The sequence below is a fragment of the Peromyscus maniculatus genome, chromosome 2 (assembly GCF_049852395.1).
Source record: "Peromyscus maniculatus bairdii isolate BWxNUB_F1_BW_parent chromosome 2, HU_Pman_BW_mat_3.1, whole genome shotgun sequence".
NCBI classification, from domain to species: domain Eukaryota; kingdom Metazoa; phylum Chordata; class Mammalia; order Rodentia; family Cricetidae; genus Peromyscus; species Peromyscus maniculatus.
Window position 1 is genome coordinate 31,606,826 of NC_134853.1, and position 72,089 is coordinate 31,678,914.

General features: G+C 45.7%; 1 protein-coding gene and 1 non-coding gene across 2 annotated transcripts; both read right to left on the reverse strand.

Annotated features, from left to right (window-relative positions):
• Positions 1-14,180: 14,180 nt before the first annotated feature.
• Positions 14,181-30,167, reverse strand: Gdf6 (growth differentiation factor 6). Its single transcript, XM_006974924.3, has 2 exons — positions 29,642-30,167; positions 14,181-15,224 (listed from the first exon to the last, which is right to left on the reverse strand). The coding sequence occupies exons 1-2, from the start codon at positions 30,048-30,050 to the stop codon at positions 14,275-14,277; spliced, it is 1,359 nt and encodes a 452-aa protein (XP_006974986.1). The 5' UTR covers positions 30,051-30,167; the 3' UTR covers positions 14,181-14,274.
• Positions 30,168-34,695: 4,528 nt separating this feature from the next.
• LOC121827681 (U6 spliceosomal RNA) lies at positions 34,696-34,802 on the reverse strand. Its single transcript, XR_006070000.1, has one exon. It is a non-coding gene; the product is annotated as a U6 spliceosomal RNA (small nuclear RNA).
• Between the last annotated feature and the right edge of the window lie 37,287 nt (positions 34,803-72,089).

Sequence of the window (72,089 nt, forward strand, 5' to 3'; positions counted from 1 at the left end):
ACAAGCTACAGGAAGTGCTCTTTCTGCCTGCTTGTCTGATGTCCACCTGAGCCATACATGCCCTTTCTTCTCTGATTCGCTGCTGATTCTGACCTGGAAACACATCAGTTCCGTTTCTCTTTCTAGCTACTCGCTGCCTCCTTGGAAATTTCTCTTTTCCTTTTTTCTCACAGTTTTTCCTGGGTTCCACCTCACCACCACCATCTCCAGGAATCAGAGTACCTGCTGGTGGTAAGCCTGAGCCCAGAACCACAGCATCGGCTGGGAGTGTTTGCTTTCTCTGGTGACCACAGAAACTCCCTCATTTTTCATCAGCTTTTTCCTTCTGTTTCTATAACCCCATCAAAACCAAATATACCCAGGCTTCCCCATCCATCTTAGGAACAAGACAAAACCACTCTCATTTAGCCTTGGCAGCCTGCCCACCCCCACCTTTCTCCTTCCCGTTCCCTGTCCCCTCCCAAACATCAGATTCTCACTCCATCTAAGCCCTCCCTCCAGGCTTAAGCGCTCCCAACTTGTCTCTGCTTTCTTTCACCAAACTCATTTCTTACATCGCTGAAGTTCTGTTTCTGGGGCTGTCTCCTTTCACCGCCCTCCCAAAGAGTTCCTCATAGTCAAAATATTTGAGTCCTCTCTCTCCCTCACCTTCTGCATCCAAATTGCCATTTAATGGATCTTTTAAGTGTTCCTGAAATCTGGCTACTCTTTCTAGTCTGAATTTTGTCACGTGAGGGATGCCTACTCTCTCATCATCCTCATCTTCTTCCTCTTCCTTCTCCTCCCCCCACCCAGCTTCTCTGTCTCCTTCATGCCATCACTCTGCCCATATTCAGGGTTTCTCTAGCCATACTCCATCTGTAAAACATGTACCTTTCTGAGTGGCTGTGCACAGTGAACCATGGAAGAAAATGCACTAGCTGCATGCAGCTTTGCGGGCAGGGCCTCAGCCACTGCCACAGTCCTGCAGAAACTGACACTGGCCACGCCTCCCTCGGGGTGCTCAAACTCATTCTTCTGCCTGGAGCAATGCTCTTCCTCACCTGTTCACCACTTGTGCAACTGCAAATTCCTTGTTCTTTCTTCAGGACCTCCATCAACCATCTCCAATTTTTTGACACTAATGTATTTTATATTTTATTTCATTGAGATGGACTTTCATTGTATTGCCCAGGCTGACTTCAAGCTTGTGGGCTGCAATGACTCTCCTCCTGAATGTTGGAACTGAAAGTGTGTACCTGTGTTTAGCTTTGATCTCAGCTTCCGCTTTTCCAGAAGGACCCTTCTCCCCAATCTGAAACAGAACAAGTACTTTCCTGACTGTAGCTCCCTACTGCTTATCACTCTGATTTTCAGCACTTGTGATGGGACTGGAGTGGTGGCTCTGCAGCTGAAAGCACACACTGCTCTTGCAATGTGTCTTGCAAGTTCAATTTCCACCACCTATGTGCTGGCAGGATAGAACTGCTTGTAATTACAGCTCCAGGGGGATCCAGTGCCTCTGGCCACAGGGACACCTATACTCATATGTATCATATGTACACACATTCACTCACACACAATTCAAAACAAAAATACATCTTCTTTTTAAATGCTTGTGGTTGTTGTCACCCTGCAGACCAGAGGCTCCTGGGCACAGTCATCTGTCCTCCCTGCTTTGCCCATCACAAGCTAAATCCTCCCCACCCGTCCATGCTTCCTGCGTGCGTCTTCTGCTCTGTCTTTCTTCCACTCCCTAAGTCCTCCCTCGCTGGTGTCCTGCCCCCCCTTTAGCTGAACCCCAGGAGCTTCTGCTTGTGGTTCTTCTCCCAAAGCCTCCACACTTCTTCCTAGACGTTGTTTTCCCTGGACAGTCTGTTCCCAAGCTCGGTCCCCAGACACTGTTCCTCCTCCTCATTGTCACGAGCTCTGCTTCCTCTGCCTGTGTGCAATCCCATCCATCTCGTGAGCTCTAGCTCTTATTCTCGGCCACACCCCTGGTGTCTCACCTCTTCCTCAGGTCTCTCTCACCCATTGTGCACCACGCTCCCTTGTCACAAGACACGTGCATTGTGGGTCACTTCTCACTAATCTCATGTCATTAATTGTCTAACAACCACCATTCTTAACTCTATCCTTCTCCCTCTCTGGGCATGAGCTCTTCACCACCAGCCACCTGCAATGATAGTGTGGCTGCAGTTCACCAACAAACTGAGGACACTTGGGCAGTGAACAGGGAGTGATCAACAGTTCACCTGGTCACAAGATACGAACTGGGGCCTTCCCTGTACTTGAGTTCTGTTCTACAAGGATCCAGCACTCAGTGCATTTCCATCGTGTGGTGATCATTCTGGCCTCAGTACTGTGCAGTAAGTCCTGACTGCCTCAGCTTTGGATTCCTGTTATTCCTCCTAGAGTTTACACCAAGACTTCCTGGTCCAAATTCCTTGTCCCCATCTGCTGTCTCCTAGTGTTAGAGATGGATGTTGTTTTTAACCTGTCTCTTCCTCCATCCAATCCTCACCTGTAGGGAGCAACTCTACTTTCCCAAGGTCAAATTGACTTCTCTCCTCCCGATCAAATCCTACTCTAAGTTCATCCTCATTAGAAATTCTTGCCAAGACTTAGAAGACTCAAAGGAGAAAATATCCCTACCCAAGGTAAATATTTAGCCCCTCAGTTTATTTTCATTATACATTACTTAGAAGAGAAACCAGCGAGGAGGAAACGCAGGTGTTTCCTCATCATGCCCCTCACACTGAACTACCTAAGCACCTTCTGGCCAGAACTCACGCCTTCTGTATGTTTCAAATTCTAATATCTGCATTAGTATGGGGAACTTTTCTTCTAAGAAAGAAGGAAGGCTCACGGTTTCAGAGGCTCATGGTGTCACCAAGCATAATCTGTGCCTCTGGAGGAGGTGACCCATCCTGGTCACTGTGTGTAGCTGAGAAGTTTTTTTCAGCTCAAGCCAGGAACTGATAGAAAGAGGCAGAAATCCCACAATCCCTTTTGCGGGCACACCTCCCCAATGACCTACAGACCTCCCACTAGGCTCCACCCTTTAAAGGTCTGCACTACCTCCCAATTTACCCATCTTTGGAACCAAGCCTTTACTAGAAGACTGTTGAGAACGCTCATACAAACCAGAGCAGGCGCTGAGAAGACAGAGAGGTGGAAACTCCTGACTAGATGAGCAGGATGCTGTTAAGGACAAAAGCAGTACCAAGGATGCTAGGGACTTTCAAATAATTAATGGATATTTGGTTAAAGCTTCTTCCTACACAATTAAAGGGGCTTATAGCTTGCCCAAACCAAAAATTGGTATTTTCTGTTCTCAATGATCGCTTTTAGTTTTAGCAAGTGTTGGTCCTTAGAATCAGCGATTTGGGAGCTAGGTGTCATTCTCAGACCCTTGTGAAAACTTCATCTTCCCACTGAAGCTGCTCCCTCTTCTGGCCGACCCGAGAGCGCGCGGAGGGACAGGCTCTAGTCTCTGCGGCAGGAGCCACCGGGTGAGCAAAGCGCTCGCCTAGCTTTGGAAGACAAAGGCGAGGATGCGGCCTCTGCTCCTCTTCAAGACAATTATCACATTTGCTTTAATCGGCTTTGTGAGTCTGCTAGCCGGAGTACTCCCAGCCTCCTTCCTCGCCACTGCTCAGTGGGGAGCAGCAGCGTCCTCTCTTGCAGCCTGACGCAGCCAGCGCGGTGGCCGTGTGGATTGTATTCCGCCCGCCCGCCCGCTGTCAGCCCCAGGCCCGGAGCCCTGCCAAGACGTGGAGGAAGGAGGCGGCAGTTCGGGTCATTAGAAAGAGTTGCCAAAAAACGCTCCGAAAGTGTACAATTAATTTCGGCTGTCAAAACAGATACTGGAGGAGCGCTTTTAGATTGCATGCATTTTTTTCTCCTCGAGCAAATCCAAGGCTTTGTCAGTGATAAGAGATGGAGCAGATTCTGGGGATGCTTGGGAGACCATATTACACAGTGGTTTGACTGCCATGGGCGGGCGTGCGGATCGGATGGCCTGCTGCGGGGCCAGCTGGGCCTTTCTCTGGCTCTCGCCACAGGCCTTTTATTTAGCTTCTCAGATTAGGGATACAGCACAGGTAGACAGAGGAAGTTGGAAAGGCGTGCATAAAAAGCACTTAATATGATAAATCAATAAATGAGTTGGCTAGGTCTGGGAAGATGCCTGCGGCTCAAGCCTGAGTTTCATCCACAATTCAACTTAAAAAAAAAAAAAAAGCCACAGAGTGGCCTTTGCTGGTGATCCCAGCCCCTCTGCTGGGCGGATCCCTGGGCCTCCCTGGCCAGCTAGCCTCGAGATTAGGAGAACTCAGGCCACTGAGAGCCCCTATCTCAAAGGGGGCTGGGCGAGGGGGGGAATGGACGATTCTAATTGAGAATGAATGACACCTGAAGTTGACCTCTTTCAGAATGACTACTGGCTGGCTAAATAAGTCAGTAAATAAATACATGAATGAATGAATGAATGAATGAATGAATGAATGAATGAATGAATAACACCTGAGGTTGGCCTCTTTCAGAATGACTACTGGCTGGCTAAATAAATAAATATCGCTGGTGATGCCATGGGTAGGTACCCTGCTTTTCTTGGAATTCAGTCCGTTGTTTGTTCCCTCTTTCCGCGTGTCTAGTGCCTTCACCCCCCAACCCCCAAATTTTTTCTGAAGATTAGTTCCTTTGGGGAACACTTGCTGGTAAGCAGTAATTTATGAACTCAGTAAAAGTGCTCCTTGTGTATGTAAAACCTCAGAGTAAAGAGAGTTCTTCTATGGTTGCTCTCCCCCCATGAGGCTGTAGTGTGGACAACACATACATAAGTAAAATGGAATTTGGGAGAGCAAAGAACAGAGTATTTTGAAAAATTAAAAGTTTCTTATAAATCTTTAAGAAAATGCATCTGTGTCAACACAATAAAAATAGTACCCCAGCCTACTGGTTTCCATCTCTAGCCCCAGCGAGGTCCCACACCCTTAACCCTTTCACTGACACCGCTCTTTGGAAACATAATGACCCAAGGGACCCTCTGCTCCCACAGATGACAGGGACTGTCTCCTCTTATCTGGTCTGGATTCCCTAGCAACTCAAGAAAGCAGTATCTTAGAGATGTGCTGCACAGTAACAATCATCCAGGATGACTCATCTTCATAATTGAGAGAAGCATATATTTGGTTGGTTGGTTTTAAAGACAGTGAAAGCCCCCTCCATGTTCTTCTTTCTGTGTTCCCATTGATGTGTCCCATACAGGCAGGGACAATTTATGTCAATCCTCTTCTGACAGACTGCAGAGCTGGGCCAGGGTCCAGGCCTATCATCCCAGCTACTCTGGTGGCTGAGGCACGGGATTGGGAGTTCAAGGCATGCTGGGACTATAGAGTAAGCCCCAAACTGGTCTTTGTATCTTAGAGAGATGCTTTCTTTAAACAAAAAGGAAGGGAGTGCTGTCCGCTCACTTGCTGCACATGGGTGAGGTCCTGGGTTCAAAAACCTGGAGACTGGCAATACATGCTAATCTTGTTGATTCTCAGACCATCAACAACACACACACACACACACACACACACACACACACACACACACACACACTTATATTTTCTCTTTTCTTCATGATCACAGAACCTCTATTCAGAGAAATGTTGTGGCCAGGAAACAAATGACGCTGTCCACTTTCCTCTGTAGCCAGCTGAAGCTAAAGACAGAAGACTAACCAGTGAGATGGAAGTGTGTCTGGAGGGCTTTCCAGAAAAACTCCTTAAAGGCCGCCGACCCTGCTGCGCTGGGGACGTGTCCTCTTCTTGTCTTTCTTCTTTCTTTCTTGCTCCCTCCACCACAGATGAGATGACCAGAACTCCAGCTGCTATTTTGGACCATATGGCAAACTTGAAGATGGAACCATGCAATTTAAATGATGACATACCCTGGCGACTAAGAAATCACCACAGCCACAGCCACAAGGAAATGGTGAAGTCCAGGCTGTGCTCTTGGTTTTTATGAGAGGAATAAAGAATATTGTTTAAGTTGCTGTTGTTTGTAGGGTTTCAGTTTTAAACAGAACAACTTGATCCCATGAGCTGTACCTGCTTTTTTCTTTTATTTTGGTCCTAATATGAGTGTTCTGCTTTGGCTTATATGAGAATCTATTTCCAGAGTTCACTGTTCCAACATAATGACTGATTGGTATGGCCATGCCCAAACTTTTAAGACAGTTTATTAAAACATATAAGTCTAAGTGAGTTTGCTTTGCAGGGTTAATATGATGTATATATCACAAACCAGTTCTCAAAGGGCATCACTATTTTACATGGAAAAAATAATTTTGTGATCACACATTATTACTTAGCTTGGCAACTTGTCTTATCAATGGGAAATTAAAAAATGAGAGTAAATGGACCAGTAAAACTTGGGGAAATGCCATGTCCTTTTGTATAAGGGAAAACTGCCTCCTTCTCTTCAGCATGCTGTTTGGGGTCAATAACATTGCTAATGGCATTGGGCAATTATTCCAACAACTTTCTTTCAGAGACATTCTTATTTAAATCTATATTCATTCATAGTGCTGAGCACCAAACCTGCCAAGTGGTAAATGAACAAAAGATATACACAACTATGTAATGAATGAATGATGCTTTAAAATGAACGTTTTAATATTACTGCATCACCAGTCAAAAACATACGTTAGGTCTGGAGACATGGCTCAGCTGTTAAGCACGGATGCTGCTCTCTCAGAGGACCACAGTGGGGTTCCCAGAACTACATCAGGCAGCTCAGAACTGCCTAAACTCCAGCCAGCTCTAGGCGGTCCAATGTTTGCTTCTTGCCTCCACAGACATCTACATGGTGATTATTTATAATTGTAATCATCATATAATTAATAATTGCTTAATATTATCTATATACTGGGTCATTGTGAATTTTTTTTGAAATCCGTGAGTGTGCATGTGTGTATGTGAACACTCGTGCGTGATTGCACAGTATGTCAACATCTCTGCTGATAGTCCTAAATGACACAACTCTAAAAGAACCCATTTGATCTAGTGTCAGGTCCTTAAAGGCTCTCCTCCCCCTTCCCTCCTCTCTACTCCCACCTCATGCTCCATCCCTCACTCTCACTTCCCAGTGCGGTGCCTATAAAGGCTGAAGTAGATTTGCTATGTAGATTTTCTAGATAGAGATTTTTCTATACCTTTCTCACATGCTTTTTTGGGAGAAACACTTTGATCTGTTTCATATCTTTGGGGAGATAATACATGTGGTTACTGTGCATGCAAAGTCTGACCTGAGGAAGGACTCTGCTGCTGATCAGGCGTTATTTCCCCTTAGACCAAAAGGTCACAAACAATGGAGAGCTTTTAAATGTGGGAAAAAAAAAAAAAACAGGTAGTAGCTAAGGCTGACACATACCCAAATTCAAACTTTAAGTCATCTAGAGGGTGCTAAGAGCCAGAGCTGCTCAGAGCAAACACCACAGGGGTCTCTAACCACTGGACAGGCCCTTGCTCAGCCTGAGTCATTCTCATTGCCAACTAACAACCCCAACCCCAACCCCAACTAACAACAGGCTAGCTGAAGGTCACTTTGTAACCAGTATAAATAAACTTACAAAAACAGAGCATTGCTTCCTGTAAGACTGTTAACCATTTGTTGGAAAAATCATTCTGTGCACTGGAATGGCAGGGTTCCAGGTACCTAGGAACTCGGCACCAACAAACCCCAGCAGTAGGTTTCTAGTAAAAGAGAAAACTTGAAGTGAACACACAGTTTTGTGTAAGCCTAAACCAAAAGTTCTTACGAGAATAAAGTCTGCTCCCTCTGAACAGAAATTTCAAAGTGAGGAAAGCAAAGCTCTTTGTCGTGTAGCTAAAGCATGAGCTGAACCGTCAACCCTGAACAGCTCCGAATCTCCTTCAACCTTGCTCTGCACGTCTTAGCATCCAATGAGCACTAGGAACTAGTGAAGGAGAGATGGCAGTGTGTCTCAGAACAAATGCTCTCTGTAGTTCTCTCCACTTCTCCCATGCTGTGGGCACAAACCTGAAGATAAAGCTATCCCACCGTTCATCCTGGACCTCTAGGATTTTGAGACTATCCCAACGCAGACAACTGAATATTTCACTGTGTCGATAATCAGGGTTGTCTGAGTGATTCCAAGGAACAGGGTTGGAGACTCCGCAGCCCCAAGTGCCATTTTCTCCAGTGAACTTGGCCTGTCATCTGCAGTGAACTTTCGAAGGAAGGAATAAAGCAGGAACCAGATTGAACTTTGAGGAGTTGTGAGTTGGAAAGAATAAGCTGTAACAACCGGAAGGCGGTAGAGCGGATGGCTTCTAGGAGCCTGGGAAATGTTGGAAGTTCAGTTTTAGATTTGCATTTCTTGATCTTGTCTTCTACAGGGACATTTCCCAGAGCCTTGAACAGTGCCTGCCACACAGTGGTAACTCACAAAATAGCTGCTGAACTCCTCAAGTACAGGACCATGTTTTCATGATTACAGCTTTAGAATGGAGACCATAGAACTAGGCAGGAAGTGAACAGAAAGCGAGCGAGTGGCTTCCATTTTAATATCTGTGAGCTTTGTAGTTCTTCGGAGGAGGAGAGGGGAAAATGGAATTCTGATTAAGAAAGTTTGGTAATAAGTTAGAAGAGATATGTAGAACTGCATAAGAACTGTCTGATTCAGTACAGTAAAGCCACCTGGAAGAACCCTAGACAAATCTGAGACGTGTAATCGTCAATTAATCAGTGAGGAAAATTAGCTCTTCTCTTGATACTGAATGTGGAATGTTACTCAAAACAGGAATAAAAGTTAAACAGTCTATCTGGAACCTTGGGGAGGAACCCCTGAAAGACAGGAGTTTGGGGGTTCTTGTTCATCTAGTGACTTTTAGAGGAGACTTGATTTGTTGATTAGAGGGAAAAGTCACTTCTTTTGTTGACCTAATCCAAGGCAGGTTTGCAACCACTGCTGCTGAACTGGGCTTTCTTGTGCTATTTTAATTCTTTAGTAGTGGACTAGTTGGTCAGAGTCTGCTTTTGCTTGTTTACAAGGTCTTGAACTCTGTGTGTGTGTGTGTGTGTGTGTGTGTGTGTGTGTGTGTGTGTGTGTGTGTGTGTTACATATGTACATAGTATATGAGTAAATCCATTTGCCGACCATACAGAAGCCAGAAGAGGATATCCGAGTGACCTGCCCTGTCACTCTCTGCCTTACTCCCTTGAGACAGTGCCTGTCACTGAACCTGTAGCTCCATGTTTCTCTGACTGAGCTGCCTGGACAGCAAAGCCCCCCCCCCGCCCCCCCCCCCCCCCCGCAATCGCAATCCTCCTACAGCTGACTCGACCTCCCAGCCCCCACAGCGCAGTTGTAGGCTGGTTTACACACGGTACATGCTCAGGGTTGAATTTGGGTCCTCACACTTACTCAGCAAGTCCTGGTCCTCTGAGCCGCCTCTCCAACCCCTGGCCTGAGCTCTTCCTCCCTCTTCCTCAGCCTCCAGAGTGATGGAGTCACAGGCATGGGCCCCCATGTCTAGCTGGTTAATGCTTTTAATTCAAAGAAATTTCAAATTGTAGTTTAAAAAATTAGGTAAGTGAGATCTAAATAGCAATACTTTCACACTAAATTCAAAAATGGTTTTTTAAATTAATGGGACAATCTGTGTATATTTGGTACTTAAAACATTTTTAAAGTACCATGTGTGTATAAGAAGTAGAGTTCTCAAAGTACATAAAGAGTTTCCTCTCTCATGACTCTAAATGAGTAATTGAGTAATTGGGCTTCTGGTGTCCAGTCTGAAGATACAGACAGAACTGGAACACTTGCTGTAACTTATAAAACATCATCCTTAGAAACTGACTGTATTAGTTTTACATGAAAAGTTTGAGTATGGAAGAAGGTTTTGTTTATTCTCCTGTTAGAAAAAGTTGAAGAATTTTAAAATAAAATTAAAGTATATGATTTTTAAAAAAAGCATTCTACAAGACTTAAAGGGCATTCGGCATTCATTAGCTAAGTTTAAAACTAGAATTAATTTTTAAGATTTTTTTTTCAAAATTGTGTGTATCTCTATGTGAGTACAGATATTCCTGGAGGACATAAGAGGGCATTGCATTGCGTAGAGCTGGAGTCACAAGAGATTGTGAGCCACATGATATGGATGTGAGAATTTGAACTCAGGTCCTCTGGAAGAGCAGTACATGCTCTTAAACACTGAGCCATCTCTCCATCCTCTGGAATGGAAGGAAGATTGACTCATTCAACTTATGTTGAAGAGACATTAATCACACATTCCCTTGAATGTGACAGGTAGATTTGTAAACAGAACAGAATTTGTGAACGTATTTAGTGTATTTACTATTAGAACATTTAGTGTATTTACTAAGTGTCTGTTAGATGTCAAATGTAACACTGAATGCTAGGAATATAGCCATGAACAAAACAAGGACCAAAAAAGCCACTTTTTAAAGAAAAAAGTCACTGTTGAGTATTTTGCTTTTATACATTGGAAACTAATGTGAAATATGTTGATCAGGAAGCCACAGGGACATTTGCCTGTCATCATAGCCTTTATGAGGCTAGGGAAGGAAGACCACTAATTCAGGACCAGCCTGGGCTACATAATGAGACCTTTCCCAATGACAAGGATAAAATAAAATGTTCATAATTCATCTTTTCATTACACAAAAATTCCCCTGTGACAAACATCTCCATTCATCCATGTGTCATCAGTGACTAACTGGCTTACACACTGAAGCTTCTAGTGTGCTGCATAGAATTTACTATTTTGTTATTATTATTACTCAGAGGAAATCAAATGAAGTAAAATTTTTCTCAAAATGCAAGTATCTCTAACATTAAGGACTAAGATACACGTACATCTTCAGATAATCCAATCAGATTGTGTTTCTCCTAAGTTAAGGCAGGAACGTTCTGATAGAGGGAGAAATGGAAACCAATTTGTGCAGGGGGGAAATGGAGGGGTGTGCACAGCAAGGCTGGGGCTGGAATTAGGAAGCCAGGGGAATGGGGCATTTTGGTAGACAGAGCGGTAAAAAGGCAAAGAATTCTCAGCTCATTGGAAAACAACCTGCATGGGCATTGATTCTGTGGGGAAAAGTGTGAACAGCCTTCTTATACATAACCAGTCTTCCAAAACATCCTACTTGTGAATTGATCATTATTGTGACAAAGAGAACTCACAAAGATCACAACCAGGGCATTGGCAAAGGCTAGAAAGTGACAAAGCCCAGCAGTGACCTCAACAGCCCCTCCTTCTGGACAGTCCGAAGCCAGCAACTCTGAGCTGTGTGACCTCTTCATCATTCTCCAGTGGCCTTTGTCTGAGCTGTACAAACCAGTTGGTTTGACATGCTGCAAGAAGGCAAGCATTGCTGCTGGTCCTTGTGGCAGGTTCTGCTCCATCCACTAGCTGGCGATCCTTTAATACTGTGGTAACTACACATTCTCACATAAGCATATGGAACCAGTAGACAAGTACTCCTTGGGTTCTGTAGTCCAGAAGACTGAGTTTAACAGCCCTGGCTTGACTGGATGGTCAAGGCAGACTTCTTAAGTTCTCTGTACCTCAATTACTCTTCTATAAAAAGTTTACAGTGATACCTACTTGGTAGGGTTTCTGAGTGGTTTGGGTTAACATGGGTTCAACAGCCCTGTGTCTGACATATGGTGAATTCTCAGACTTGAACTTATACAAGAGTTCCCCAATGTACAGCAAACAAAGAAAAAAACACATTGTATGTAGTGACTGTGATAAATCATAGATGTGAGCAATAATCAGTAATTAAAGGAGCTGAACAGAGCCCAGAAATGCAGCTGACTGTAGAGCACATGCTTAGCCTGTAGGAAGTCCTGGGTTCGATTCTGGAGACCTGTGATGGGACACAGGGTTATCAACAGTGTTAACAGTGGTCTGGGATTTGGCTTTAATTTTGTGAATGAAAAAAATCTTTTCAACAGTTATTGAACAGTGTTGAAGAAAAACAATGCTCATGATAGTGGCCTTTAAAATAATAGTATCTTCAAATAGTCTGGCACTAGAACAAAACACTGTGGGCAATAATTCCTCTAGAAAATGATTTCTATAGATCCACATAAACCAGGCTGAATTATTAAGGGGAAAAATGAGTTTAATAAGATGGTATTAACCAGATTCTATATCATCCAAGAAAATATACCATATAATGTTTTGAATATCAATCGACCTCTCATACCTTTAGTGTTGTCAAAATTTGTACTATAGTGAGGTAGACAGTTTCAAAAACTCCCCATTAGACAGACTTAAATTTTTGTAATAATATTTAAGAAAACGATAACATTATGAAAGAATGAAATATCTGATTAATGCTTAACTTTGTACAACTCAAATATAAACTTTAAAAATATTAGAAATTATAACATTTGAGTGCATATAACGTTTTGTACATTAAGATGATTGCATGTTTTCTCTTTGCACTTTCAGTCATCTTAAATAAACAAATATATACAGCCTCAACAGAACAACAGTGCATCCAAAGCAAATGTGCATTTAAGTTATTTCTCCTGGACAAGTCTTGTCTTTTCTCGCTTACCATTTTATATTACCATGCATTAGCATTTCCACCCTTTCCTTGACAGTCGGTAGATCTCTGAACCAGACAAGCAACAGATTTAGACAGGGAGAGAACAAACCAGTCAGGGTACCCCCAAAACATTCTGCAAACATGAACACACCTTTCTCGGTTTAAACTATTCCACAACAAGGCTGAGGAAGCTTACTTCTCAAAGGGTCTCTGCATGGGTAATGTTTGAAAAGAATCCTGGTCCAGACTGGGGGAAGGATGAGGTCTTGACCACCTGGGAACAGGTTTTTCCCTGTGTGCTTTCTTCTGCTCCTTCTGGTTTCTTTCCTTGCTGCCTGTACCCCAATTTCCACCCCAAGCTCAATGTAACACTTGACTCTTCACAGTATCTCATTACTACGTTAAAAAAAAAAAAAAAAAAAAAAAAAAAAAAAAAAAAAAAAAAAAAAAAAAAACACCACCTAACTGGTAATTACAATCTAAAACATTTCTCTAGGGGGAGCCCTGGGCTATTGCTGGCTGGTAATCTCTCAGGAATGTCAGAAAGAGGGGAGGGGTCTTAATTTTTTAGAAACTTCAGAGGCAGAGGCTCCTGGCCCTTTCATCCTTTCCCTGCTTGGGGCCTGGCCCTTTATCTCCATCCTCCTGCAGGGCTATCATCTCCCCTCCTGAAGAGCGCTTCCACTTTTTAGGTCCTTCCCTCCTTCTCTTTCCTTCTTACCTTAATTATAGAGTTCCCACCCTGGCCATTAAAAAAAAAAATCTTTGCCTTAGAAGGAGGTGCTGGAATTTTTGACAAATTCTGTTTAAAGAAATCAATGAGAAACAGACATGAATGACAAAGATCTTTGGGGTGGGCTACTTGCAGCCTTGGGTCCTGCACCTCCCTGTCACCCGGTCAGAGCTAGGCCTTGCGGTTTCTCATTATCCTTCACGGGGTTCCACAGGGACTAATTCCTGTCATTCCATCCATACCAACTCCTTTCCCCACCAGCAACCGTAAAGGCATCCGGAGACCTGAGTCCACAGCGGTGGCAACTCCCAGTTCCCTGTGCTGGCCAGCACGGAGCCGATAAATTCATGGGAATGCACAAAAGAGAGAAGGAGGCAGCTTGGGACCCCGTCTCTCAAGCTTCTCTAAGGGCAAGACCCCTCCCGACTCCCATATTTCTTTAGCCAACTCCCCTAATACTTCCTGTGCAGAAGCCAAGGGTGTCAGCTATGACCTGACTGGAAAAGGCCCAAAGACCCTACTTAGGAAGAAGCAACCAGTCTGAGATGTGAACAAAAGTGATGGGCTCTTTCTCTCGCGTTTTCCTTCCGCCTCCCCAGTCCACGAAACACTTGTGAACAGATACGCATCTTTCCTCCTTCCATCTCCTATCTAAACCAAGGAGACACAAAACCCAAAGCCACAATAATAAAGAAAAGAAAAGAAAGAATCCTTGTCTAGTCTTTCCAGGGTGGCCAGGCAACCCTTAGCTGCTTCTGGGTTGGCGAGTGGAAGGTTCTGGGAGGGCTGAGGCTGCCTCCTCATCCACTGCGCCTACTTTCACGCTGTCCCCCACTTGTGGCCTTTTCCAGGCCAGCTCCTGCTCCGCCTCTCCGCCTCTCCGCCTCTCCACCTCTCCGCCTCTCCGCGTCCGCAGACAGGCCTCCTTCCATGGTCCCTGGCCCAGGCAGCGGGCGGCACCGCTACCTGCAGCCGCAGGACTCCACCACCATGTCCTCGTACTGCTTGTAGACCACATTATTGCCCGCGTCGATGTACAGGATGCTGATGGGAGTCAATTTGGTAGGAACGCAGCAGCTAGGCGGGGTGGAGCCCGGGTCCATGGAGTTCATCAGCGTCTGGATGATGGCATGGTTGGTGGGCTCCAGGTGCGAACGCAGCGGGAAGTCGCACACGCCCTCGCAGTGATAGGCCTCGTACTCTAGGGGAGCGATAATCCAGTCGTCCCAGCCTAACTCCTTGAAATTCACGTGCAGGGGCTTTCGGCTGCAGCGCAGCCTGGACTTCTTGCCATGTCGCTTGCCGTGGCGGCTGGCGAAGGCGGTGCGTCGCCGCCGGCGGCCGGGCGAGGGCAGCCAAGGCCCGGCGTCTGGGGCGCCCGACGGCGCTGGCCATGACCCCTCGGCTCCCGCAGCCTCCGCAGAGCCCAGCTGCTCGCGCATCTCCGCGAACAGGTTCTTGCGCTGGGATCTGGTGAACACGACGAGCAGTGCGCGCTCTTGGGGCGGCCGCACCCTCCGGCCGAAGCCCAGACTCCGCAGGTCCAGGGGCGGTGGCTGCTGGGAACCCCTTGCTCGTGCCTCGGTCTCCCCGGCGTCCAGCTCTCCCCAGGCTGCCCGCAACTCCAAGCACAGCTGCTTCCACGGCTGAGGGCGCAGGCCCTGCCACACGTCGAAGACTTCCCAGCCGGCCTGGGTTGGCCCCTGAAGATCCAGGGTCCTGGCGTCCAGCAGCAGTGGGGACAGACAGGGGAAGAGCTGCACGTGCAGCGGTCGGGCCGGTGACCCCCAGGGTTCTGGGGATGCCTGGCGATAAAGCCTCAGCTCTGCACCCACCAGCTCTTCTTTGTCTGAGAGTGTGGACACATCAAACAAATACTTCTGTCTCCGGAGAGGAGTGTGCGAGAGATCGTCTGCGAGATAAAAAATAATTACAGTCAGTTTCACTTACCGAGAGATCAGCCCGGTGCTCTTCAGCAGTCCCCAAAGGAAGTGGGAAGGAGGGGGCAGGCAGCCAGGGAGTCCAGTTCGGCCGCCCAACCACCCCCAGGCTCACCGCCTGGACCATACACTGCGTGAGGAGGAACCCCACCAGACAGGACCCCTTCTTCAGCTCAGCTGCTGCCTGGGACAGAAATCTGTACTCCTGTCCCTGGGCTCCCCCTCAACAGGGTGTGTAACCACTAATATGCCCTTGTGGTCGCAAGCCTGGGCTGCGCTTCCCCAGCACTTCTGTCCACGGGATCTCATCATTACTGCCTCAGATGTAACCTCTTCCAAGTGGCCATCCCAAACCACCCTGATCCAAAGCAGCCTCCCTGGGCCACAGTCTCGGGACCTTGGCTTATTATCTACAATTTCCCCATCTATATTTGTGACGCGGTCTTTCTTCCCCAACCACCAGACACCCTTTCACCAGTCCATAGAAGCAAAGACAATAGCAAGACCTTGCTTACCCCAGACCCAGGGCCATGGGTGACCTAGAGTATACGCAGGTCAATAGGTGAGAAACTTGTAGAACAGTGATTTTCAATTTGCCTTTAAAGTGACAGAGTCTGCTTATCTAATTGATTAGGTATCTAAGAACAGGACCTGAACATGAAGCCTTTGTGTGCTTACTGCGAACCTCTTTCCTTTAGACTCCAACGTGATTTATAGGTACAGCTTTCTTTCTATAAACCCACTAGTCCGGGGTCGGGTTGCTACCCTCCACACAGGGTTGCGGGGACACTGTGGGCCCAGCATGATGCAGACTGAATGAAGGGTTGCTGTGCCACTCCTCTCTTTTCCAGTCTCCCTCCCTCCTTCCAACAGATGAAAGAGTGATACAGCTTTCAGAAGTGGAGACGAAGCCATGAACAGACTAGCCCGCGGGACTTAACGCCCACTGAGATCTTCAGCACAAGGGAAACAGGCATTCCTGGAAAGAGAAACCCTCGGCCAGGGATACCTAGTCACAGGCGTGGCATGCCCCACCCCTTGCCCCACCATCCAATCTGATGCTCTGTTTTGCAATGAATCCCAAAGATTCATTCTTCGGTTACAAGTGAGAAAAAGATATTTGTGACACACACAGACTGGCAGACTTTAAATTCCAAGGCAAATTCTTTAGGAGGAAGGGAAAATTAGACTCCTTTTCTGACACATTTGTGCACGCAGCCAACATCACTTCAATGTGCAAGGCGGAAAGCTAAGCAGATTCTCCTGGGCCGCCTTCCCACAGAATGTTTACAACCCAGCATTACAAGAATCCCCAAAGCCCTCTGCTCTCCCCAGAAGCTAGTAAAGTTTGCATCAATTTCAATAGAAAAAGTATGACCCGGTCCAGTCCAGCCCTCACTGCCTGTCCAGATGTAGCCTGGGGACATATAACCCAAGGATGCTGGCTCTGGAACCTCAGCCACACCCAGGCAGCACTCTGGGCTAACTGCTGGCCCGCTGCCTCTGCGGCACAGGCCTCCACCTGAGGAAGAGTTGTGAGGGGTTAGAGGGGTGGGAAGGGGAAAGCTGCTTCAGGAAGTTGATTTATGGAAGCCAAGACCTTCAAACCAACCAGTGGGGAGTTAACACACCTTCTCTTCCTTCGTAGAAAGCTGTGTCTGACAAGGGTGCTTAGCCACGGCCCAGATCTTTGTATTTGTCGCCCTAGGCTTCACTTTCCTGCCCCTGTCCTCCCTCATCCAGGCTGTGAAGGGGAAGACGCACTGCAGACACACGCTGCAGTGTTGTGAGGGCTGATACCGTCCTAACCTTGCTTCCCACGCATAATGTGATGGGGTAGGTAAGTACTGTTCCCATTTCTATGGTGGGAAAATCAAGACCTGGGGGAATTAATTATCTAAAATAAGTGATGAAGTCGGGGGCAACGTTTAAATCTACTTAGTTCCCAAGCTTGAGTGTTTAGCCATGAGTCCCATTGCCTCAGCACTAGGGGCCAAATATGGAATTCTGGAAGCAACCACGAGTGGTTAGGGGCTAAAGGCAGGGGTACAGACAAAACTGCATTCATAGAGTTTGTTGGGAATAAATCCTGGCCTCCCTTGGGAAATGGTTTCCATTTCTGTTGTCATAGTTTGACATACCTGGTTGCTGTCTAGAGAACATGGGCAGTTACAAAGAATAATGATTCATTTCTTTACCTCTCCTGCAATATGGAGAGAGCATCCTTCTTTTGCTCCCCTTATTTTTTTGTTTTTAAGAGTAAGCTAATAAATGGTTAGTCTGTACAGCTGAGTCAAACTGAGATGGGCATCTGTAGAGACCTGAAGAATCTGAAGATGCTTCAACCTTGAGTTGTCTGGTGACCTCCCTTACAAAACTATCCTACAAAAACAATTCTAAGACCCAAGAAAGACTGCAAATATGGCCTTCAGTCTCTCTCTGTTCCCCTTTCTTCCTGTATTAGTTTACCTCATGATTGGAAGGGTCCTACCTGGACACGTACAGTCACCCCAGTTCACAAGTCACACATCCCAGGCAAACACACACATGAGAGGTATGAGCCTCTCTTGAGAATGCTGGGAAAGAAGCTGCCTGGACCATCTGGGTAAGGACCAGAATTCTGGGTCCAGAAACCTGGAGCTCAGTCTAGGTCAGTGATTATTAATAACACACACACACACACACACACACACACACACACACACACACACACACACACACCAAATACAACAAACATCATCTCAGGCTTCAGAGGCTTGGGGTTGCCTTTCTAGAAACATTCAGATGATGCTGATCCTGATGATGGCTCAGGGACTCACTCTGAGAACCACTGATATAGGTAGGGATTTGATTTCCCATTGTGTGGGGAGAAGAATCACTGCAGTAGAGACAGCAAAGCACCCAACTGTAGGTCGGGATCCAAGGCAGTGCCACTAGGCCATGCCATCTCTCTCTAGAATCCTTCCAGTTCATATAACCACTCTCATATTCTTCTGATAATTTCATCCACGTGCCTTCCCAACAAGTCTCCAGAGCCTCTCTCTGACTCCTGAGCAGAGGACTCAAGAAGGTAGCTGCTCTCTACAGATGCCCCCCAGTCCACATTCCCCACATGTTTGAACCTGCTTTGGAGCCCTATGCAGCAAAGACAGTCAAGAAGAGGCATACCAAGGGTCTGGAATGCAGAGACCACCATGCACAGTTACTCTACAAACCCTCTACCAGCTGACCTGGCAACCTGAAGCCTGGCCAAGCTGCCATGAGTCACCTGTGGCCAGGAATCTTGTCCTTTGCACTGCCTTGCACACTCCTCATCCCCTAGTAAATCGTATATAAATACAGGTGATGTCATCATATAATTCCATTCCATGTATAAATGTGCACTATTGGTTTCTAAATCTATGGCACTTTCTCTCCTAAAAATGAATTCTCTGCTTTAGTCTCTAAATTGGAAAATGGTCAATAATTCACCACAAGACACTTCCATTTCATCAAACTAATCAGTAACAGCTTAGCTCCCACTTCAGTTAACTCCGTGTTCTTGAGTATTGGACTCACAAATCTTTCAAGATACAACTGCAGGATTTCTTTTTCCTTTTTCCCTGGAACATGAGTAGAAAAGAGGAGGAAGAAGAAGAGGAGTCAGATGTAACTGAAGAAAATCCTTCACATGTAGCAAAGTGGCAATAATGCAATAATTCAATAATACAGGCAAACCTCATACTGACGCTTCCCATGTGGGGTGTTTGGGGTTTTGTTTGTTTGTCTAACTGTTTGTGAAAAGGTATCCTATGTAGTCCAATCTATGTAGGCTGAAGTGGAATTCTCCATGCTCCTACCTTCCCCTGGGTAGTACTATGATTACATCATCAATAGCTCCTAGTACAGGGGCTTATAATTTAAAAAGAAGGATGGGGAGCAATTATAGGAAGGGACTTCCTTAGAAAGGCAAGAGCCCAAGGCTAAAGTAGGCACAGTAAATGAATGAAGGACTCTAGAGGCAAATGCTAAAATGGAGAGGAAAAGTTGGGGCCATGAGCTTAGTATACAAGGCAGCATATTCCTTGGTACCCTCAAGTTAATTCTCCCTAAGGGGTTGCCTCCCAGCCAGCTTGCATAGGATTTCTAAAAACTTGCAGAGAGGAAGGGACCAGAACTGTGTTTTCCCAAGACATCACTGGAATCTTATACAGCTTAGGTCCCTCTTGAAGATTCAAATTGGATTTGCTTTTTCAGTGACCAGAACCAAGAGTGATTCTCAAAGGTCCAGCAGGCCCTTCACACATTGATTGGTTTCTCATTCTATAAATTAACTGAGACTCTGAATGGATGCTGGTCAGACTCCAGCAACTTCCTCCATGGCCTGGCCATGTCTCCTGTGTCTTGCAGAGGCATAAACCTGTAGTTAGTCTACAGCTCAGAAAGCTCAGATTATGTGGCCTTTCTCACTCACACACCCTAAGTAGGATTAGGTCTTGGGGTGCACAGATAATCAATAATCCATCTTTGCAAAGAACACTCCAGTACTCTTTGAGACTAAGCCTCTTTCCTGGCCTCCAGCTTATTGTAGACCTGGAAATAGTTTTGGGTGCTAACTGGACACTCATGGAACTCATAAATTTGATGTCATCTCTCAGGCCCCTTCATCAAGCATTCAAGTTCTACTCCACTGTTCTATTCAGTTACAGGGAACAAACTTCAGAACACCAAGACTTAGCTTAACATCTTGCAACTGGCAATGGATCATGCTAGTTCCAAGAGAAACCCCCAGCTCTTAGGACACACCCCTCTACATGGGCCTTATTTGTGCAGTGGAAGGAGAGGGAGGGGAAGCCTGCCACCATTCATTTTGGGGCCTCAATGTGATCAACACTTGACTGGGCTTCAGTTTCCCCAGGATGGGTCACCCTTTTCTTTATTAAATGGAAATTGTCCAAGCTCAGACTTCACAGATGTGTCCGGAGTCACTTCTGAGGGTCTGAGTTTCAGCACCAACCTGAAGTATCAGGCTGTACTCAGGAAGTCCCTCCCTATGGTGTGTGAAGGCCTGTGGGGCAATCTATGCTTGGCCTAGTTACTGTGCCCCTATGACACAGTTGCCTCCTTGGCAGCTGAGATCTCATCCTTGCAAACTCTGGCCCTTTGCTAAACATTCTCATTAAGAAAATGTCTTGGGGGCTGGAGAGATATCTCAGAGGTTAAGAGCACTGGCTGCTCTTCCAGAGGTCCTAAATTCATTTCCCAGCAACCATATGGTGGGTCACAACCATCTATAACAGGATCTGATACCCTCTTCTGGCCTGCAGGCATATATGCAGACAGAGCATTCATACCGAAAGAAAGAAAGAAAGAAAGAAAGAAAGAAAGAAAGAAAGAAAGAAAGAAAGAAAGAAAGGAAGGAAGGAAGGAAGGAAGGAAGGAAGGAAGGAAGGAAGGAAGGAAGGAAGGAAGGAAGGAAGGAAGGAAGAAAAAAGAAGAAAAAGAAAGTGTCTTGGGAGCAACTGACACAGATCTTGTGCATGTTCTCACTTGACCCCAGAACTATTGTAGACCACCCAGAACAACAATGGTTATCATAGCAGACACTAATGTAGTACTTACTATGTGCTGGGCACAATCTCAATCCTCAGCTTATGTAATCTTCATAGCCATCTGTGAGCTGATGGTTACACATTGTGGTGTGTGTGTGTGTGTGTGTGTGTGTATGTAAGTTAAGATTTCACATTGTACCCCATAAATATATGTAAATATTATGTCAACTAAAAATTTTAAAAATGTATTTTAAAAAAACCACCTGTGAGGAAAAGCGATAAGCAGGAGAAGGTAATGCTAGGAGAATAAGATAAATATTCCATGTTTTCTCCATTTCTGGAATTTACAAAGATGTATCTGAGGCATGAGACGGAAAGAGGACTGCATGTATGGAAGGGACAGGCGAGCTGGAATACAGGACAAGGGAAGGAGCTGAGGAAAGTGCAGTAGTACATATATAATGACGTCACAGCAAGCCCGTTATTCTGTACAGTAAAATAATAATAAAGTGACTTTTCTAAATTCACCTCTTAGAAAAGTATTGTTACAAATCAAACCCCAGGGAGCTTGACAGTGGATGGCCAAGCTGGCAACTCAGACCCTGTACCTGTGTCACCGCCTTGAACACAACCCTGATCTCTGTGCACAGGGAAAACCCTGAGAGGATTCCAGCTCTTCCTCACTGCTCATACCAGGAAGGAGGGGGAAACACTGTTCTCCAAGAGCCATCCATCTCCTAAGCAGTATAGCTGAGAGATTACCAACACCATGACTTTCGGAAGACAATATACAAACAAATCTTGTTTCTCTTCTACAAAGTGGACATAATGATGGCAGCTCATAGGGCCATGGAAGGGACAAATACAAGATGTGAGAAACTTCTGAGGATATTATACAAATGTCAGTTACTACTGATGATGTGGATCAATGTGTGACCATTTAGAGTCTGAAAGGCAGTTTATTTCAATCCTTATCTGTGACTTAGTGTTTTAGTCACATGACTTACCAGCCTCATAAGCCTCAGCTACAAAGTGGGAGAATCACCTATAGATCTGGCAGGATCACTGGCAAGCTCAGAGTCAAGACACCTAGGGCATCACATTGCATATGGAAACTTGCAGCCAACCTTACTACAGTGGCCTACATTTGGATAGGAAGAGATGTATTTATCATCTTCTCAGCCTCCTTGAAGAATGGTCCAGCTCTTTCCACAAGATTTCTAGGAGTAGAGGAGGAACATTGTTGGGCAACAAGAGGAATGTCTTCCCCCTGCCATCTGAGTTCTAAAGACAAGGCTTCTGTGACAGCAGCCTTAGAATGCACTATAGTGACCATTCTCTATCTTTTCACATCACTTACACCACCTTCTCTTCCTCAGAGCCCAATGACCAGTGCCCTCCATTCCAACCTCATTAAAGACTGAACCATTCTTTTAACAGGCAGCAAGGCAGTGTTAGGCTGTGCATTAGTCCATAACTACCTGGCTGGGCAAATGCAGCCCTGAGGAGTCTGCACTTTCCTCTCTCTGGCACATTTTGTAGGGTGTAATCTGTCTTCAGAACCAGTCATAGGTAGGACATAAGGACACTCCCTATGTGTACCTAAAAATAAACAAACACACAAAACTACTCCCATGTTGAGGGAAGGAGGCATAGAAATGGACTCCTGGGTTGCAGCACTCATGGTGGTATGCAGCGTCTGTCAATAGTAAGACCACCTGGTCGGCTCTGTCAGGAGGGAGGTACTGCTCACACTCTAACTGGCCCATCTCTTCAGTCTGTTCACCTTCTTGATGCCTTCACTGACAATTTGCCCCGTGTTTCAGCTTTTTTGTCCCTTCTAACCCCCAGAACGCTCTGGGAACCATTCACAAATTCTCTGATTTTGTATGGTGGATCTATGCTTTTCTTCTCACATAAACCTAGGTCTGGTAGGCTCCTTGGTTAATGATCTGGTCACCTGCCTGGATCCTGCAGAGAACTCCCAATGCTGGTACCAAGATCTGTTTCAATAGGAAGCAGTGAAGCTCAGGTGGGGAGCCTTCTCACAGGACTGAAACTGAGCCACTGATCCTCAGCCCAGCCTTAAAATGTAGTAACTCCAAACTCAATCCTGCTAATTTCTGGGCAGCTAGGAATGCAAAAACCAGCTCTCTTCTGAGTACTCAGCACAGCCAACAGAAGCCTGGTTTTGTCTTGACAGATAAAACATATACTTTGGAGCTAAGTTGTTTAAAATCTCTTCTGGTCACAGACTTGACTGACCAAAGTCAAGGACACTTGCCCTGGCTTTTGTCTTTTCACCGGTATCTTACCCTGGGCTCCCAGCCACAGCAGCTCAAATCTTAATTTAACCACATACAGCAGATCAAAACCAAATGGGTTTCCAGTCATCTCTCCCAGCTCCCACCCCTCTTTCGCAAACTGTAGGAACAGCCAGTGCCACAGAGACCCAAGGTGCACCTCTTTCCTGAGGTCCAGGGCTGAGTTGATTCGGTGGAGCAGGCTTTTCCTGCCTGTGAGGGAGTGATGTACAAAAACCCAGTGAAAGTAACACATCTCCTGGTAAGAGGTCGTGGGTCTTGCATTCCTAGCAGAATCTGAAACTCCACCCAGGTCCTAGGACTGTGGGCTTAGGCTCAAAAAGAGAAAATAAGTGGATGTTTTATGCAGTTTCTCTTCCCAGCTGACCCTGTAACTGTAGGTGAAGGCCCAGGTTCTAAGGGGCACAGGATGGTGGGCAGACCTTTGCATTCCCAGTACCTAAGCCTGATGCTTTGGAGAAGCCTCCTTAATATTCTCTGATGTGCTAGGCGAGGTGCCGTCTCTGAAGAAGAGATTACTCAAGTTGCTAATCTTGTTCCAACTTTCAAATTTGTAGCAAAATGAGAATCCTAGTGTCAGCTGCAGGCCACAGTCCGTTTTTGTTTGTTTGTTTGTATGTTGTTTGTTTCAGGCTTCCTCCCCAAGGAGCTTCCAAGCTCAGGTATACTGGGAAGTGGGCAGCAGCTGGACCACTCATCTCCCTTAGAGGCAAAACATGAACACCACTTCTTCTTGCCCTGTTCCTGCCTTCTGCCTTTCTCCTCATTCTCAGTGGGCACCAACTGTTGCCACAGACCAGCCTTTCTCTGTACTTGTACTGCCCACTCTGATCCTTAAGCCTTGCCCAGAAGCAGATGCCAGGCTCTAACTGCACAGCCCAGAGCTTCTCTCCACCAGACAGCATCCAGTTGTCCTTTAAGCTCCTGTAGCCCCTTACCGGAAAGGGGACCTACTCTCCACCCTGAGCAGTACCAATGGGTGTACCTGAAAATAGAATGTGACCCTAGGACCCATTAGAGCAACTGGAACCTATTTAATTCCATAGTCAGAGGACAGCATTTAACCCAAACTGAACTTCACAAACATACAGGCTTTAGACTGGGTGTGTCAAAGGATTTCTGCAATGGGTCTTCACTCCTGCTTTCCATACCCAAAAGACTTCACCATTCTTGTCTCTGATCCCACAAAATAGTAGTTGGTGCCAGGTTATTCAATAGCGAAGGGGTTGTAGAGCTAATACCTTTTATCGTACTTGAAAGCACCCAGGAGTTATGGTTGGATTGCCCAAGGTCAGTTGATGCAAGTGGCAGTCTGTCAGGAAGCAAAACTTCCTGTATCTGCCATACTTCTATCATCACCCCACCCCAAAGAAACCACACAGCCCCCAGAAGGCATCTGTCTATGGATGAGGAGTGCTAGCACCCCAAAACTCCTGGTAGGGGAAACAGGTTACACTAAAGTTCCTTTTGATGCAAGACCAGCGTTCTCAGTTCCCAGAGGATCCAGGGACAGGTGCTCTGGTCAGAAAGGATGGTTTTGGGGTTCTGATTCACTTAGGAAAGGGACAATTCAAAAACCTATAGGGTCCATGGCTCAGGTAATTTTTTTTTAATGTGCAGAGATGAAGGAGGTGTGTGAGCATGGTTCCCTCCCCCTCCCCCACCAGCCATTGCACCCTGGGCAAAAGCCCCAAAGCCTCCAGCCTCCAGAGAGGGGGGTAACCTTTGATGTCCTCAGATAAGCCTTTCTGGCTGAGAATCCTCCTGCAACCTGCACTCTGGCCCCACAAGATTCTAGGTCTATTTAGCATCTTGCTTTTCCCTTTTGGTGAACTTTAAGCACATGGAGACATAAACAGAGTTGAGCTACAAGCCTATAGGTTGGCTTGCGGCCTTAAATGTACCTGAATCATTACAACCGGAAGAGTAAGACAAACTTTGGAGCCTAAAACTTCCTTGTCTTCCCCCGGGACTTTCCCCAGGATCTCTGGTTAACCCAGCTAGGGAAGATCCTTCAGTCTGAACCACAAATCCAGCCTGTGCCCAGTCCTCTCCTGGCACCCCTCAAACACACACTTGCACGCTTAGCAAGCCCTTTCCAAGGCTGTTCTCTCTTTCCGGGCAAATAAAGCCTAGATTGGAACCTTCTGCCCAGCTTCCTCACTTGGCCGTCTGGTATGAATTAGTGTTTTTATAAGGGACTCAAACAAATCGAATACAAGGTCACCAAATAATTAACAGTTGCGAATTCCCTCCATCCCCATTAAAATACTTCCCTGCTTATATTTCATTTTCCGTTTGCCAACGACAACAGGGTCCAGGCAAAAGTGTTAGCGCCGCCACGCTGATGACTCCACGCAGAAACCCACCTCTCTGAATCAACCGGAGGGAAGCGGCGGCGGCGGCAAACTTCAATAGCAGGAATCTCCGCAGCTCTAGAATGCCCCCCCCCTCTCTCTGAGGTCTGTGCCTAGCACTCCGCTGCCTCTTTGTAATCTTTGAACTGAAGATAACCAGACAAACTAGTAAGCAACCAGAAGCAGACTCGGCCTGGACTCACCTATAAGGCTACCCAGCCCCTAAAGATACTTCCCTCTCCTGTGTGGTGTTATCTGTTCTTTGCAGTCTTGTTTCTGTAAACGGGCTTGTAACAGCAGCACAACACTAGACACTGTTCTTAATTCAAAGGCTCTGGGAAACCTGGCCCACAGAAGTATTCTCAGACTCAATTTCTGCCTTTCCCTCTTCTTTGAATCCTTGAGAGTTTTTTCTTTTTTCTTTTCTACTTTGGCACTTAGAAGTAAATTGCAAGGCAGGATATCTCTCTTCTCTTCTCCTCTCTCTCTCTCTCTCTCTCTCTCTCTCTCTCTCTCTCTCTCTCTCTCCCCTCTCTCTTTCCCTCCCTCCCTCCTTCTCTCCCTCCACCCCACCCCCGTGTGTGTGTGTGTGTGTGTGTGTGTGTGTGTGTGTGTGTGTCTGTCTGTCTGTCTGTCTGTCTGTCTGTCTCTTCTTTTTGCCTTTTCTCCACCTTCCCTCCTAAGTTCTAATTGTCTGCCTTGACCATATCCCAGAGCTGGGAGTCTAGGAATCCGGAACTACTGATCTTTATGATACCATGATGTCTAACCTGGTTGATTCTGATCCTGTGTTCTCAGCTCCCCACCAGTGTACAGACACACTTTCTCTTCTCTACTTCTCTAAAATAATTTTTGAAGTACGACATGAAAGCATGTTAAAAGATCATCCATAAAGTAGTTAGCACTTCTACTAAACAAACACAGGAGGAAACCAGGCATGATACATATTCAGATCCTTGCATCTAAAGTTCCATAAGAACTACTAATTAGATCTTTAAGGACCACAGAAAAACATTAAGCCAAAAAACGAAATCTTTTATTTATTTTTTCCTTCTGCATCTCACCACAGTTCTTAGAAAGCCCCTTGTCCTTACCCTGTCCGTATAGCGTCCTGCTTTAGTATTGTGTCTAGAATCTCATCTCTCACCAGTTGTGTGACCTTGAGCAACTAAATTTCCCTGTCTTCCTTAATTCGCCTCTAAAGCAGTGCAGCAACGGTAGCCGAGAATTAAGTGAGCTCATTCATGGCATAGCTTTTAGTACAGTACTTGGCCCACAATAAAAGGTCAGTCTGTCTTGGCTATTGTTATTTACCCTTCCAGGGCATTTTCAAAGCCTGCAGTAAGGCCTCCTTCGGGACTCCAGGAACAGAGAGCAGCTCTCAGGGTAGTCGAGAAGGCCACGCTGTTTCTGTGGAGTCACAGCTCTCTTTCCTCACTTGGCGCGGGGTCTGTTACTGCCCTCCAATCTCAAATGCCAGCTTCAGGTATAACTCTTAAGTTCTCAGGTGAGCAAGATCTTTAACTAATTCTGTGTGAGTCTCTTGGAGCTTGTGAATCCCCTAGAGGGACCCTGGCTCCTCCGATCCCAGCCTACCACTCTGTGGCGATTTAAACTTCCCCTAGGCGAGGCGCCAAGTTAGTACGACCGGCTCCTCTCCTGGCTGGCTTTTTTCTTTTTTTGCCTACCCACTCAGGGATTGGGGGAGGGGATGCTGAAGAGTTTGGCACGTTAAGAACCCCCGCGCGAGAGGGGCGGAAGTCCTCTCCAGAAGCTGGGGATGCGCGGTTAGTGGGTCCCTTCCATCACGGGAGACTAGACACCGTTTGATGTGTTATGACATGAACCCTCAATTAGATCGCTGAGTCGTAACACTCCAATCAGGGGCCCAATGCTAAGCAAGCCCCGGAAGGTCCAACCCGAGGTCACCGCCGGTGACACATCAAATCAAAATCAGGGAGAGGGAAAGTGAGGTTTTCCCTTTATCAAGCTGGGGCTGCAGCCAACAATCTAGCCCCTCCTCCGCGCACCCCTCCAGTCCCTCTCTGCACCCCCCCCCCAGCTCCTTTACACCCGCGCGACTTGCCACAAGCAGCACAGCCTTCCAAGTGTCCTAGCTTTCCTTCGAACTTAGAGGGTGAGGAGGAGACAGAGCCCCTGAAGCTACGGTCCAGGGTCTTGGTGCTCTGAACTAGGGACCTCTGGCAGCCCTATGCCCAACGCACTCTGAGGTTAAATCCACAATCCTGCTGACCTCACAGGCGTGGAAGGCTAGGGAAGAGTGTTCCTCCACTCCCCAGACCCCATCCAGTACTCGAGGAGCCTGGGGGCTCCCAGCACCATGCATGGGCTCTAGGTTGTCTGGATGTCACAGGGCAAACAAGGGTTGTTGAGTGCCCGAGTCTATGCAGGTCTAGGGGCCCCAGAGACAGCCTTCCATGCTTGCCGAAATTCCAAAGTCATCTATAGATACCTTGGAACAGCCTACAGTGCCCCTTGGTTCCGTGCCAACTCTCAGGGAGTATTGTGAACCATTTAGGGTGCCTGCCTGGGGAAGGAGAGGGGAATTTGTCACTTCCCGGGAAAAGAAGATAGTACCAAATTGCCTGCTAGTTTAGGCCTCTGGGATTTCTTCCCTTAGCACTGTTCTCTGACCTTCTATCGCCTCTGCTTTGGCCATGGTATTAGAGGCACTAGGAGGTTAAGAGAGAAGTTGCAGGCGGAGAACCGCGCTGCAACGCGATAAGGAGCTGGCGCTACCCAGGTCCAAGACCTAGTAGCAGCAATACGAAGAAGCCACGTGTTTTTGGAAAGGTGACTTTATTATTCCTAAAATCATCATAAAATACGGCGGCGTTAATTTGCTGTGGAGACCTTTCAGCAGCTCATAACCCAGCTGACCTCGGATTGCAGCTGCGTTACCTGGCGGGGCCAGAACCTTGGCTGAGAAGGAAGCAGCTTCGAGGGAAGGCTGGTGGCTGGACACGGAGTAAGGCGTGGGGCAGGTGGCAGAAGGGGACATTAGCCTACTCTGGAAAGGTTCGAGAATGTGAGAGCCATAAAGGTGGGTAGATGTAGCTGAGCAGTTCCCTCTGCCCAATCCCGGGTCTTTGGGGTTTCTGGATACTTTCACTGATCCTGAACCTGCAGGTTGAGGAACAACCGAAGCTAAGTCTGGGAGTATGGGAAGCAACTGGCTGCCTAAATCTCTTAGCGCCTCTCACTTTCTCAGTACCCTCCTCTCTGTCCACCGTCCCTTCCCTTTTCTCTCACCCTTTCCTGCTTTTTCTGAAAAAAAATTTTTTTTCTCTCTGGGAGCCGGTGGAACTTTCCCCAGTATCTGAGGTTTAATCGGAAGACTTTGGTCATCAGCGATGAGAGCAAGAGGGCACGCTCGCTCGGAATCCTACAGACCCGTGCATTCTGTCTGGCACGGAGCATGAGGCTTGGGTGCCCTAGATGCTCAGAGAGAAGAGCGTTGTCTGTCTGAGGTGGATGTGTACACTCTGTAGTGCTTTAAGAACCCCACACTTTCAGCGGTCCCTGTTTGAGCCCATCCTGTGGACTGTGGCTTGAGAACTATCAGGTGTGTGTGTCGGGGGAACGGTACCAGAATGTCCCCACACCCTTGCGCAGGGCTCCAGGAGAACCCACAGGACTGCTGGATCGAGGCACTGCCAGTCACTGATCCTAGACTCGCTGCCTTGACGGACTGACTACCATGTGCCGGGTTTTCCTTGAGAGACAGGAGGCTCCAGGCTTTCGAACGCCCTCACAGATGCTCTAGGGTCAGCATCCCTCACAAGCTTTGGCCACAGGGTCCCCCAGTCCTTTCTCTTAACGTTCTCCACCACACCTCCCTTTATTTGACCGCCTCCTCCCTTTCGCTACACTTCTTCCTCTAGCTACCAGAACAGTGACCACCACGATGCTTTCGGCAAAAGACGAGAAAACAAAGAAGAAAAAAGAGGGAAGAAAAGTAAGAGAGTAGGGAAGACTACAGGCTGGAGCAAAATCTGCAGCTGCACTCAGAATTTGGGGCTTGAGAAAAGAAAAAGGGGGAGGTGTCCAGAATGGGAAGGGAATTCACAAAAGCAACCTCCTGCGGGAGCCAGGGCAGCGCTCTGGCTCAGGCGCTCCAGCGGGAGAGGAGTCGGGCGCTTTCTTTGCCACTTACCCAGTCCTCTGTCTACAAAGCTAGTGATCGTATTAGCTGACTTGGAAGACTGGAAAAAGCTGGCATTGATGCCCAGCTTCTCGGCAATGGAGTAAGTCCTGTAGATTGACAGCATGTACTCGTGGGGTACCACGCGCGGGCCCCTGCCTGGAGGCTCCTGCCCCTGAGACTGTCCAGGCGGCCGCCGCCGGAGTTCGCTCTGCCGCGGCTGGTGCTCCTGGGGCGTCCGGCCCTCCTCACTCTCCTGTGGCGTCCTCGGCATCTTCCCTTCTTTGCGGCTCCGCGCGTCCTTGGTGGAGTCCAGTTCAGTGGAGGAGGACGAGGAGATGGAAGCCTGTTGGAAACCCGGCAAATCCCAGAGGAAGCTGATGAGGAAGATCGCCGAGAGCAGGACCCTAGGAGTGTCCATGGCGAGCGAGTGGCTGAGTTTCCCGGAGAGACGGCGGCGACAGCGGCTGCGGCGCTGGGCGCGAAAGGCACAGAGCAGCTGGACAGCGGCGGGGGCCGCGTTCCTTCTGCAGACTCCGAGTGCCGGGAGCCGGGTAGCAGCTACACAAACCCCGGCCCTGCCACGCCCCCTCCCGCCCCTCGACGAGGCGCGGGGGGGGGAGGGGAGGGAGAGAGGCTGGGGGGAGGAGGAGGGCGGCGGGTAGTGCGGGCAGGAGGTGTGGAGTGGGGGGCCCACGGTGGGCTGGGGTAGCGGCGTGGCGCAGCGCCGCCGCGGGAGGCGTGCGAGGTGAGAGCTGGGAGCGCCCGGCAGAGTCGGGAGAGCTGGCGGGGCGAGCGGGAACCGAGCGCCGCTGTCCCGGGGCTGGGGAGCGAGAGCCCGCACGCAGCCCCAGGGGCAGGCTAGCTAGGGCGGGCAAGCCCACCCTCCGCAGCGCCGTGCAGCCGACCGTTCCAGCCGGCTGGTTGCCCGCACTTTCCTGGGAGTCAGAGGCCCGGGGACCCGGGAAGTCGCAGAGGCGGTGGCCAGAGAGGGCTTGGAGCTGGTGCTTCTGCCGCAGGCTGCGCGTTGGCTCGCTGTGGTGGCACCTTCTCCCCTCCGGTCACCCTCCTAGCGGGCCGTTAGCACTCCGTCAGGGCTCAGCCCTGAGCCGGGGAAGCCAGCGCAGGGGGCCAGCCCCACACAGCTCCATTCTCTCGGTAGGATGCTGCTTTCCACAAAGACCAGCGTCTATCCCCAACCTTCGAGGTCAGGCAAAGGCCACCAGTCTTCAGAGTTTGGACTGGTGCTCAGAGCTGCTACGCTCCCCTGCAGGCCCCAGCCTCTCCTCTCGTAGACCTCAACCTCTGGCGCTTGCTCCAGCTGCTTCATTTCTCTTTCCTGTGATCCCCGGCTTCTCTGGCCCCTTGGGGGCTTGCCTCTCTCTTCTGCACCCAAAACTTCCCCTTTCCTCTTTCCTATTGTCTTCAGGACTTCCTTCTTTCCCAAGTTTCTTCTCCACCCCCATCACACCCCCGCCACCCCTCGGTCTGCTTTTCTTCTTCTGGTGTCCTCCCAACTCTCTGTCTCCCACCCTTTCTCTCCCCACAACCAGACCCCTCCCTTCGCAGCTCTACCCCAATCTGTTTCTTTTCAGCCCAGCCTCGCCCCATCACGAGTTTCCTTTATCTGTCCCCAGATTCCCAGTGTCTTCCCCGCCCACCGCCCCGCGGGTTCCCGGAGCCTGGACGCCGCTACACTTGGCGGTGAAGGGTTGAATTCTCTCAGACTGCACTCCAGGCAGGAGTTGTCCCAGAGCCTCTATGGGGTGGGGTGGGTACTCAAGCACCAACCTTAAACGCCCTCCTGCAATCATCCCACTTTCGTGGATTTAAAAAAGAGGAAAGAAAGAAAAAGACTCAAAGAGAAGTGACTTTTCCAAGGCCATTCAGCCGAGGATGGATCCAGGGAGGAGCGGCTCTGGTACCACCCGTGCGATGCCTTGTGTCCAGCTGGAAAGCTGCCGGGTTTGAGCTGAGGGGACTGTTTCTCTGTGGGCTCTCCACTCCGCCCCTTGCCTTTTTTTTTTTTTTTCTTCTTCTTTGGGACCTTGAAGGCCCAAGAGCAAACTAGGGGAGGCAGTTTTGCTTTTCTGTCTCTTTACTCTGACTTGCTTAAGGTCAGAGGCATGCCTCTCACCCAGGACACCTGCCTCCACATCTCGATATGGCAGAATACCCACAGGGAACCTCCGTCAGCCGTGCCTCTATGAAGTCTGCAAACAGTTTTCCCTTAATCTTCATAACGAGCCTGAGTCCAGGGCTGTATTGTCTCCATTTTACAGGAAGGGAAACTGAGGCCCAAGATCACACTGTACCCTTATATGCTAGGCTGTTGAGTGTGGCTGTTTTCCTCTTGGTCGCCCACCCATTGTATATCCCTTATGGTTAGTTAGCTCCTGAATGCCAAGCCACGACCTGTCTTGGACTTGAAGGTGCTTCCTCTAGTTCTGTCCTTCTTTTTTCTGGGATTTAGATGATTTATTGTTGTTTCACCAGCTTAAGGATGTGAAGGGAGAGGAACGGGAGTTTTAAATCATACTTGGCAGATATTTATCTACATTGACAAAATGACCTCTCTGCTCATGCTCCTTCATTTTCAGTGCACATGTCCTTCCCAGAGTACTGCCATCCAGAGAGGACACCCTGGGCACTTAACATTAACAGCAAACCCATCCCCTTCAGAATACCTGCCCCTCTCTCCTCCCTCTCTCTTCCCCTCGGCAGCTTCTTGACATTTCTTTTGGAAAACCACCAGTCACCCCTGGATCCTCACCTCTCCCTATGTCCGGCTGCTCCCCTGCTCCCCCTATGTCTGGCTGCTCCCCTGCTCCCCCTATGTCCGGCTGCTCCCCTGCTCTCCTCCTTATGTCCGGCTGCTTCCCTGCTCCCCCTATGTCTGGCTGCTCCCCTGCTCTCCCTATGTCCGGCTGCTCCCCTGCTCTCCTCCCTATGTCCGGCTGCTCCCCTGCTCGTGCTTCCTGTTGGCCGACATTGCCTCTTGCTCCTGCACACTGACCGTGAAGTGACATCCAGGAGAGTGGATGCATCCTCCTGTGGTCTGTCTGCATCCCTTCCCTCTGCGAAATGAACATTCGTACTTTATGCTGTCATGATTTTCACTTGTGGCACCACAGTGTCTGTTATGACGAGTCATGGTTTTAGATCCTTCGGGTTCAGTAGCCATGTTTCCTGCTCCCAAAGGCAGCCCCCATCTCCACTCACTCTGCCCACAGCAATTATCTGCTGCCAGTTACCAGGAAACAGGAAACAAGGCAGTGCAAGGCAGCCCTCCCATTGCCTGTGGCTTACAGCCCTTCAACTGACTAGATGGTCATGTAGACAGGCAAAAGTCAGGGACCACAAGGGATGTGGGTGGGCTCCTGTCTTCAGGATTACCTCAGGGCAGATGTTCCTCTCACTGTTACCAGCCTTGGATCTGTGTGAAGGCAGTTCTCTTTGCCAAAAAGACTATTGTGATCATTTTACAGGTGAGTAACACACTGACAAATCAACCCAAGGGCTGGAGGTCACCAGCAAGTCAGAAATACAACCAAGAGTCAAGCCCTTCAGACTCCTAAGCCAGCGTTTCCTATCGTTAAAACGTCCTCTAAGTATGCTTTAAAAAGAAATCCACCCCGTGTTAACAAGGCTTCACTAAGGCCATTGCTCCAGTCTCCTCCCCCACCCCACCCCACCCCACCCCACCCCACCCCACCCCACGCCCGTGTGTGTGTGTGTGTGTGTGTGTGTGCTGTGATGGTAAAACTATAAGGAGCAAACTAAACTATTGCCAGATTTGTTTTTAGGTTTCCACACTACACACTGAGTCTTTGAAATACTGCTATGGAATTTTAAGTTTCCAGTCTAGTCTTAGATTCTCTAATCACTTCTTTGGCACTTTCTTCTGGGAGGAACATTTTGAAACAGTGAGAATTTCTTGACATGCCTTGAGAGAGTCTTGTGGGGACTTGGCTCTGATAGCTTTCATACCAGAATCAGTATCAGACACACACCTAGCTGCAGACATCTGTAGGACACGGTATCTCCTGCCCCCCTGTGGATGCTGGGAGAATTACTGCTCACAGACAAAACTACTTGATCAAGGACTAGTAATCCCAACTAACATCTTTCAAAGAAATTATTTAAAGGAATTGGGGAATCACACTTAAAGTGTACGTAAAATTTGGCAACAAACATTCATAGATTATAGATATGTTTACAGAGAAATACAAGATCAAAATCAAAATTGCCACATTTATTATCGTCTTAAATTTGTGTTCTTACAGTTTTAAGTGATTATTTTATATTGGACCAGGGAGAAAAATTTCTCTTTAGTAAAGAAAAGAGTCTTTTCTCAGTGAGGATGGGGAAGGTGGATAAAGCTTCTAATCCCAGCAGTCAAGGAGGCAGAAGCAGGGGGTTCTCTGAGACTTTGAAGCCAGCCTAGTCTAATAGCAATTCCAAGCCAGCCAGGACTACATAATGAGACTCTGACTCAAAACAAACCAACACACCTTCCCTTTAGTTATTTAATATTTTGAAGTATTATTTGAAAAGCTGTTTCTTTTCAAAAAGTGTCTGACCTGTTAGTATAGTGTAAGTCCCTGTAGGAAGGAGCCCTCATTTAAGGGGCCCAGGAAATGCACCCCTGGAAGGTGTCAGGAAATACCTACAGGGTCATGTGAATGGAATCACTTCTTTGAGGCACTGTCCTTATGAGGACAAGATTAAAATATAAACACTCTCTGGTAGGATCTGAATTGTGTTTTACTATCATACACTTCTGAATAAATTAATGAACTGGCAACCTAATAAGAGTAAATGCTCTGGAAATGGTACTCAAGAAATGAGATTTTATATGGGTAAGTTTTGATTATAAGAAAGCAATTGAAAATGACTATGGATGGCTCTGGCTTTACAACTCAATGTCTCTGTGTTCCTGGAGCTCCAGGCACTGGGGTTAACAGGTAGGGCTGGTGTGTCCTGTGTTTGCCTTAGCTTGAGCGTTCCTGCTTTACTCTGTTTTTGAAATTTTCATCAAATCCCATTTTTAGAAAAGGTCTTTTTTTTTAATGGAACACTTCACGAATTTGTGTGTCATCCTTGTACAGGGGCCGTGCTATTCTTCTCTGTATCGTTCCAAGTTTAGTATATGTGCTGCCGAAGAGAGCACTAGAAAAGGTCTCTTTAAAAAAGTAAAAAGGAGCCTAGAGATGGCTCAGCAATTAAGAGCACTTCCTAAGGCTAGGTGGGGTAGCACATGCCTTTACTCCCAGCTCTTGAGAGACAGAGGCAGGTGGATCATTGTATGTTCAAGGCCAGCCTGGTCTACATAGGTGAATCACTGTATGTTCTAGGCCAGCCTGATCTGCACAGGTGGATCACTGTATGTTCAAGGCCAGCCTGGTCTACATAGGTGAATCACTGTATGTTCTAGGCCAGCCTGATCTGCACAGGTGGATCACTGTATGTTCAAGGCCAGTCTGGTCTACATAGGTGGATCTTTGTATATTCAAGGTCATCCAGGTGACTCACAGCTACCTGTCACTCCAGTTCCAGGGGATCTGATGCCCTCTGACCTCCTCAGTAGAGCTCCTGCAAACAGGATGCACATGAACTCATACAGGCCTATACATATATATTAAAAATCTTTTAGAAGGAATAGTATTTGCTTTAAGTATAGCAAATGAGGACCAAGGAAATGGCGCTGCCTGTAAAATGCTTGCCACATAAGCAGAAGGGCCTGAGTTTGATCCCCAGCACCATAGTAAAAACAATGGCACTGAAGCTCTAGATTCAAAGGCAGACATTGTCTCAAAGAATAACATGGAGAATGGTAGAGGACTCCACATGATTGAGCACGCAAGTGTGTGAGGTCCCTTCCCCACAAGTGTGCACACACGTGTGAATGCACACACACAAACTCAGAAAGCGAAATGATCGCGGTGGATGCTTGAGCTGTGCAAGCACATCTCACACACAAGAACAGGTACTCACCAAATTTTTTAATTAAAAAAAAAACTAAGAAAAAGAAAAGCTATTGGTGTAGAGTGAGGGTGGCGGTCCCCGGGGAAGGTCAAAGATGAAGTACAGTGGGGTCCTGAGCAACTGGAGGGAAGCCTAGTCTGTGTTCATCTTAGGGAAGAGAAAGGGCAAAAAACAAACCATAAAACACCTCAACATAAGCTGGGAAGCCATGAGCCTCGTTCTCCTTGCTTGACACACTTTATACAGTCTTAGTATTCTTCTTCTTCTTCTTCTTCTTCTTCTTCTTCTTCTTCTTTTTTAACCCAGAGTTCTTTTGCACAGGATAATAAACATGATGTGATCTTCCTCCCTTCCTCCCTCCCTCCTTCCCTCCGTCCCCCTCCCTTTCTCCCTCCCTTTTCTGCTCCCCCTCCCTCCCTCCCCCCCTCTCTTTTTAGACAGAATCTTGTTATGTAGCCCAGGGTGATCTCAAACTCATAGCAATCCTCCTGCCTCAGCCTTCCACGTGATGAGATTTTAGTATTAGCCATCACCCCAGCCTTCGTGTATTTCTTGTTTGTATACTTGACAGGTTTTTTTGACAGAGTCATTTAGAGAATTCAGATGAGATGGACTTGGGAGTTGTGCTTGGTGACAGTCTTCCTAGGCTCAGTCTCCTCCTCTGCTGGCTAAGCAGTCTTAGGTCAATGAGGAATCAGAACCCGTGGTGAGTACGATGTGGCAGATGGCAGCCTAAGATGGGTAGGAATTTGGAGAGCTGCATCTGGATACTGCAAAAAAAGACCAAGTCTCTATTGAGGAGCCAGGTCAAGCTGTTCCTCCTCTCCTATTGCTCTCTTGCAGGTCATGTGACAGCCAATCTTGCTGTAGTTTGCCCATCCCAGCAGCTCTCAACAAGCAGGGCTGACCTGGAAGCACCAACCTTACCACCCGCCCTCCTAAAGGTCTGCTCACCCAAGCTGAGACCCAGCAGTCTTCATTTAACAGGACCCATGCAGGCATGGGTGTGTGTGGTGGGGGAGGATTCTAATGCATGCTCAGATTTTGAACCAGTGACCTACACCATCAAGTAGGGTAAGTGACCCGCCGAGAACTTCAAGAAATGCTTTGGTTACTCAGAAAGAGCCCTAAAGAAAAAGTGTAATAGAAAATCTTATCTCCAATTAATAATTCTCATTCCTAAGGAGCAAATAATTTTTATGCCCGATGTGAACCAGGTGGATTTAATTGTCTACACACATTCCAAGCTATAAATGGTTAACTCAGACTGATCTCTGAGAACAACTGGGGGCAGGTCTGCTTTGAACTTGAAGGGGAGAGAGAGAGAGAGAGAGAGAGAGAGAGAGAGAGAGAGAGAGAGAGAGAGAGAGAGAGAGAGAGAGAGAGAGAGAGAGACCATTAGGAGGAAGGGAGTGCAGGTGCCTCCTCTGCTCTGTGATGGGACCCACGGAGGGACTTGAACTTGAACTCTGTCCCTTCTCGGCTTTTGAAACTCAAAACATTCTCACTTTACGATGGTACTTCACTGCTACAAGTTTTAAATATGAATAAAAAATAAAATTTAAACAACTCCTAACAAGGTATGTCAACCCAGATGAAAAAGAAAATATGTATGTCCTCAGTCCTTTGTGCAGATTAGATCAAAATACATCAGAAACACATAGAGGAATGGCATAATGAAACCCTCAGTACAATTCATACAGAGAAGAGATTAGATTCAGCAATGGATGTAAATCCACATAGATATGAGGATGGTAATAATATTTAAGTAGCCAAGTATTTTGATTTTTTAAATACCAAAAAGTTCTCTGTTAATTTTAGCCACTCTCAATCTTTATGCTTTTGTTCTGAAATTACATCTAAATTTTTTTCATTGATCTAGTTTTCATTTTCTCTTAAAATGTTCCTTTTGGTAACTAACTTCTCTAAAAGGACTAAGTTTGCTTGACACAGGGAGTTTTACTGTATTTCACTGTGAATTTGTGGCAATACTCTCTTTCTGTAATGATTCAACATGTTTTATGTCTGTCCAAATATTCTAGATTAAAACCACATTGCCGCTTGCTAATAGGTCTGGGGATATTCAGTGGGGTGGACCAAGTGCCTTCTCAAATGAGCATACAGGGTTCTTACGACAGTCAAAATGATTAAGTTCTAGGAATGGTTTGATTCTTGCCAAATCTTGCATCAAAAAATTACAATTACATAGGAAGTTGTCTTTCCTGTTTAGGATCAGATTTGGTTTGAGAAATTACTACCAACTTTGTAAACTTTAAAATAGAAGCAATAAAGATGTGAAATTCCACACAGGGGATCTACAATGTTTGGGTAATTATAAGCACATGGCTACTTTACATGAGATTCCTGTTAAAAAGTCTATTTACTAGGGCTCTGGGAAAACAGACGGTCTTGGGTTAAGGTTTATTTACATGCACTGAGAATTCAGCATTTACTATCAATTCCTCACAACCTAGTTTTGTTTCAAAACTCTAAACACTATTAGCTGAATGGGCACAGTCTGTGTTATTAATGCGGTCTTGTCTTTTAACATATTGGGTTTTACTAGAGAGGTGGAGGATCCACAGAACAGAAACTCTCAAAAGTGTGAAATGCTCTTCTAACAACAACCAAACAAACAAAAAAAGCATATATTTTATATTAATATTTAGAACAGAAGTCTGCATTGACAAATTTTAATATATCCTATTTAATAGATCCTATCACAAATAGTTGATGTACCATTTTAAATGCATGTGCTTTTTTGGTTTGGTTTGTTTCTGTTTTTTAGACCATCTCCTTGTGCATCCCTAGCTGGCATGTAACTCAATATGCAAACCAAGCTGGGCTCAAACTCATAGAAATCCTACTGTCTCTGCCTCCCAAGCCTTGGGATTAAAGTCCTAAACCTGCCCTTTAAAACAGTACTTTAGCGTATCTGTTTTCAGGAGTCATTAAAAATAAACTCAGAAATGTTGTATATTTAACGACAATAAGATAAACACTTTAAATCTGAAAAAATGGTTAAAATTTCTTATTAAATGAATAAACACAAGATTTAGACATTTGAAAAGTCAGTGTAAACCCTACCTTGCCTCAAAAAAAAAAAAAAACCACTTCTGCTCATGACTTTGCTTCTCAAATGCTAGGATTATGAAATATCACAGTTAAAAACTAATAAATTAGTCTCAAAAACAAAGTACATGGGAAGAAGGCTACTGGTTGCCAGCGGCTATGGAGAGGGAGAACATGGAATTAGAGTTTAATGGGTACAAAATTCCAATTTGAGAAGATGAAAAAGTTCTGGAAGTGGGTGGTAGTGGTGGTGTCTGACATTGCAACATCCTCCACGCTGCATGACTGGGCACTTTTAAATGGTTATGATGGCCAAACTGAAATTGTATCTAACCTTAGGGAGCGAGAGAGAGAGAGAGAGAGAGAGAGAGAGAGAGAGAGAGAGAGAGAGAGAGAGAGAGAGAGAGAGAGAGAGAGAGAGAGAGAGAGCGCATTTATTTTAGCTGGGCAGTAGGTGCACACCCATCATCTGGACACTTGGAAACTGAGGCAGGCGTCTTCTACTCAAGGCTAGCTTGTGCTTTATAGTGAGTCACTGTCTCTAATGAACAGAAAGTACAAAGGTTTAATAGAACACAGCTCAGGAAATACCCACTTGCCAGACAACAAATATGAGTTCTGAAAGGGATCTAAAGCGGATTGCTTTTCTAGTTCTAACCCTGCTGTAGATTTTTCTATTTTGGTGGCGGATAAGTGTATAAAAGTATATTTGATAGTGAAAGTGTAAAATCCGATGTGAAACACTGTCAATTCCTTCTTGAATGGTTATGCTAACCATATGTTAGCATAGTTTAACCATAGTCTTTGTATATGGTTAATTTTAGTATGTGATGCTATTAATTTGCTACATTCTTTTAATAATAAAGTTTAAAATAAAATAAGCTGCAGTGTTAAAATAATGTGCTGAAAAGGCAAAGCGTTGGATTGCTTTGTTGACCATTCGGGCTTTATCCCCACAGCAAACTGTTGATACATGTGGATTTCTACCTAGCTGCACAAATATCGAGGGAAACTTTTTTAACCCCACTGAGGTTAAAACCCAATCCTTCCGCACTCCTCCGACTATGTGAATGTGAAGTATCCCCAATTGCTCATTTTGTTTTTTCTTTTAGATAAGACCATTTCAGTAAAGACTAAAATGTACTACATCAGTTTCTTTTTAGTGGAAGATTAATGTGTAGAGGAAATTCTAGGCACTGTGCAAAAAGCTAATCCTACTGGTTCTGGACATGGTGTGCCCTACTCAATGCTTAGCAGAGCTCAAAGAAGAACAAAGTCCTCATCAATAAAAACATAACCTTCCTTCTTGTCTTCTCTAATGTTACCATTTCTGTTTCTTCTCTTAGCTCTTAATTAATACATAATACCTATGCAAGACAAAATTAATTCCAGGCTTAAAAGTACAGACACATGTGTACCTGGGTGTATGTGGCACATGGTTTGTGCCCTTGTGGGTGTGCATGTACATGTGTGGGCATGCACGTAAATGTTAAAGGTCATTCCTCATGGTATTATTCCTCAGGAGCTAAGAACCTTGTTGTTTGGGATTGGATCTCTCACTGGGACCTGGAACTTATTAATTAGGCTAGGCCAACTGGCTAAAAAGCCCCTGGAACCTACCTGTCTGCCTCCTCAGTGCTGTGATTACAGGCACACAGGGAAGCACCCAGCGTTTGTATTCGAATGCTGGGGACTAAAGTCAATACCTCACTATCACATGCAAGGGATTTATTGAGTGAGCCATCTACTCCACCCAAGCAGGTGTATTTTAATCTCTCTTCTACAGCACAAAGTCTCAGGCTCCAAATGACAAATTCTTGATTGGTGCTGACCTAGCCACACTGCAAGCTGTACAAAGTGTCACCTCAGCTGTAGCCCTTGCTTTGGCATCCTGCCATGTTTCCCATACAAATGTTACAGTCATAGCTGGTTAGAGCAGGCCAGCATTGTGAGGACCCAATGGCCCAGCCTCTTCTTTTATACTTGAGGCAATATGGCCCAAGAAACTGCTAAGGCACTTAGTCAAGCTCCCATACTCAAGCCTAGAGCTTAGGTCCCATGGTCCCTTTCAAATGAGTATCCCTTCATATGGCTTCACTTTTTGATCAAATTAAGAATTCCAAGGGTAATTTGCAACTTTAGTTGTTCCTCAGTGGGTCAAACAAATATCATGCAGAAATTTAGGTGCTTTATATTTATAGTGGTTAAATAGTTACATGAACCATACAGTTTTAGGTATGCCCCTTTAGACAAGACACACATGATATGGTTATCAACCCATATAATCGTACAATATCCATGTCACTCTCTTGCCTTTATCCTGCGTGGCGAACACCATGATTCCCTCAGAACTGAGAACTCACCCCTGATTTCCTCTTTCCATTCTTAGCAATTCTGGTTGCTTTGCATGTTTCCACAGGATTCTGTTTGCCAAAAGCTTTGCCCAGTTGTCAAGGCAGAGATGGAGCCCAGTCTAGATAAACGTCAGGTAGCGTCCACAGCCTGCTGTTCCTTCCATCCATTCTGGGGAATTTTCTGGTTTTCACAGAGCACAACAATCACTGAGGTGGAATGCAGGGCTGTCCCAACCCTTCAGGGACAGGCTCAAGCCGAGCTGCACACAGTGGTTATCTATCAGTCTGAAATCCAGGGAGAATAAGAGGCAAACAGAGGGCAGGGCCTCCAGTGAGGCAGGAATGGCATCTAGTCCATCTCTGGTTGTCTCAGCCCCCTTCTGCCAGAAGCGCCTGCCACCAGACCCCTCAGCGTCTGCCTCCGCTCTGCTCTGGCTCTCACAGCCTTCCTCCCTAGCCTTTCCTGTTTTGATCTCACTCCCCAGCCTCCTTGCCTCCCCTCTTCTCCTTCTCATTCATCTCTCTAACTTCTTCTCCTTGAACCCAGAAGCACATTTTAAAGCTTTCTGCTCACCTACAGGTGACTAAGGAATGCTCAGAGCAGGAGAAACAGTCTTCCCCAGGGAGGAGCGGCCATTGGTTATCCAACAGCAGCTGGTAAGCCCTGAAAACAGGCATATAAGTAACATTATACAGACAGAGCAGGCTGTATTTATATGTTTAGAATCATATTTTAAAATATATGTATGTAGCAACAATTAAAAGAAAAGGAGGGGTGTACTTGGGAGGGCTGAAGGGAGGAAAGGGAAGGGGGGATGATGCAAATATATTACAAACCCAGGAAATAGAAAGTGATTTAGGAAAAAGTCTTCTGTTCACACTGGTCTTTTTTATGTTTGACATCTTTATCTAACATATTTTTAATTTTACAATTGTTATTTGTGGCGTTTGCATCATGTATCTGGATTCCGCTCATCTCCCCAGTCCTTCGTACCCAACCTCTGCCCTGCAAACTCCCAGTCAAAACACAATTAAATAAAATTTAAGGTAAAAAAAAAAGAAGAGGGAAAAAAAGAAAAGAGAAAAATCTCGTTCTGAAAGCTGTAGTGTGACGCAGTGAGTCACGCAGTAAACCCGTTAGTCCATCCATCTCTACTTGTAGGGTGCTCATTTTAATGAGTCCTTGGTCTGGTTTGAGGTCTCTGGTTTCTGCTACACTATTGGTACTGGGCCCTCACTGGGACTCTTCTTGGATATCCTGTGATTGCCCCGTGTCATGGAGATCCTGCAGCTTTTGGTCTGTGGCCTCCCCCCACCTTCACATGCTCCAGCAGATCATAGATGGGGTGGATATTGGGATGGGCCAATTCATAGCCTTGGTTCTGGGCCTGGGAGGTTGCAGGGTTGGTCATCCCACCAGCTCTCCCTCACTCTCAACACCGAAGTGAGCTCTCCAGCACTGCTGTGCTAGTGTGCCCTGTATAGCAAGCAGCAAGGGGTGGGCCAGTTCTGCTGTTCTCGTGACCTCTGGGCCAGCTCACTTATACCTGCACCACCAGAGCCAGCTCTACTGTGTTGCTCAGGGGAGGTCCAGGGGCCACTCTCCTAGATGCTGCAGTTGGTGACGGGTAGGGACAACTGTGGTGAATTTTATTTGTGCTCTAACAAATAAAGCTTGCCTGGGGATCAGAGGACAAAGCCAGCCACTATATTAAACATAGAGGTCAGGCAGTGGTGGCACAGGCCTTTAATCCTAGCACTAGTTAACCATAGAGGTCTGGAGGTCTGTGCAGACAGATAGGAAGTGATAGAGCTAGGCAGAAAGAAGAAGTGATGTAGCTGGGCAGAGAGAGGAAGTGAGATGCAGGGCACAGAAAGGGATATAGGTGTGAGTTTACAGGAAGTAGCTCTCTCGGGCTGAGGATTTCCTAGCAGTAAGAACCTATGACTGGCTTGTTCTAGTCCTCTGATCTTTCAGTTTTCACCCCAATATCTGGCTCCAGGGTTTTTTTTTATTAATAAGACCATTTAGCAATTCATGTTACAGACAGCTCTCCTACTCTCATGACCTCAGGGCCAGCTCTACTGTGTCGCTCAGGTGAGGTCCAGGGGCCGCTCTCCCAAGTGCTGCAGCTGGTGAAGCGCAAGGACAGCTCTCCTGCACTCATGACCTCTGGGCCAGCTCTCCCACTACCACAGATGGGGGTGGGAGGCTTCTCTTCCTTGCTCATGCCACCCTGGGGCAGATGAAGGGTGGGGCCAGACCTCTCATGCTCAAGTTCTTGGACCAGCTCACCGGTACCCCACCAACAGCGTCAGCTCTACTGTGTTGCCCAAGTGAAGTGCAGGACCCACTTTCCCAAGTGCTGCAGCTGGTGGGGGGCAGGGGCAGCTCTCTCATCTGCTGCAGGTGGCAAGGTGTGCGTGTGGGTGGTGGTCATCTTTCCCTCACCCTAGCCACCACACGAGGCAGCTGAGGCCAGCTCTCCCTCTCTCAGGCTCTCAGGGCCGGCTCACCTACAGCCCTGCCAACAGGGTCAACTCTCCTGTGCTTTCCAGGCGAGATGCAGGACCTGCTGTGAGTGCTGCAGCCAGTGAGTAGCGGGGAGGGTTCTCCCTAGTGTTGTAGCCTGCGAGGAATGGGGCCAACTCTGCAGCCCTGCCCTTTCTGCCTTCAGTGGTAACAGGAGCCACAGACATCAATACAGAGAGTGGCTGCAGCAGGGTCATGGACCCAGACATGGACCTTGGCAGCAGCCCGGGCCTGAACATCACCTTGGCACCCGGTGGCAGGCAGGCTACCTACCTCAGCTAGCTCCTCACTGCCTCCACCTCTTCACATCGGCCTCTCTACACAGGGCATGGACTATTCTGTCTTGCTCTCTCTCCTATACCCCACCATATATTTATTCACCATAATAGTGCCCAACCGCCAGCTCCAAAAGGCCTGAGCAGACCCGTGGGTCTCCTTCTCCTGCTCAGTCTTAATGACCACATTGATCTTAATGTAAGCATCAATGGGTATGGGCATTGTATTTTTCTCTAGAAAATAAGTAATTCCTGCCACTTGAAACAAATCTCCATTTTCTTCTATTTAAATGTAGCCCTTGGTTAGGGGGTAAGAAGCATAGAAAAATCTATTTCTTCCACAAGGCTTTCATTATTTGATATTTGTTTAAAGCTACGACATCAAATACTGATTCCTTCCCTGCATTGGTACATTTTGTGGCTGAGTCCAGTCAATACTACAGTTCTCATGCTTGATTTTTTTTAAGCTTCATATTACAGCTATGAATTCACCTTGACCCTGTCTTAAACATTAGCTTATATTTTAGCAATATTAGGCAGCACTCACCTTGCTAAGAATATTGATTTATGTGTAGAATACAGTAATACTGAAATTATAAATTTGAAATGGCAGGTTCCTTTCATAAACATTTTGGCTCCTCCTGGCATTTGAGGCCTGTTACAATCCAGCCCCAGCTTCATCTGCCACTGCTCCCAAACAGAGACATGAGAACAGAGCCAGTGCTGTGGTGCTGTAGACCCTTTCATATCCTCATGCGTTTCTCTTCATATACTCCTCCAGTCACACAAGCCTCCTCTGGCTTAGCCACCTTTTGCATACGATCTGTTTTTAACTGTAACAGACAGGTTTGATGTGACCACCTCTTCCACAGCTCCCAGTGAATCCTGCAATGACAGGCATGAGATGTGAGGATAAAGAAAGAGAACCTCCTTTGGTGGGCTTTTATTTCTTTGTTTCTGTCTTTCTGTCTTTCTTTCTTTCTTTCTTTCTTTCTTTCTTTCTTTCTCTCTCTCTCTCTCTCTCTCTCTCTCTCTCTCTCTCTCTCTCTTTCTTTCTGTCTGTCTGTCTCACGTGTTCACCAAACCCTTGCATATAGATTCACACCTTTTCCTAGAGAATACGTTTGTTCCACTGAAGTATGAGTTTCAGAGGACAATTTTATTTATTTATTTATTTATTTATTTATTTATTTATTTATTTACAAAAGAATCACACTTCTGTGGGATAAAGCTCTTGTACACTGTAAAGACTTGTTACTTGAATTGGTTTAATAAAACTGATTGGCCAGTAGCTGGGCAGGAAGTTAGGTGGAAAAGCCAAACTAAGAATGCTGAGAAGGAGGGTGGAGTCAGGAGTCGCCAGCCAGACACAGAGGAAACCAGATAAGAATGCCACACTGAGAAAAGGTACCAAGCCACGTCACGTGGCTAAACATAGATAAGAATTTTATGGGTTAATTTAAGTGTAAGAGCTAGTCAAATAATAAGCCTGAACCTTTATAAGTAATGGTAAGCCTTGAGCCAATTATCTGGGAAGTGGCTGCCAGGTACCTGGGAACAGGCAGATGAGAGAGAAACTTCCATCTTCACCACAGGGAGGACAAATTTGGGGTACTGGATTTGGAGAAACTCCTAACCACCGAGACAAGGAGAAGCACAGATCTGAGAAGGGCCTGCGACACCAATGGGTTCAGTGGGGCCCAGGTAGGCCAAGCAGGATAGTGGTCCATGCTGCTCAGGCCCCGTTCAGGTTTCGCCATCACAGATGCATTGCTTACTGCAGGCTTCCTGGCCTTAAATCTTCACTTAGAATGCGGGTCAACACTGTACCTACCTCATTCACAATCGGCAGTAAGAAGTAAAGGGATGTGTATGTAAGACACTTAGAACACCGACCGGCTCATAGAAACAGCCTGTGGCCTGTTATTTGAAGAGGAGAAGTGAGGCCCAGAGTCAAGCCTCCAGCTCCTGTTCAACCTGGGAGTAGAAGGATGGGTGCCCTTCCTGAAGTTCATAGCAGATTTGTCCAGGAGGACTGAATAGGCCAGAAGGACTAAGTGCAGAGCAGAACTCCTGAAAGATGCTCTCCAGTTGCTGCCCAGCTGGGCAGAGTTAAAACTAGTTTTGATACTGTGGCAAATTCTGGAGCTCATACTGTTGGTTGGGCTATGATGGCAGATCCTTAATGGTGTGGTGATGTGTAGTGACTAACAGCTTTGACATGGAAGGGAAGGGAGGGGATGGATATAAGTGTGCTTTGTATACAAACCAATGCTCTCTTGAAAACTAGTAAGTCAGACTTCAGACATGTGTATGTTTGGAGTGCCCCCATCCCTACCCCTCCCCACGCCCCTAACCCCCCGTTCATTTTTTGAGACAGGTTGTAGCCCCTGTTATCCTGAAACTCACTGTGTAGATCAAGCTGACCTCAATTTCACAGAGATCCACTTGTCTCTGCCCATCCTCACTATCCCCAAGTGCTAGGATTAGAGTTTTGTGTCACCATGTCTGGCTTTGTGAAATTCTTACTAATAGTTGCAAATAATTAGTTTTAACAATTTCTTGAGAATGACTGTTCCAACGCTTTTTAGCTTGCATATAGCTAGAAATTAAGCAGCTGGCAAATACTGATTTCTTTGAAATAAACACTTCCATCAGCAAAGGTCTTTTCTATTCATTTTTCTACCCAATCACTCACCTAGCTCAACCAAAGATGATGTGATTCCACAGAGAAAAGAGCAAGGGCGCCATGCAGCAGCAGGAGGAGGCTGTTCATTGCTACCAACCAATCTCCTGAGAGCTGATCATCCTTTCCACTAAGCCCAACAGCCCTCACCAGAGCTTTCAAATTTCCACAGGGCAGGTTGCACTGACCACATGATTGATGACTGAAAAAATATTAGCGGCATCAGCTTAAATGAAAGGGGGATTAAAGACTGGAGCCGGTACCTCCAAGGACAGTGCTCACCCAAAGAAGCCTGTTAAACAAGCTGATGTTTCCTTAAAAGTTGTCTGCAAAATGTGCAGACTGACAAAATGTTTACAGAAGCCTAGGACTCCACCAGCTAAGGTTTACCTTTAGCAAATCACCCTGATGACTATAATCACTACAGCGCTGTGGTTATCTTTCTTCCGTGGCTGGAGATGAAAGAGAAGCAATTACAGAGGCCAATTAATTCAAGCTGCCGTTCTCCCCCACAAAGAGCTGGCAGACATCTTCACAATGATTGTTCAATGCGAGTTTTTTCTTAATTCCAGACTCTTTTATAACTCAAACATGTAGACAGAAAACTTACCTTGGCATTCTTAGCTCGAGCTCATTGGTTTGTTGTGTTTCAAATGTATTGGTCTAGAAGAACTCAGTTCAGATCAGGGGTCTCCATGGCAGGTTGACATGCTTGAGAATCAGGTAGCTGGACACCTACAATAAATTTAGACAACAAAATCCATGGGAATCCTTACAGAGTGCCACGGAGAACGTGTACATGGCAAACTGTCTGGGTACTGGTGACTCTTTTTTAAATATTTAACTCTTGCAAGTCTGGACTTCCTGGTAGGAAACCATCATCTGCCCTGTTTCTGGCATTTTGGGGTTTCCTGGAGGAGGAGGTCCCGAGTCTCCTCTTATCCCATCACATGTTCCTCCCTGTGTTTTTTTCCTATGGCCATGTCGTCTTGCAGTCTTGGTGAGATGGAACTGTCATCCTCTTGGCCTCTGTGTCCCCAGTATACAGGCTGCCATGTCGGGTGAGCTGCCTTGCAGGTGCAGGGAAGTGAGTCAGCCATGTGGCTCACCGGATACCTCACAGACAGTACTAGAGGTCTTCGTTTTCAACAGTCCTTCTGTGAGCCACCTCTGTTGATCTCATTGGCCAGCTCTACTCTCCACCCCAGTCTCTGTTTCCTGGTTCCATTCCCACCCTCCCCTCCTGATAAACATTTTTGTTTTAATTCTGGGTTTGGATTATGTAAATCACATCGGCTCTTGGTTTCTTCTCCTACAGTTACCACGGAGGCATCAAACACATGGCAATGCCTTTTAGGATGGTGCAGTCTACACAATGGCTAGCCTACACTTGTTAAATATGGACTCTTACAAGTGTGCTACAATTAAAAGCTTATTATTTCCCTTTAAATCAGGCCAATTCCTGGGGAAGGCATGTTGACCTTGGTATAAAATATGCTATCCAGCTGGGGATATAGCTCAATGGCAGAGTGTGAATATTAAGAAATATGCTACTTAATCTGTAAGAGCCAAATAGACATAGCCAGATTTTCTGAGGGTTTGTTTCTAATAGAACATAGCCTATTCTCACTCTTATGGATATTTAATAAATATCCTTAAGTCAGAAACTAGTTTTAAAAACATGTGCCATTTCAAACATGTCACAAGAGCTTTCTGAGTGAGGAAGCAGGGGCTCCACTGGCAGGCCTCCTTGGCACACCCCTGCTTACTGTGGACGATGATTGTTAGCCAGTGGATGTACCAGCTGGGTACCACAAAACCACCGCTCCAGGAGGAGGTCAGTGGCAATCACCTGTGTAACCTCATCGTGGCTGAAGAGAAACCCTTGAACCAGCAGCTTTAGTGAGCCCCCACACTTCTAATTACATTCACGGGAGGTGAATTCAGCTTCTGGGTTTTTCAAGTTCTTCAGGGACAAGCCCACCCGCTCTGGTACATGTACATGTGAACTCTAAGCAGAACACCATGACAGATGCCATCATACTTAAATTATCCTGGCTAAATAATTCAGCAAGGACTGGAAGGATTCAAGGTTAATCTCATTATGTAGGCCTTCGATTCCATACTGAGAGGTCTTTCCTGAAAGCAATGACTTTCAAAGGTCCATGCTCCAAATCATAGGTGAACAATTAAGCTCTTTGCTAGTATAAGTTTCCAAATTTGAACTCATCCTAGTGATTCTGGGATGAACCACCTCATCTAGCCAGTGTCTTATGAGCTCAAGCCCTTCATAATAATCAAGTAATTAGGACCAGAGGTTGTAGCATACTTGCTTAATAAGGCCCTGGGTTTAATCCTCTGCACCAAAAAACAAATCAAAATCAAATACACTTTGGAGTAGACTATTTATTTTTTCTTGTTCTCTAGCCTCACCTCCTTTCCACCTCTGGTTGAATAGGTCAAGGACCTGAAACTTCTTGAGCTCAAGGGAGTCCATCTTTCCTATCCCTCTTGTATTTTACTATCCACCAAGGATGTTGCACACTTGGTTTACTGTTTGTGTTCAGCTATTGGTCTCAACTCTGCCCTTTCAAACAGGATATCAGGTCAAGAGTGACTCCCAGACTCCCCCCCCCCCTCTCTCTCTCTCTCTCACACACACACACACACACACACACACACACACACACACAGGCATGCACGCACACACACACAGACACAGAGGCACACAGACACAGAGGCACACACACACAGGCACACACACACACACACACACACACACACTGGGCCAAAATAAACTATCCCCTTTGCCTTTATATGAGTTCTCTATAAAGCCTTGAGGGTCCTCTCTGCCTGTCAGAAAGAGCTTAATTAGAAAGGAAGGACTGGGAGTCTCACTTTTTTTCCTGCGTTAGCCCTGGTCACGTGCCTTGGCCTTTCTCAGACTGCTCATTAAAGAGATTGGACACAGGGCTGGCTGCTACTCAGCATTCTGTCACTGTGACACACAGCTTGATGGAAACAATTTATGGGGGGAAAGCTTTGTGTTGGCTTACGGGTTCAGGGGTTCCGATCCATACTGGTCTCCCTCTAGCCTATGGTGAAGGCCTATGGTGAAGCAAACCATTGAGTGTGCAGGCTGGCACAGGACAACAACATGTTCCTTTCATGCCATCCAGGAAGCAGAAACAGGATGGGAAGGGACCAGGACAAGATTATCCTTCTAAGCCACCTACTTTATTCAACTGGGCTCCACTTCTAATAGCCTGCTCAGTGTGGTGTTTACAAAGGATCAATCCTCCAACAGCCTGAGTGCTCTGATGGTCCAATTATCTCTTGGTGATTGACTCCACCAGCTATGGCCATGCTTTCAACACATGACTTTTGGGGAATAGTTCATTCACAAACCATAAATTTACCACTGCTCAAGGCCAGTGGGTGCCTGCTTGTGGAGGACTATCCATTTGCCTCTCCCTCAGACACAGACCACAGATGCAAAGAGACAGACTACAGATGCTCTCTTGGTCATTAAAACACAGTCGTCATGAAACTTGAAATTTCTTCTTACCCTACTACATCAAAAACAAACCACAGGGGCTGGAGAGTTGGCTCAGTGATTAAGAACACTAGTTGTTCTTGGAAAGGACCCAGGTTCGATTCCCAGCATCCACATGGAGGCTCTCCAACTCTTCCTCGGGCCCCAGGCATGCATGAGGTACACAGACATATATATGCAGGCAAAACACTCATACACACAGAATAATAAAATAAAAGTTAAAAAAGCCCATGTATTTATAAGTGGATTTCCCCACTAAGCCTTTGGTTTTTTCTTTATTCTTCCTGCAGGATCAACTGAAACCCACATTAGGTCTTTGAAGGAGAATTCTTAAGAAGTAATTGTTGGGTTCAAGTACAGTTGTTAACGTGGGATATGGTGTTTGTGTCCAACACTGAATACGTTGGAAATATTACGCTGATGACAAATGTGTGTGTGTGTGTGTGTGTGTGTGTGTGTGTGTGTTCACAGATCAGAGGGTGGGTTTGTATCTGTTCTCCACTCTATTACTGTCTTGCCTGATCACAGGAAGTGTCTGGTGGCTGCACCGTACCTTCTCCCCACCCTCAGTGTCAGTCTAGAGGCTGGAGAAGAACAGCCCGGAAGTCAAAGACCATTTGCCAATATTTTTCTAAATGGCATCAAGGAAGATGCCCTCTTCCCTCTCTAATGGATCTATTGGCAAGATGTCAGGAAAGCGCTGTCAGCAGACTTGAGTGCAGCCTCAGAGGAAGGTTGGTGTCCCATAGGATAGGATGGAGCCCACCTCGAATTGAGAAGGGAAACTCTCAATGGTACCCAATCCCTGCTGCCACTCACCTATGGATCTTCCCCGATGCCTTACATCTGAGCAGCTTGGGTTGGATTTCAGTCACTTGGAATAAGAATTCTCTTGATCCCAAGATTCTGTTTCCAGTTTCTGGGGTGCCCAGGTTTGCTCACATGGCATTGCCAGTCAGACAGGATGTTTTGTTTGTTTGCAGAATTGTTGAAGGGCAGCAGTGCCTTCGCCTGTCCATAATGACTTCCTTCTCCTTCTCTGTGTCAGCCTCACTCTTTATACCTCAGGCTTTATTTCTTGGCACAACAACTGCTTCTATGTATATTTACCTCCCACAAGACCAGGAGCAACCCCAAAGTAAGGATCATGTCTAGTTCATCTCCCAACAGGACACATGCTCACAGTGGCAATAACCAGTGTTTGATAATTAAATGCTGCTGGGTGAACAGTCTGAATTGTGGATTTTAAAGAATGTGGTTTGAGTAGGCAAACTAACATGGACATGGGAAAGCCCGTGAGGTCTCAACTCTACACAAAGAACTACATGCAACTGTGGAGAGCTGAGAGCAGGAGAAACAGTCTTCTCCGGGGAGGAGCACGCCAATTGAGTATTCAACGCCAATGCTCAGCCCTGAAAGCATACGAGTAACATTATATAGACTGAGCAGGTTGTATTTAGGAGATATATATATCCTAAATATATGCATGTAACAACAATTAAAGAAAAATAAGACATGAATTTGAAAGAGAGCAAGGAGTGATATATGGGAAAGCTTACAGGGAGGAAAGGGAAGAAGGAAATGATGTAATTATACTATAATTTCAAAAAATAAAAGAAGTAATACAAATAGTTTTGAAAATGTGGTTGGAGGCCAGCATGACGGCTCTTTGAGGAAATGCACTTGTAGGTGAGCCGGGTGACCTGAAGCGTGTGCCAGAGCCACTTGGTGAAAGAAGAGACCTGAGACATGCCAGTTGTCCTCTGACCTCCACAGGCATTTGATGGTGCAACACCCCCCCCCACACACACACACACTAAAAATTAAAAATAAGCTACACATGGCACATATCTTAATCCCAGAGTTCAAGGAGGCAGAGGCAAGCAGAGCTCAGTGAATTTGAGGCTAGCCTGGCTTAGATAGTGAGCTTCAGGACAGCCACGGCTGTGAAGGGAGACCCTGCACACACACACACACACAAAAAAAAAAAAAAAAAAAAAAAAGATTAATTAATTAAAAAATGGTGTGGTTATTTTCAAAACAATCTGTCAATGTTTTCACATTAATATCCTGCTGAGACGTGATTTTATAGCTCCAAGTGTCTCATTTATGATAAGCTTAATCTATTTACACAATAAAAAAGCGGTAGCACAAAGACACATACACACACACACACACACACACACACACACACACACACGTCAGATTGTAATTTTTCACTTTCTTTATAAGTGCTTTCCCTATAGCCTGCTTCTGGAAAAAGGAAACCTTCCCAAAACAAGGCTGCCGACCAATGCATGGTAGCAGTCAAGATGGACGCTCTGGGAACAGTATTGGTAGTTAAGATGGACACTCGGGGAACAGTATTGGTAGTTAAGATGGACGCTCTGGGAACAGTATTGGTAGTTAAGATGGATGCTCTGAGAACAGTATTGGTAGTCAAGATGGACACTCTGGGAACAGTATAGGTCAGGGACATATCTCATTGCTCCTGTGAAATGCCTGACATAAACAACTTAAAGTAGGGAAGATTTATTTAGCTTGTGTTCCAGAGAGTTCCGTCCATGGTGGCTTGGTCCCATGTCTTTGGGAAGCAAGATCTTCATGGCTGCTGGAGCACTGCGGTGCAGAGAGAGGAGGGACTGTGGATCAGGTGTAACGTGGAAAGCATCCCACTGCCATCACCAAGCGACTAATTTCCCGAAGCTAAGCCCTAACTCCAAAGGTTTCCATCACTGCTCAGATTAGTCCATCAGGTGGAACCAAAGGCTAGCACACAAGCCTGTGGGGGACTGTGGCCTGAGGGTGGCGTTGCCTGCGGCATTTCAGAGAAAGAAGACCCAACTCGTGGTCCTGAGGTAGTTCATAAAAAGCCTCTGGTTGAACTTGCCTAACTCCCTCCCAGAAGGCTTAGCGTTCCTTCTGCTTGCAATCAGTTACCTTGAAAACTGCTCCTTAGGTGTTTAGGCCAATCTTGCGAAGGTTCTGGGGCATCTCACTGATAACGACCTGAATGTACTGCCAAAGGCCAAGCACTTCGTGTCTGGATTAACAGTTGGCTTTATTTCGGGAGGCCAGACCTGTCAGGTTCTTGACATTGAGCAGAACTGCAGCCATGAGCCCAGAAACAGGACAGCAGCGCCCTCTGGCGTTCAGACAGCAACACGACAGTTTCGCTGCGAAGCCATTGAAGGCGCCTGTGTTTCAAGGATTTAGGCTGCTCTGCAAACAGCCAGCCAGCAGGTTCCCTGCTTGTCTCACTCTTGTCTGCCTGCGCTGAGAAGAGTTCCAACACCGCCGCCCTGGATACTCGATCTAGTAGTATCAACACCGCACAAGAATGTGCTGGCTGGGCTGTTCCGTCTAACAGTCTAACCGGCCATCCTTCACCTCTCATGGAGTCAGCAATGCCTGTTGCCCACCAAGCCGTCCCTCATACCTATGCTAAGAGGATTGAGAAAATTTTCAGTATGCTTAACGTGGTTGATAAAACCTGAGTGAGAGAGAAGCTAGAAGGAAGTGCGCTCTAGTTGTGAAGGAGGCGCTCAGAATGCTGCAGTCTGCGCCCCTGGGAATCCATTGTTTAGCCTGGGTGCACCTCCCTCACAGAATTGAGTCAGATGGTCAGAAAAAAAACAAAATAATTCCCTTCAATTCAGATGGCTAAGTTTGCAAACATTGAACAGGACGTGTTGACTTCCGAATGTGCCCAGGCCCCTAGGCTGTGACATGCTGTGGCCACCGCGATGGAGCGCTCTCTGGAGGAGAATGTATCCTCTGTATATATTGTTATATATTACATGTAAATTATTTATATATATATATATCACATATAACATATACATCATATTATATTACTATACATTATATAATAGAAATATGTAATTTTTTTCTATAAATTGACTTCAACTCTTTACGTCCAAGGAATCAGAGGAGCCCGATCTTTCTCGACCCCGAGCTTCTCACCAGTGCTGGAAAATGGGTCCTGGAGCAGCATTTGACGAGGAGCACACAGAAAGCAGCCTTGCCTGGTTAATGGATGAGTTCCTTTACTTTCACTTCAATGCACACGGCTTCAAGGCACAGAAAAGCGGGGGGTGGGGGGGTGGGGGGGTGGGTGGGGGGGTGTGAGATGGCTTACCGGTTAAGAATGCTGACTGTGCTGACTGCTCTTCCAGAAGACCCAGGTTCAGTTCCCAGAACCCACATGGCAGCTCACAACTGTCTGTAACTCCAGTTCCAGGGGATCCAGACACCCTCACTCAGACACACATAAAGTTTAAAAACAAACAAACAAAAAAAACCCATAAAATACAAAAATTCTAGTGGACAATTATTTAGGGAACTTTCCCCATCTTTCTCCTGCTGTTTGAGGGGCTGGGCAGCAGGACCGGCTCTCACCAGGCACCTAGAAGGCCACTCATTGAGCACGGCACCCTGGCTGTGAGGGGTTGGGCAGCAGCCAGCCTCCCACCAAGGGCATCAAGTCTATGTCTGCAGCAGCGGCAGAAGCTGTGAGATGAGGAAGCTGTGCTGTCGACTCTCTCGTCTCCATCGGTATCTGCCTATTTCTGGGCCAAGTATTTCTCTTCCCACTGAAGAAGAAAAGTGACTCGATGCTCTGAGAACAAAGGGAGAAAAACCGGTTCATAGCAAACCGGACTGTTTCCCAGGAGCCAAACAACTGGCCTTGAGTTTCCTGTTTGCTAAAGCGGAGAGAAAACGTGGTTTGCTATCCAGCTGTTAAAGACAAAACTGCACTCTAGCTCCACAAAGAAAGTGAACTTGTTTTGCTGCTAAAGGGTAAACATTAGCGCGTCCCATAACACCCCTTGAGGCTGTTACCTACTACCTCCATAAAGCCAACAGCGAAGGATGCTCCTGTGCTGGGCAAACGCTCTTCGGCTAAGCTACACCCGGAGGCCCAAGGACATTTTAGAGCTTGTCTCTACTGTACAGCGAGGCTGACTCATGATTCTCCTTGCCCAAACCTCCCTCCCGGGTACAGCCAACACACATTGAGCAAATTGTCTTGACTTTAGTGTTCTTGTGGTGCTGGACTCAAACCCAGGGCTTCATGCATGCTTGCAAGGGCTCTCCCGCTGAACTATATGCCTGACCCTTGAAATTTTTAAGGGAGATTTCATGGTATCCTCAGTGAAAACCTAGAGTGAAGAATACAACCACATTCCAGCCACTCTTTGAAGCAGGTAAGTGAACAGTTGTAATGATGGTGCAACATTTGGATTATTTAGAAAACATAGAAGGAACTACATAAAAATGAAATTATAGGAGAATTGAGTAGCCTGTAAATTAAAGTTACTTATAAAAAAAATAAAACCAAGAGTTGTGAATTGTTGGGGATATAACAAGAGAATGGTGAAAATCTCCTGGAAGAATAGTCACAGTAGCATGAACACTGTTGTGTTCTGTGTGATGGTTCGTTACATGCACAAGCTGATGCTCATTCCAGAATCTACCTGTAAAACTCACCACGTAAACACACAAAGATGATTGCAAGCCAGGTGCAGTGAAACACACTTATAACTCCAGATCTCTATGAGTTTGAGGCCAGCCTGGTCTGTATAGCAAGTTCCAGGCCAGCCAAAGCTACACAGTGAGACCCTGCCTCAAAAAAATTATAATTGTACATACCAGTATTTGTAATCTAAGCTGTAAAATGAGCTAATGTAATGAAAACTTTAAGGCAGCCACTTTTTGTTTGTTTGTTTTTTGAGAGGCTTTTCAAGACAGGGTTTCTCTTCTATGTAGCTTTGTGCCTTTCCTGGAACTTGCTTTGTAGACCAGGCTGGCCTCAAACTCAGAGATCCACCTGCCTCTGCCTCCCGAGTGCTGGGATTAAAAGTCTGATGGGAGGACATTTGTTCTGAGCTGTCTGATGAAATGAAACCAGCTGCACAGAGGCCAGTGGACGGGCAGGGCACTCTGTGGAGAGGGCACGGTGGGTACCAAAGCTCAACAAGACAACAAGTGCCTGATGAGTAACAGGAAGGAGTATCTCAGGAGCAGCAGTGGTGATGACTCTCATGGTTACATGTCAGCAAACAAGCCCGAAAAGTGTGATAGTGCCAGAGCCTGCAGCTTATGAGGTAGAGTGGGCATCTTCCCCGAAAAAGGAGAAGCCAGCCTTTTGCCTGGGGATCACACTGTTCTGGAGGGAAGCCAATCACAGCAGCAAGGTGTTCTACATCCAGGACCACTTGGATCTCTTGTTTCTTTTCTACTATCTCATACAATGTTCATCTGCTCTTTTCTTCTAGGCTCTGCTCCACAGGTCCCGAAGATACAGGCTAAGCTCCACAGGTCTCAAAGATGCAGGCTAAGCTCCATGGGTCCCAGAGATGCAGGCTAAGTTCCACAGGTCCAAAAGATGCAGACTAAACTCTCTGTGAGACATGAGGGAAATCTGGCCTTTGGACGTGTCATGAGGATGTGGCTTGAAAAGAGCATATTTGGGTAGAAGGAAACCACATGGCTCATGCTTCTGCCTCAAACAGCTTCATACAAAGACTTTGTCCAACAGTGGGGATGGGGATGGACTAAGGCATTAATGTTTCTTCATAAATGAAAATTGTAGATGCTATAAGTAAGAACCTTTAAACACATTTTTCCCACAGATGCACTCAACATGAAGTAAACTGGAAATACAGCAAAGTGTTTAAAATATTTTCCTGTTGTGATGATAAAATATCCTTGACAAAATATAAATGGTTATTTGGTTTACAATTCTAGATTGTCATCCATGCTGACAAGTCAAGATGGCAGGAATGTGAAGCAGCTACTACATCCAAAGTAGTGAGCAGACAGCAGTGACGTGATGCATGCATGCTAGTGCTCAGATCACTCTCTCCACTACTTGCTGTTCAGTAATGATGAATGCATGCATGCTAGTGCTCAGCTCACTCTCTCCACTCCTTACAGTCCAGCAGTGACATGGTGCATTCATGCATGCTAGTGCTCAGCTCACTCTCTCTACTCCCTACTGTCCAGCAATGATGCATGCATACATGCTAGTGCTCAGCTCGCTCTCTCAACTCCTTACAGTACAACATTTCCTGCCCACTCATGGCAGTGGCTCTTTCCTCCTCGGTTGACATAATCAAGATAGTCATCAGTAGACACGTCCACAGGCTAACCTAACTAGCCAACCCCTCACTGAGGTTCTCTCTGGGATGGCTCTAGACTGTCAAACTGACAATTAAAACTAATCATCACACAAAGTGAGGTTCACAGTCAAGTAGAATCATTAAAATGTGGGAAATGCCCCCCAGGTCCCCCTTTACCTCCCTTCTCTGGCTTTCCCCCTGAGTTCTGGGGCATTCATTAGGATAGCAGTAGCAACAGATGGTGCATTGCACGTCAAACACGACTCTAAAAGCCTAATGCTCACACTGGATTTTGCAGCAGGTGCAGTTATTATATCCAAATACTTTTTAATTCCTTTTGGGGAAACAACAACCCACCATAACCAAAAGTAACTTGGGAAGAAAAGGGTTTGTTTGGCTTCAACGTCGAGGCTACACTCCATCCTTGTGGGAAGTCAGGATAGGCACTTGAGGAGGAATGGCAACAGAAACCTTGGGAGAATGCTGCTTCCTGCTGCTCCCCGCTCGGGTTCAGTGACCTTTCTTATGCTGCCCAAACTCAGCTAATGCTCCACTTTCCCAGGTGTGTCCAGTGAACAACCAAGATTACCCATCACTTATTGTTTATGAACCTCAATTAACAAATTACATTTCATACTTATTGGGTGCCAAGTATCATTCAACTTGTTTGAGCTCATAGTTAGAGTGTGTGGCTTGTGGGTGTTATGATTATTAATCCCATTTATGGGCATGAAAACAGGAAGCAAAGGGAAGTTGGGTTAAGTTATGTTTGGTCTACAGAGTTAGTGATTAGGAAAGGGGACTAAAATTCAGAAATGCCGACTTTGAGAAACTTCCCATCCAACAGACGACTGCAGGATGGTAGAATCCTTCTTCATGACTTATTAGCCCTAACTACAGGATGATAGAGTCCTTCTTCATGACTTGTTAGCCCTAACTACAGGGTGGTAGAGTCCTTCCTCATGACTTGTTAGCCCTAACTACAGGATGGTAGAGTCCTTCCTCATGACTTGTTAGCCCTACCTGTGCCTGCAGCAACCACTACAGACTCCAGTGTCAAGATGGGGCCCAGCACCAATGTTCTTCACTTCTCTGAAACAGGAGACAGCGGCAGCCCCTGTGCAAGGTCCTCTAAGCCACCTCCCCAGCCCCACCCAGGTCTCTGGGCTTCTCCTCGTCACCTTCACAGACTAAAAAGTGCAGCAGTGTCTCTGTGACGTCCCCACACCCTGGCCGGCCACTTGTCTCCTTCCTTGTCTCTGACCTCTACAAAACTCCAGAGACTCTTATCTCCTGTGATACTTAGAGACATTTTTCTCCCATGACTCCCTCCCCCAGATCTCCTTCCCTATGGGGATGGCTTCTAGGTATTCTTCATAGAGACCACACCCCAGAAGGCCCTTCAAAAAAGAATTTCCCTTTTCTTTCACTCACTGGTCTGATGACAGACTGTAGTTCTATTTAGTATTTCCCTTCCCTGTTATATTTTTCTATTAGAATACCAATAATTTAAAGAGAAATGATGTACTTTTCTTTTTAATTAGCATATATTATTTGTATAAAATAATGGGCTTCACTATATTTCAAACACATAGGTAATGAACATCAATCATATTTACCCACTCTTGTCTCTTGCCTCCTACCTGTGGTTCTCTCCTGCAAGTAGTCTCCCTTCTATGTCGCCCACTCTCTTTCTCTCAAGATTCTGTTTCTTCATATGAGAAAAATGTGATATTTGTTCTTCTGAGTCTGATATTTTCCTTAACATAATGATCTTCGGCTCCACATGCTTTTCTGCAGGTGACATAATTTCATTTTTTAGAGTTGAATACTACCCTCTTGTGTATATATACCACATTTTCCTTTCTTCTAATAAAAATTGTATTTATTTAAAAATATTCAGAATGTCTACAAAACAGCAGCAAATCGTTTTTTGCAATTACAAGGCGATATTCAGTTCACAAATGGATTATTTTCATATAAACTACACCAGAGAATAGCAAGGGGGGGAGACTATCAACTCCACATGTAACTAACATGTGCTGTGCACTAACGACCTGCCTTAAATTTCCATGCCATTTAACAGGCAAGATTAGTCGATGGCTCCTAAAAACTCCACCAGGACCACGCTACCTAAAGACACATTCAGTGTCTGTTAACTCTACAAAACTATAGGCTTGAGACACTATAGGCTTGAGAAACAAATCTTCCACAGCCTTGCACTTCAGTTTTTCATCAAAACTAGGGGGTTGTTTATATGGGATTTAAATGCTTTATAGACAAGGAGAAGAATGGCAGGAATCTTCTCATCACCATCATCTGGTTCCTCCTCATCTTCCTCATCCCCTCTTTTCCCTTCGTTTTTTTCTTGCTCATTTCCACCTTGGCATCTCGCTTGTTGCTGCATCAGGTTTCCCATCAGCTCCGTAGGTAGCTGTGTTATTTCTGTATTCTTCCTTCAGGTGAACAGCCTCCTTTTCTAAGGCTGCTTGTCAGTCACAGCAGGTGGCTCTGTCTCTCCTACCCGTCTGATGCTATGATTAGTATCAATTGTCAATGTGACAGTGTCTAGAATGACTTAGGAGACAGGCCTCTGAGAACATCTATGAAGGCCATCTAAGGGAGATTAGCCTCCGGCTGAGCCTGTGAGACATTATCTTGATTAGTCCATTGAGATGGGAAGAGACACTGTAACTGTGGGCAGCTGTAGATGTAATTCTAAACGGTCTTATTAAATAAGAAACACAGAGCCAAATAAAGAGTTAAAAGCCCAGGAGATCAGAGCCTTTAGCTTACCACTCGCTACCCTCCTTCCCCTGAAAGAGAGACCTTCTTCCTGTGTCCTGTCCTTTTATTGCCTTTCTATTCTGACTTCCCATTGGTTCTAAACCCAACCATATGACTTCCTCATCACTGCCTGTCTATACAGACCTCCAGGTCTGTATGGTTCATACTGAGATTAAAGGTTCCACTGTGTCCTTGAACACACAGAGACTCTGCCTGCCATGTGATCAGATTAAGGGCATGTGCCACCACCACCACCGGACTTCTGCTAAACGGCTTGCTCTTAGCTCTGATCCCCAGGCAACTTTATTTATTAACATACAAATAAAATCACATTTCAGCCCAAATAAAACATCACCATAGGCAGCACCATCCCCTGGGCTTGGGTCCTGGAGTAAATAAAAAGGAGAAAGTGAACTGAGCACCAGAACAAGTAAGTCACTCTCTGCTTCCCGGCTGTGGGGGCAATGTCACCAGCTGCCTCAAGGTTCTGCAGCCAGAACTCCCCCTACCCCATGATGGACTGTGTCCTCCAACTGTATACCAGAATAAACCATTTCTCCCTTAAGTTGCTTTTGCCACTGTATTTTGTCACAGCAGAAAGGAACAGTAACTAAGGCATGCAATACTTGACTTATTCGCCATCCAGGAGAAGCATATATTTACAGAAGAAACTAATACTCAGAGAGTTGAAGCCAATGGTCCATGATCATAGACGTGACAGAGCCAAGATTTAAACCTAAGCTGTCAGGCTTGGAAGGCCATGTTCTTAAACTCTCTTCAGTACCACCTCCCTCAATAACTTGTCTCAATTATAGAAATCGTAGAGAATACAAGCATCTCATCCAGCTCTGCTACGAAACCTCAAAGCTTGCGCTTTTAACCCGCACTCTCAACTCCCCATGCAGTCAACGAAAAGTCAACTGAACATGTTTCCTCCTGACCTCACTTTCCCAAAAGAAATATGTGTGTCAAGGGGAAAAATTCATGGCTAGGGGGAGTTAAACAGTCTAATCCAAAGAGGGTATCTGCAGTGAACCACAGAGGACAGGCAAGCAAGCCCCCCACTTAAATGTTTAAGGGATCTCCATGAGTAAGAAGAAAAACACAATTCATAGCTAAGATTTAAGACCAGAAAGTGCAGGCTTGCAGGCTGGTCAATTTTTCTCGCACTAGGTTCCATATGGCAACAGCAAACAGAACCTCTGATTTCTTTCATTTCTTTGGAGACCATAAAAGTCTACATTTGCAAAAATCAATATGTGTTTCCCTTCCTGCCATTTCACATGATAGACAAACACAACCCCCAGCCCTCCAATAGAAATTACACTGTTCTTTTAGATCACCCTAGAAATATGTGCATAGCAATGTCCAAAGTCATCAGGCAGTTTAATTTCAACATGTTCTTGTGTCCCGAACTAGACTCCCATGGGAATGCACATTCAGATGGTTCCTGGGAAGCTTCGGGGACATCTAAGGCAAGGTCTGAAAGTGATTAGTACGATATATTCCAGGAGAAATGTTTTGCATGACCTTTCTGGAAGAGACTGTCATGAAACTCTGATGTGACCTGCAGGCCTCCCCTCATGCACACCTGACAGTGGCACCTGGTCAGCAGCAGGCTGGGCAGCAGGCCCACAGTCACCCCAGGGGCAAGCAGAGAAGAAAGCCCTTAAAAGCCAGTGTGCACAGGTATATTGCACCACAGATGTGTCTTTGCAGGGAGGGACTGAAAGGAGGCAGTTGTGTATAACATGAAAAGAGTGAGAGGCAGAAGAAGGAAAGGAGAGAGAAAAGAGGAAATTCATTAGAACGAGAGGGAGAGAGAAGAGAGGTTGTTTTGTTTGAGTGTTTTGCTTCCATTATCAAAGAAATTGCCTAAAGTAAGGAAAAAGAAATGTTTAAGATACACTATATTAAAGCCAAGACTCAAGACTGGGCTCCATTAGCACACATTGAAGAAATATCAGACCTCTCATTAGGAAGTACTGGAGCTATAAAAATTAGCAAAAGATCCTGTCCTGTGATGTGTATAGGTTGAGGGAAATAGAAAATAATCAAAATAACAACAAAAAGATATTATACACCCCAGTGTTAAGTGGTTCTATGTATCATAAGTTAAGATAGACATACACACATAAGGGGTGCAGAGCATTAGGAATCAGCAGGACATGCAATTAAGGACATGAACTTAAGCAGAGCCCCAGAAAGAATAAGTCTCTGGCAGAAATAACTTTTATGGCTGAAGAGAATATGAACATAAAGGCCTCGGGGTGGCAATGTGTTGGTTTGTTGGGGAATGCCTAGGCATATAAAATGTGTCATGTCATTCAGGAAATACAAGGGCAAAGTCATGACAGCCACGTCACTCGACTCTAACATCCACACCCCACTTACCACTTCGGACTGTGCCGTCAGCACCACACTCTTGCAGTGTCTACAGCTGTGATAATGGTGGCTGTATCCCACAACTGCATGCAGCACATGCACGGCTTGCAGTTAGACAGTGATGACCAGCTTGTGGGCATGCACAAGCAGAATGTAGCAGCTTAGCACACAGATGCACTCTCCATTAACACAGGGCTTCCTTTGTATGCAAAACAAGGTTAAAGTGACTATGAAAATGGCAGCGCAAGTCTATGCATTTATATAATACAGAACTATTTTTAATGAATTCCCAAGCAATGCACTGAAGAGCAAGTACAACCAATATTCACAAAGCAGTCCATGGCTGCCAATAGGCACAGCAAGAACAGCCATCCCTACAAAAGTGCAGGAGCATGGAATCAGTCCTGAGAAAGACATCTCCAGGCAGCCATCCAGCGTGCTAGTTTCACAGCACAGACCCTACACAGAGTCATCTTGCATGCATTGTAAATTTCTCATATCCTCAATGGCAGTGCTGTTGGTGTGCTACTCAGGACAATCCAAGGGGAGAAGCTAAATCCCAAGGCAGAGTATTTGGAGCTTCAGAGAGCCACAAAAGTATATATATATATATATATATATATATATATATATATATATATATATATATATATATATATATATATATATATATAAAAGTATTGTTTTTGTTTTGTTTCTTGTCCTTCCTTCCTTCCTTCCCTCCCTCCCTCCCTCCCTCCCTCCTTCCTTCCTTCCTTTCTTCCTTCCTTTCTCATCCCCAAGAGCATATTGACCTGTAAAGAATACACAGCCTAATCTGGGAGCCCTGCTGTCTTAGGTCTATCCCTTCCTGTCTTGAATGGCTTCTGGAAACAGTGAAGTGCAAGTAATTGATGCATTAAATGCACAAAGGAAGAAAGAATGAATGATGAAGGTGCTGGGGGTGGGAATTATTGAAACAGACACATGAGTCAGAAAACCAGGGCACACAGGAGTGCTCAGAGGAAGACTACGAAGGAAGAGGAGAGAGAGGGGCAGGACTGCTCTAGCAGAAGAAGCAGAGAAAGGAAAGCATGAGGTGGGTTTCACGGAGTGAGGAGAATCCTGACTGAGGACAATGAGGGTCTATGATATGGAGGCAGTGCATCGTGGGGAATCACAAGACACCTCTGCTATAAGCCGCACAGCACAGTGTCGGGGAAACACAAGAAAGCTCTGCTGTAAGCTGCTTGTTTCATTTTCAGCTCTGCTACTAATCCGTTTATGATTCTTGGAAACTCATGTAGCCTCTCATTTTTCTAAACTGTAGGAAAGGAATTCTTAACAGTAATTGTATGAATGTTAATAGAAATAAATATGTCAACAAATTCTGTAAAATTATGCCACTGTAGCAATGTAATCATGAGGACCAAAGTGTGAAGAGATGCAATGAAGCCAGACTGGGAGAAGTCTCAGAGCTGATGTTGGCTACATGGAGGTGATGAAAACCTTGTCCAGAGAGAAGACAGTGAGAAACCCTAGCCAAGAGGAATGAGGAAGGAGTGAGTCATGAGCAAGCAGACACCACGTCTCAGTTTGCTTACTATTGTGATAAACACCATGACCAAAACCAGCTTAGGGAGGAAACGTTTTACTTTATCTTCTATCTTGTAGTCAGTCACCATCCATGAAAGTCAGGGCAGGAACTCAAGACAGGAACCTGGAGGTAGGAACCTGGAGGCAGGAATTGAAGCAGAAACCATGGAGGAACGCTACTTACTGACGTGCTCCATGGCTCCTTCAGTTTGCTTTTTAAAATATATAATAAAAGACCACCTGCCCAAGGGAGGCACCATCCACGTGGGCTGGACCCTCCCTCATTATTTTTTAATTAAGAAATAATGGGGGAATGTCTTTCTGTACACTGCAAATATGTGTTGTTCTGATTGGTAAATAAAGTTTTGGTCTATGGCAAGGCAGCTTAGAGGTAGGCAGGAAGTTCAAAGAGAGAGACAGGAAGAAGGAGAGGAGAGATGCCAGCAAGCTGCCCAGGGAGCAACATCTAATGAGATGCAGGTAAGGCCATGGAACATGTGGTGATACATAGATTAATAGTTATGGGCTAATTTAAGATATAAGACCTAACTAGCAAAAAAGCTTGAGCGATGGCCATGTAGTTTTAATTAATATAAGCCTCTGTGTGTTTACTTGGGTCTGAGTGGTTGCAGACTGGGTGGGATACAGGAAAACTTCAGCTACAAAGAAAATGCCCCCAAAGACTTGACCACAGGCCAATCTGATGGAAGCATTTTCTCAACTGAGTTTCTTTCTTCTCAGATAACTCTAGCTTGTGTCAAGTTGACAAACTAACCAGCATATAAAAATTCCCTTTCAGAACTTTCCTGTGTGAAAAAATTTCAAGGCAATGCTTAGAGGGGGAGCTTGTGTTCAGGAATTCTCTGAATTGGCTGGGTTGATGCTGACTTGACATGAGCTAAAGTCATCTAAGAGAAGGGAACCTCAATTAAGAAAATGCCTCATAAGATCACACTGCAGGCAAGCCTGTAAGGCATTTTCTTAATTAGTAATTGATGAGGGAGGGCCCAGCCCATTGTGGATGGTACCATCCCTGGGCTAATGGTTCTGAGATCTATAAGAAAGCACATTAAGCAAGCCATGGAGCATACCCCTCCATGGCTTCTGCACCAGCTCTTGCCTCCAGGTTCCAGACCTCATTGCTTGTGATGATTATATGAAACTGTGAGGTAAATCAACCCTTTCTGTCCCAAGTTTCTTTGGTCATGGTGTTTCTTCACAGCAGTAGTAATCCCAAGACAACTTCTTCAAATAGGAGATGATGTAAAGGGAAGGCAGACCAATTAGGTAAAGCTGAATAGGCAGCAGCAGGCCCAGTGCTCAAAAAGCGAGAGGCTTCGAGTCTAGCACCTAAGTGCAAGAGCTTGATTTCTGTCAGAGCCCCCAAACTAAGCAACAGTTCCCCCTTTCTGATGATAGGTAGTCAGACAGGTGCATTCTGGGGCTTAAAGAGAAGGTTGCCCTCCTCTCTAGTGTCCCTTGATATGAGAACAGAGGTGTCCTGCTGGACAAGAATCCCAGGACTCAGGAGAGAAGGGAAGCATGCAATGGTTGTCTTGGGGATAGAAAAGGTGAGCTGAGGGAAGACGGTCAGATCACAGTGCACAGAGGCTTACCTGAGACTGATGTTCACAACTTAAAAGAGGAAATTAGCACAGCTGCCATTTCTCTGGCTGGGGCCCAGGCCCTGAGTGGCCAGAGCTATGCTGATATGGACCTGGGGGTTTCCAGATGAGGATGGTGAGGGGAAAGGGAACCAGGGAGAAGGGGGCACATTTTATTTTAATTAATTTTTTCACACATGTATTTTATTTCCCCTCCCCTAGCTTCTCCCAGTTCTTTCACCTCTCTATCCACCCAACTTTATGCTCTCTCCCCTTTCCCCCAGCCTCTTATAACAACAAAAACAAAACAAACTCCATTTAAACACAAAATCAAAAATCAAAACAAAGAGACTAAAGAAAAAAAAGGCAGAACAAAATAAGATGAAACAAAAACCCCACAAAACAAACGGAGTTTACTTTGTGTTGGCCAGCTTCTCCTGGGGATGGTCCTGGGAGGGACACCACAGTGGACCAGAGGGCCACACTGGCAAAGGGGAGTGTGGAACTGGGCTAGGAGAGACACTACTAAACCACAGTGAAAAGGCGTCCAAGCCGTTTTTAACATGGAGTCTTGTTAGGTTGCCTGGGCTACCTTCTCATTCTAATCACCTTAGCCTGCTGAGTGGCTAGGACTACAAGAGCATGCCACAGTCTGGCTAAGGTTTGAAAGAGCTGATGGCAATCAGAAAGTTTTGAACTGGGAGTGCCAGGCAAAGGAATGGCGGGTGTTAGAAGTCAAGAAATAGGAAGTGGTGTGAAATTTAAAAATGTAAGCTTCAGAGGTAAACTGTGCCGTGCTAGCAGGAGCTACAGGAAAAGCAGAGGAGGTGCTAGGTAAAGGAAGAGAGGTATTGGATGCCAAAGCCCAAATGCAGTGACTGGAGTGGAGACTCGGGACACGGGAGGCAGAGATGTTCTGAGTGCCTGGCTCTGCGGCTGCTCGAGCTCAACTGTTTATCGGTTCCTGTTGCTTCCTCTTCTGTATTCAGAAATTCCCATTGACAGAGTTGCACCGAGAGAGATTCCATCCCTGTATCCATACAGCTGGGCTCAGGAGTTTACCCTCTTTTCCATTCCTCTAAATGATGCTGCCCGGACCTGGAGCACTGGCATGGAAAGCAGAGTTCAGCTGCGTCCCGTGGGATGAGATGGGACTAAATCCTCCTCTGTTGGCAGTAGATTGGCCAGGCAGTGCTGAAACACAGGAAGTGATCCTCTTCATAACATCTAGTTGTGGGGGTAGACACCATGGTCAGTACATTTAAATTAACCATACCATGGCTTTTGATGTGCCGGACAACATTCTTTATTTTTTTTTCAGAGAGCTTTGGCAACTTGCAGTCTGACCATGTGCTTAGCAGTATCCTTTGACTGTGGGACGATCTGTGATGGGTTACAATGCAATGTGATCATCCAACAGGATTTCTTTTCAAATGAGTGGAGGAAGAAGAGGATGGAAGAGGAGGTAGAGGAAGAGGAGGAAAAAGAAGAAAACCAGCAATGGGGGGAGGAAGGAGAGAAGAAGTGAAGGGGGAGAAGGGGGAAGAAATGAGAACTTTTGAAACATCCCCAGCAGAGTCGGCTTCATTCAGACTAATTAGCACATGGACGACAGTGCTGGGAAGTTGTCGGGGCTCCTGCACCCAGGCTCTCCACAGCAGATGGTATTCTGGGAAGATACAGCTGTGACTGTGCTAAAACAAACCTTCAGCAACAAGGCCCCTTGAAATGGTCCTTAACGGCTAGCATTGGTACCCACTGGTTAGAGACTGTCAGGAGGCTGGGAGGTTGGGCTTTTGTGTCCTTCTTTCCTTCAGTTGCTTTGTGAAGCGTTTGGTCACAGCAATGGGAAAAGCAGTTTAGAAGGGACCCCAGGAGTATTGGTGCTGCTGTGATGAACCCCATCACGGGGACTTCTAAAATGATTTGTAGAAGGAATGTGGAAGAATTTAGAGCTGAAAACTAGAGAAGCCTAGAATGCTGTAAGTAGAACTGTAAACTGTTCGGGTGGGAGATTAGAAGCCCAGAATGCCAAGAGAAATCTGGATACTACAGATCCAGTGTCAGAGAGGAACATGGGCACTCATCACAAATAATCTAGCTGCATCTGACCTGTTCTGAAAATTTTAGTGAGGCTGACCTCAAAATTAATAGTCTAATTTGTTTGATGGAGAAAATTTCAAAACAAGACAATATTTAGGTTGTATCATGGTTGCTATTCATTGCTCTCATCTAGAACTACAGATATATAGATGATAGATAGATAGATAGATAGATAGATAGATAGATAGATAGATAGATAGATAGATAGATAGTTGATAGATAGACAGACAGACACACAAACAGCACACAGTAGATGGAGCAGAAAACTACTGGAAGTGTGTGGTATGGAAAGAAGAAGAATGAGTTTAAAGTTCCAAATGATTGCAGTCAACACCACTGCAACTGTTGAAGGGATTTGTCCCATTAGAGAGAACTAGTGTTCTATTCTAGGACAGTCGCAAAGATGCCCTACGGGCAGCAGCCCTCCATAGGATACTTTGTGAAAACGCAAATTCATTACAAGGCAAGAGCCTGGGAATTGTCCACAAGATACTGGCTTTATAAGCATGAACATTCAAGAGCAATGGGGTCATGGGTTCTTGTGGCAGGGTTCTAGAACATGTGTCACCAATGTGTGCTAGACAATGTGTGCCAGTGTCAGATTCCTCTATAAGGAGGCTCTGAGAGGCCATTCCATGAAGCTGAGAAGATAATGTCTGCATTTGAATGATGTTACAGATGTCAGGAGTGTGAGACGTCTACAAAGGAAAGCTGCAGGCATGGAGTAGCAGCCCAAGTGAGAAGGTGTGTGTGCTGTTGGGGGAAGACTAGAGAGGGAGAGATACCCAAGGCCATTGGAGCACAGATGATTCCGTCATGTGTTCCAGATGTAAGACAAGGAGCTGCAGGGTTTGATGTTTGCCTTGAGGGGATTAGGTCCTGTTTGGCCCAGTCTTTCCCAGCTGTCTTTCCATTCCTCCTCTTTGAAATGGAGGTATTTACTCTGTGCCATTATATATTGAAATCATGTAACTTATTTTTTGTTTGTTTTATAGGATCTCACATTTAAGAGAGCTCCTTGAATCTCAGAAAAGGTTTCAGATTTTTGAATTAGGTTTGGACTGTTAAAGACTATAGGGTTCTTACAGGTGAAATAAATTCATTTTACAATATGGGGAAAATGAGACTTTGACCTCCAGGGTTGCAGTGCTATGACTGCAGAGTGGTATTTTTAGGTGTCAGGTTGGCAAGGGGTAGATTGCAATAGTTAATCTTAAAGTCAACTTGATGGGATTTAGAATCCTGATGGAATCACACCTTTGGCTTTTGTCTAGGAGGGTGTCTTCAGAAATGTCCAACCAAGACTCCCTGGGAGTGCAGGCAGCACCATTGAGTGGACTGCAGTCTTGTACTAAGAAGGGAAATGCAGGCTGAGCACGAGCATTCCTCTCTCCCTCTTGATTGCAGATATACTGGGATTAGCTGCCTTCTGCTCTGCTGCTGTGCCTTCCCTGCTGTGAGACTGTCCCCACAACTGGGAGACAAACTGAACCCTTCTGCAAGTTGCTCTTGACATGTGTTTTGTCACAGAAGTGACTAACAACACTGGCTGGACAAGTTGTTCGCATTTCTGTTTGTGTCCTGCATGTTGACACAGATCGGTCAGTTTTAAAAATCATCACAATGAAATATATGACACAGGCTAATTTTACAAGGAAATGTATCAAACTCATAGTTTTGGAGGCTATAGGTCCAAATGGCACAGTGCAGGCTCTGGTCAGGGCCCCACAGCAACTTGCAGAGCTCTGTGGGAGGGAGTATCACATCTGTGAGGAAGCAGAGAAGGGATGTGGCACCTGCTAGGAGAAACAGAGCCTCGAGGGAGAGTAACCCCAGTGACCCAAGCAGGCCCCACCTCAACACCCCTACTGTAGCTGGAGGGCTTCTCTCCAGGCTCCACCAAGCCCCACAGTCCCACAATCGACGTATAAAATAATCACTCAGACGCTTATATTACTTATAAACTGTATGGTTGTGGCAGGCTTCTTGCTAACTGTTCTTTTATCTTAAATTAACCCATTTCTATAAATCTATACCTTGCCACGTGGCTGGTGGCTTACCGGCATCTTTACATGCTGCTTGTCCTGGCGGTGGCTGTAGTGTCTCTCCTTCCTTCTTCCTGTTTCCCCAATTCTCCTCTCTCTTTGTCCCGCCTATACTTCCTGCCTGGTCACTGGCCATCAGTGTTTTATTTATATAGAGTGATATCCACAGCACTTCCCCTTTTCTTCTTTTTTTAAAAAGGAAGGTTTTAATTTTAACATAGTAAAATTACATATAACAAAACAATTATCGAGCAAGAATTACAGTTACAATATTAAAGATGTCCTATCTATCTTATATTTGTGAATTTAAGGTTTTATATCTAACTTATCTTTTATCATAACTGAGGAAATTACAACTATCTGGTCTTCAACCACATCAAAGACCTCAGAAGGATATAATGGTACCTGAGAAATGGTAGATAGATGCAAGCAACTTTCAGAAATCTTGTAAGAGTAGACCAAGACAGCTGGCAGCCTGGACAGTCACCTAATGTTTCTCAGCATTGTTGGTGCGTTCAAATTGGCTACAGGCCTAGAGTATCTGACAGACCATTTTCAGAAGCAGGAATTCTGAAAGACCATCTTACCCTGTCTTGGCAGAGTACAGTGGTCTCTTTCCTTGTGTCCCGCTTGTCCAGAAAGGACAGCATTGCATTTGTACTGTCAGCCATCAAGGCAAGGGCAGTTCTTTGCCCAGTAGGCCATTTTGTGCCAAAAAGACAAACTTCCAAATGGAAATGTCTTGGAAGCCCAACATTCTCTCAGGATCAATTGGTACAGCCAGGAGCAATTGTGTCTCATGTCAACAGAATTCTAAGTTATTTAAATGCCATATTCTCTAGGTCTATGAAGTGTTTGAAGATTACCTGTCCATCTGACCTATGTATCTGTAAATCTGGATAACCTAACTAACGTAACTATAGAGATGACAGGCATAGGTGACTATAAATCTATAAGTCTTATCTACTGAAATAACCTAAGGACTAAGGCTTCACGTAAACAAGGTAAACAGTCTACAAGCAAATGTATGGTGAAGAACGATGACTTCAAAATTGTGACAATACACAAGATATTTATGACAGAGATAGGAATATATAGTACGATATCCAATATGACAATAATCTTATATATATATCAATATACCGAATATCCTAAACAGAAGTAGAACATATATAAAGTATGACAGATATAAATTTACATTTGTATCAATATAAAAATGTTTCAAATAAGAGTAGAATTATGTACATTATAACAAATATAGTTCTGTATTTGTATCAATATACAAATTATCTTAAACAGGAGTATAAAAATAGTTTACATTTGTATCAACATATAAGAATCTGTAAGAGTACAAATTACAGTGCAAATTATCTAAGGTTGCTATTTTACTAAATTTGTTTACTAGTATATACAATGATTTACCATCATATCTTATACCTATCCGTTCCATTTCTTCCACTCCACCCCTTTTTTTTTTTACAATACTGAGTCTAATATTTTTTTCCACCCCCAACCCTATAACCGTCATCCATAACCCTGAGAATTATGAAACCTAAGGGAGAAGGAGCATCGTTTTCTTAGAATTGCTTCCTGCCATTTAGGGGGTGATGTTATCTCTGTTGGGTACTGTGAGAAAGCTCAGATAGTTAAATCTCAGTTAGACTAACTGTAGGTTCTGCAGCAAGTTTTAGAGTAATTGGTAAGATTGTCTGAAATTCTGGCAAGAAGTATAGTATGATGATGATTACCATGGCATCATTCTGGATTGGGTAGAGTTGTTGTTGTTGGGGCTCCATCTTCCTTCTAGAGACTTCTGAGATTGCTATTGGAAAAACTTATTTGTTATCAAAAATGGGAGGTTTGGATTTAAAGAGGACATAGCATGTGAGGAAGGATTCTGAGAAATCAAGAGTAAGCATGGAGAGAATTAGAATTTAGAAGACAATGGTCCCTTTTTATTGGTTTCCTTCTGTCTCACACCAGAGGGCTCTTCTGATACGGGACTGAAGGATCTCTCAAACTTTTCTTTTAGCAATATGCTTGGGTTTAGAGAAGGAGTGAGCCAATTCCATCTCCAAAGCCAGCTTGGCTTATAATTGAATTGGAACCACCACTTTTCTAGATTGATAGAGAGATAGATGTTAGACAGTGAGATTTTACCATGTGTAGATTGGTACCAATAGATTCTTCCTTTCTGCTGTAAACATCTGGATATCCAAGGCCTTATGAGTTTTGGAAGATGGGTATTTCCATTATCCTGGAAAGACAAAAACAGAACCCTACCCCACCCTTTGATTGTTAAATTTTTCTTACCACTTGTAGAGATGTCACATTGGTGGATGATCTTTTACTTCTCTTCATCAAGTGGTT

Coding starts and splice junctions, on each gene's coding strand:
- Gdf6 (XM_006974924.3), bottom strand. CDS start 30,050: ATGGACACTCCTAGGGTCCTGCTCTCGGCGATCTTCCTCATCAGCTTC. Junction 15,225..29,641: donor CTTTGTAGACAGAGGACTGG/GTAAGTGGCAAA, acceptor TTTATCTCGCAG/ACGATCTCTCGCACACTCCT.